Consider the following 71408-nt stretch of genomic DNA (forward strand, 5'->3'; position numbering starts at 1 on the left):
GCATCTTTATATGTTTAAACAGCAATAAATGAGATAGTAGATTGGCCAGGAAACTGGGAATGGCCGTGGGGAAAAATTTATAAAATTAAATTATAAATTAAATTGGTTATAAGAAATCAAATGCAGACAGTAAAAGCATGGTTAAATTTGATGGATACTACATAGTTACAGCTTTTGGAGCTGGTAGAAGCATACTTTATAACATATATTCTTTATTTATACTTTATTTTTTTATGTATATGTGTCTATGATTAATGGTGGAATGTAACTAAGTACATTTACTCAAGTACTGTACTTAATTACAATTTTGAGGTACTTGTACTTTACTTTAGTATTTCCATTTTCTGCTACTTTATACTACTCCACAACATTTCAGAGGGAATATTATCCTCAGCTATACTAGCTCAGCTGCCACATTAAAGTGGTATTAATCTAGCAATAATCATAATCCAATAATATAATATATATTATTGTGAAAGGGCCATTGTGCATAATGAGTACTTTTACTTTTCGTACTATTAAATACATTTTCATACTAATATTTTAACTTGACTAAGATTTTGAATGTATCACAATCATAATCAGAAAAAGATTTGTTGCCAGTAGCACTTACTAAGAATTTGCTTTGGTTGATTGTGCATACATAAAAACATATTTAAACATGAATATGAAACAAACAAACAAACAATACAGAGACAAAGAACATATTCGTAACCAGGTTTAAAAATTAGCACCATCTTACCAAGTGCTGGAAAAAATGCAAGTGGCTGGTAGATTTGAGTCACTCACCAGCCAAAAAAAACATGGTAATCTATTGAGTGGCTGGTGAAATTTGAACATTCACTAGCCATTTGGCTGGCGGATGAAAAAGTTAATTTTGAACCCTGCATATAACTAATTTATGTAACATTAAGAAAAAGAAAATGACTTTCACTTGTAATGGTGTATTTTCTTATACTGTGGTATAACTATTTTGTATTTACTTGAGTATAAGATCTCAATACTTCTACATCTCAACCAATTTTCAATTAATAATTTTTAACACGGTATAATATCTGACCTGACCTCACAGGCTCTTCAGTGCTCTCTGATGTTGTCCAGCAGGTGGCGCCCACCGCCTGTACATCACTGAGCGCTGCCGCAGTTTGAACCACCGAGAGACAAAGCGGAAGTAGAGTTGAAATCGAAATGGACGTGAAGCTGATTTAATATTATTATTATTATTATTAGCCATATCGGTGGTTTGTGTCTGGTTTTAACACCATGAAGATAAATGAGAACACTTTACTGGAGGGACACAACGCTGTGTTGGTTCCTTACAATGCAGAGCACGTGCCCAGGTAACACCAACGGCCGTTAGTTAATATCGATTCATTCAGTGTGTCTCTTTAATTCTCCTTTGTGCTTATTCCTTTCATTTGTCCATCTGCTCATCTTCTTGTTAGCAGAGTGAGTTTTTATTATTTCTTCATGTTTACATTTGGCTGATCTGGTTACTAAATATAGTGTCAAATTAATTTGACTTTATATTTGGAAAAATGTATTAAATAGTGTATTACAGATCTTGTACTATGAAATCGCCCCGTTAAAAAAAAAAAAATCTGAAAAGAGGTTTCTTAAAGATCTTCAGAACATGACGATTTATTGTGGTGTAATAATCATCAGAGAATTATTTTTCTGTGATTTAGAAACCACCTTCAGTCACTTTCCATGTCTTTTATATCAGGTATCATGAGTGGATGAGGTCTCCTGAGCTGCAGCAGCTGACTGCTTCAGAGCCACTGACCCTGGAACAGGAGTACGACATGCAGAAGAGCTGGAGGGAAGATGATGACAGTAATGTGCACACAAATAACACTTTTTCAGTTCTTATAAATGCTCTAAAGAGTCATCTTAATAGCTGCAGATCAGCCAAGATATATCAACAGAAATCCTGTATCATCTCTCAAAGTTTAAAGGAGTTATTCCAAAAAACATACTGTATATCCTCAATAGGGGTGTTGAAATTAATCATTACATTGATGCATCACGATGCAGACCTGGATGATTCTACATAGATGCAGTGACAGACCATAATCGATTATTGTCTAATGATAATACTTGATTTTCCGCTCGCTGCCTTTTTATTGTTTTTGTCTTTTGGTCTGATGTCTGCTGTGTTCAGACTCCACTACATTCAGGAAGTGTCTTTTTAAAGGGCAGATACAATAAAAAGGGGAGTTTATATATATATATATATTTTTTTTTTTCAACCTTTTATATTTATGGAAAATCTGTTTCATTATTATTTTTCTTTAAATTTTGTCTTTCCAGAGTGCACGTTCATCATCTTGGACAAGCAGCGGTGGGCGGACACCAGTGTAGAAGAGGAGCAATGTATGGTGGGAGATGTCAACATCTTCCTGACTGACCCCACAGACCCATCCCTGGCTGAGTTGGAGGTCATGATAGCAGGTGACGCCCAAGTGTTATCCAAAAGAAAAGGCTTATCAAACATGTACAATCTTCCTGTGTTTTGGTTTTTACATGTTACTCATTTCCTGCATTTATTTTTCTATTATGACACTAGAGTAGTTGTATTTTTTCATTTCCTGATACTTATGAAGTTTATTGTTTTTACAGAGCCCAGTCACAGAGGCAAGGGCATCGGGAAAGAGGTGACACGCATGATGATGAGCTACGGTGAGCTATATAGGTTATATGTTCTATAGGACATCTTAGACTTGAGAGGGGGGGAACGACATGCAGCAAAGGGCCGTGGGTCAGAGTTGAACCCGCAGCCGCAGTGTCGAGGAATGTAGCTCTATATGGGCGCCCGCTCCACCAGGTGAGCTACCCAGGCGCCCCTGTCAGAAGACATATTAAGGCCTGTTAATGGGGCAAACGTTACTTAGAGATGACTGATTTTGGCAACCCCTTGTCAGGTTCCAGACCTTTTGAATTGCTGCCCAATTTTCTATTTGGTCACTTGCTACTGACTTGGTTAGGGCAAAACAACATCTTCTCAAACAGAAACGGTGGTTGTATAAAATAATGAGACTGCAGGGCCGAGAGCAATGACAGCAAATACATTTTTCAAAATAATTTGAAATATTATATCGTCAAATACAAATTATACCCACAGTGGCTTTGACTTAGTTTCAGGTGGGAAAATATATTTTTTTTTCTGGGTTTTAAATCACGTATGGGAGAGAGCTGCTGCTGCTGCAATGTCCTATAATTTATTAATGTTTCATTTCAGACTACAGCCAGCACGGGAGTAAACTGGTTACCGTTTGTGAATAATAGTATTTGAATGGTGGTAATCTTGTCTTCCACCAGGAGTCACCAAACTCGGGGTCAAAAAGTTTGAAGTGAAAATTGGGCTGGACAACCAGGTCAGCGTCGCCATGTTCAAGAAACTCCACTTCCAGGAGGTAATAAGGTCACGATCTCAGCGTGTGAAAAGGCCCCAGAATGTGAACGTTTTGTAAGTGAATCTAACCGTGGCCCTCGTGTCGGTTGCAGGTGTCTGTATGTAAGGTGTTCAAAGAGGTGACCCTCGAGATGATGGTGGACGAGCCCGTCCGGGCGAGGCTGCTGGATGACACCGCCGACATGAAGGAGAGAGACTACAGACAGACCTGCAGCAACAGACAGGAACTGGTGTCACAGTGAAGGGCTGAGCTGCACTCGCATGTCCGAAAGACTTCCAGCAGCGAGATCATTCTGCACACAGCGGAGGGGAAGCTGAGCTGAAATCTAGCATGTGCTTTTACCTTTTTAGACATTTACCCACATCTGGAGAGGTGGGAAGTACATTTATTCAAGTAAAGTTTTGAGGTACTGGTTCTTTATGTCAGTATTTCTACTTTTCCACCACTACATTTCAGAAGGAAATATTTTACTTTTCACATTTAATATATTTATCTGACAGCTGGAGTTACACTGTATGGCCAAAAGTTGCTGTCAATCTGCTGCTATAACAGCCTCCACTCTTCTGGGAAAGCTTCCCACAAGACTTCTCATTCAGCCACAAGAGCATTAAGGTTGCTCTTGAGGTTGGGCATTGATATGTTGGGTGATAGAGCCTGTTCATCCCAAAGTTGTTGGATGGGAATTATAGTCCTATCTCGTTTTTTCTTTTTCTTTTCATGTGCCTGACTATGTGTATATGGGCATTATCATGTTGAAACAGGAAAGGCTGTTCCTCTAAAGTTGAAAGCTCACTATTAGCTGTAATATTATTGTATTTAGATTCCCCTTAATTAAACTAAAGGGCCTAACCCAAACTATAAAAACAACCCCTGTCTACTGTTACCCATATAGTGTATATTACAGATTCAGATTTTACCTTCAACATGAGATGAATGTCTGTCTCATATTTTAAATCTTGTATCTCCATTATTGAAAGTGTTCAGGAACCCTGAAAACAGCCTTTTCTTCCTTTCATCCCTCCTTTTTCTTTGGAGACATGGAATTTATCAGTACACTTATTGCTAACACTTCTTAACTTAAAGAGTAAAAAATCTCCCTGTAAAACTTCTACCTGTGGAGTATTTTTCCGTTTCTGTGTCGCAACTTCTTCTGAATGCGTCTTTCACAACTGTACAGATTAAACAAACAAGATATAGCGTGTGTTAATTATTGAGCTTTAGTTATGCTGGTAGGTGGATTTTGTTACCTTCTAACAGAGCCCGACTAGCTGTTTGCCCCTGTTTCCAGTCTTTATGCTAAGCTAAGCTAACCAGCTGCTGGCTGAGGCATCATATTTGCGGTACAGACATGAGAGTGGTATCAATCTTCTCATCTAACTCTCTGAAAGAAAGTGAAAAGCTGCTTTTTTGCTTTTCCCCCAACTAGTGAACAATATTTCCTGCAAATTGAAAAGTAAGACAAACTTGCTTAATTATCTTCCACTTCCGCTAAAAGCCCACAAACAACAACAGTTGTTTGGCCTACAGTTCCTTTTAATATCCAGACTAACTGCTTTTCTCGGAAGCATTTGTAGTTGAACAATAGAAATTAAGGATAAAAACGTTGTGTGGTTTTTAATGTTTTTTTCTAGCGGAAGTGGTTAATTCTATTCGGGTTGGCAGCATCTAAGTGAATCCTCATCAATTGAAAACCCAAAACCTCATGATCCATTTTGGGTAAACCATTTTAAGATCCTAACATCACAGGGCCCACAGGTGCATGTTTTGTAGTGATGTTATCCGTGTACCATCTGCTTCAAGGCATGCATCAAAGAAATGATCCAATTTGGAATGAAGCTTTGTATCGGAGCTTGATTTGTTTTGAGATAATCACGTGACCAGTTACATCCGAAGCTTCATTTCACACACACCCACGTGACTGCTTCGAAGTTGAATTCAAAGCTTTAAAAATAGTGCGACACAGGGCGCATATTTGTGGGTTGTTGCAGTATGAGAGTTAGTGAATATAGAGGGATTATTATAGCGAGTAGAGAGTTTATTGCAGGTAAGAAAAGAAACAGTGGAACAGTGGAAAAAGTTCTGCCCTGGAACAGTGGAAAAAATTCAGTTCTGAATAGAAATTACATTTGTTTCCCACAAACATTTGTCACAAAGCACAATAAAATCCCCCTGACCTGTCCACGAGCGCTGTTATTATCCATAAGCACCATCACTGTCCCAAAGTATGTCCTTGCCACTGTTAAAGCACTGCCCCAATCAATTGACTCATACAATTTCTATAAACACCACACTGTCAGTAGACTACATGTCAGACTGTTAGATTGCTCATTTAGCGTACGCCTTCTGCACTACCTATCTCACCTATTTGCCTGAGGAGACAATGTTGCTCTAGCCTACGTACTCAATATAATCACAGAAATGTGTGTGCAATGTGTTCTTCATTCATTTCCCTCACAAATTGATGTATTTGTTTACAAATACAAGACAAGTTCACAACCAAAATCCTAACTTTATTGTTTTTTTTGTGGAGAAGGCAATTACATTTTTATTTATGCAAGGTCCCAAATAGGCTTAGTTATTTATGTCATTATTTATTTATCCATGAATTCATACTCGAAATGTATTCATCTTCGACTCAATGACATCCATGGCTAATATCTGTGAAACAGTTTGTGACGCAATGCTATCCTTAACTCCCACCAGCAGATGTCCTCATAGAGTTCTGAAGCTTCGAGTATTGAACCTTTATTCGATACAATTGGATTGAAAGCTTCACTGGTTCAGAAAGCTTCAGTTCGCCATCATTAATGTTTTGTAACATACATACATAAAACAGAACTGTAAAATTTAAACAAAATAGATGCAAAAGGCAAGTTTGGGCCTCTTTATATTTGGTCAAATCTAACTTCTGACTTTGTGTTTCTAAAATTCAAACAGTTGACTTTCAGAAGAGACCAGGATCATGACTTTGATCAAAATGGTTCAGGAACATCCCATTTTAACTTAAAAAGAGTATTTTTGTGCACCAAAAACAGGGTGCTTTTTAGGGGGTTAAAAATGTTGTCTTTCAAATTTAAGTGCAGAATAAATCATGTAGGAAAGAGTAGCATTTCCATTTCCTGGTGCACAACCAGTAACCACTGAAGCCTAATTGGTTGTGAAACACATCTCTTGTACATTACAACAAACATATTTGTCTCATGTTCCTCCTAATTGCCCCATTAGTCTGCTGCATTTCTTAGAATTGTCTTTTGAACAGAAGGCTGGTTAAGATCGAATGCCAACTGCAGGAGCTTTATTGAACGCCTTTGTGACCCCAAATGTAAAGTGGAAGCATATAATTCTGATTTGTATCCTCTCAAACCTCAGTGTGCTATTTCCTCCTATCCCAGTCATGTAATTTGAACGTTTTGACATCACAAGAGATATTTATTTGAGGCATGTAGTTTTAAAGGTTCAATTTCTATAACAGTTAGACTTCCCTCTACTGAGTGGACATATTAGACACATTAAAGGAGTTTAATCAGGCTAATGGCGATAGTGGTTACTTGCTGTCAGACTGCTATCTCTGTATTCCTCATATGAGCTCATTCACATTAAGTAAGTACAATTTATTTGTATAGCACCTTTCACAGATAAAAATTGCAAAGTGCTTCACAATAAAATGTAATACAACACGACAAATTAAAATACAAAAACATTTAAATACAAATAGAAAACAAAACAAACAACCATAAAACCCCCTGAATGTTTAAGGTATTGACTGTGGAAGTTAATATGAAGTTAAAGTTATGATCGGGAAATGGATATTATCCATCATGCAAACATATTTTATACAGTGCTTTACTTATTCCTTTTTAAAATTAATATGACAAATGTATCTCTGTCAGTTTGTGTCAGCATTGCTTCAAAAGAGCAGAAAAGAATACTTTTTGCCACCTCCAAAATGTAACCATTTCATCTTCCAAACATTATTGGGGTTTAAAGTTCTTGGAAATTGCAGTTGATGAAACCACGAGGTCCATGAAATAGATATGATCATCATCAAGATGTACTTTAGAGTGCAGATACACAATGGAAATTTGAACATCTACAGTTCTGTGACAACTGATGATCAAAAGCTCCAGAGTAGCTACTAATGGTTCTTTGTGGTGACATTTTCATTAACTATAAGTCACTATTTTTCTGTCATAAAGGTATTGTAGGTAGGACTGCGAAGATCCAGGACTCAGCCAAAGAATTTGAACATCAACAACTTCTCAGTCCTTCCACCCTTTCTGCTAAAGCCCAAACGGGAGAATGAATGTGTGTGCATGAGCAGCAATTGACACACAGTTAGACACCCCCCGTGGCCCTGATTGGTGCATCTGAGCTGTGGATTTTTCCAAATCGCACTACAGGCTGTAGGTGGTGCCAGAGGAGCCAGATTTTTTTTTAAATAAGCTGCTTCAAGTAGTTCTACTGGAACATAGGGTCAGTTTCAGCATCCTGAGCCCCATTAGAAAGATTATAGGGACAAAATGTTCAAATTGGTATGAAGTACAAAAAACTCTAACTGCACACTATTAAAAGTGTGTTGCTAAGCAAAAGTGAAAAGAAAAAGAAAATAACTCAATGAACTCACAGTATGTGCTTGGACACAACACTTCTAAATTTGACTTTTTGGAAAAATATTTGCTTTTTGCCTAGAGGAGATTGGAACCAGTCCTACTGGGTGGAACTTAAGACACCGTGTAAGTTTTACATTATTATAATCATTATTATTTCACTGCTTAACTTCATCTGTAAGCACTAGGGCTGGGTTAAAATATTCAATTCTCCAAATAAAATGTATCTTCGCTTGAGTGATGTGATATTGATTAATAAAATCTTGAAATCTATCTTTTTTTAAATATGCCTTGTCACCATGGATGTGGTTAATTGACCCTTTTTCGGTAGTCAATTCTTAATGTAAACATGAACCTGGTGCATTAGATAAAAAATATTTCAGGGTTTCTTCTTGCTTTCACAATTTACTGCATTCTCTGAGAATCTCTTTTATATCCAAGCAGAACTGGTATTGTAGCCTAACGGAAATGTCCCTAACCTAATTGATATGGAAACAATTCGGGAATATAATCCAATTGGGACATTGTGAATCAGAATCGATTCAGGAACTAATAATGTGATGTAGGCAAAGAACTTTATTTTTTATTTATTTACTTTCTTTGTCATTAAACACACACACTCGTAATAGCCTATGAATACAAAGGGAGGAGGTGCAAGGAAACTGAAAATGAAAGTATGAATTAGGTTTGTTCAGACTCCATTTTAAACTCCACAGAGCATTAGGACACAGGATGTCTGAGGTAGGGTGAGTGTTAATACTCGTGTTAATACTAATTGTTTAATTATATAATTGAAAAATAGCTACCAGATACAAAATTAGTGTCCTAGAGCCTAACATGACGTCTTCAAATGTTATCTTTTTTTTAACTTTTCCTGGTTTGAGCATCACAGTCAAAATGGAGAGCAAGCAGCCATGTGGTCTGTCTGTCTGAAGTCTGTTGGATATCAGAATCAGAATATCTTTATTGTCATTGTAACAGATACAACAAAATTAAGTGCAGTCCTTGTCAGTGCCAAACATCTATGAGGTAATATATACCATAATAAATAATAAATACATAGTAAAAAAAAGCTACTACTGCAAACATATTATATTAATGCTAAAAACACATGGGAGACACACTCATACAGGCATACACATTTAAAAATTGCACTTAGCCCTATTGAGGTAGATTGGTGGTAGGAACTATACTTTAGCAGCATTATTCAATGCACATATGGCTGTTGGATAAAAGGTGTTTTGTAGTCTGTTTGTTCTAGATTTCATGGACCTGTATCTCCTGCCTGACGGCAGTCGTTCAAACAGTGTGTGACCGGGGTGTGATGAGTCCTGTAGGATGGTTTTGGCCTTTTTGAGGCAGCGGGAGCTGTAAAGTTCTTCCAGGGAGGGGAGAGGGCAGCCAATGGTTTTCTGTGCTGCCTTTATGACCCCCTGGAGCGTTTTTCTCTGTGCCATAGTGCAGCTTGAAAACCACACACAGAGACAGTATGACATGATGCTCTCAATTGAGCAGCGATAGAAGGACACCAGCAGTTTTTGGGGGATGTTGTTCCTCCTTAGGACTCTCAGGACGTAGAGTCTCTGCTGGGCCTTTTTCACTAGCTCAGTGGTGTGGGCGGCCCAGGTCAGGTCCTCCATGATGTTGACTCCCAGGAAGCGGAAGTCAGAGACCCTCTCAACACAGGTCCCACCTATGAGCAGCGGTTGGATGTCCGTTTTCTTCCTCCTGAACAATCCCCAATTAGCTCCTTTGTCTTTGATGTATTGAGGAGCAAGTTGTTAGCTCTGCACCAACCTGCCAATTGCTCCACCTCGTCTCTGTAGTTGGACTCATCCCCCTTCGAGATGAGCCCCACCACCGTGGTGTCATAAGAAAATTTGACGAAGGTGTTGTTGTGGTGGGCAGGGGCGCAGTCGTGGGTGTAGAGGGTATAGAGCAGATAACTCAGCAGGCAGCCCTGCGGGGAGCCAGTGCTGAGGCTGAGGGCCGTGGATGTATGGGGGCCCACATTACTGAGTTCGGTCTGTCAGAAAGTCCTTAATCAAGAGGCTGGTGGAGTGTGGTATTCCAATGTCGGACAGTTTGGACACCAGTCTGTGGGGGAGGATGGTGTTAAAAGCAGAGCTAAAGTCTATGAAGAGCAGCCGGGCTAGCTCCCCTGCTGCTCCAGGTGGGACAGTGCAGCATGGAGGGCTGTGGCCACGGCGTCCTCAGTAGATCTATTATCCCTTATGTCCACTAAGATATAAGTCTATTATCATTGTGATGGCAAAAAAAAAAAAAAAAAGTCTTATTAAACTAAATCAAAAGTTAGAGAGTTCTGACTTGTCTATGTATGTAGGCTAATTCCAGTGTTACTGGTTTCCCTCTTAGACTTGAGAAGATGAGTGATTTGAAGGAAGAGGAGGCCTGTCTGTCTATGAGGAGTGACCGGTCCATAGTGGAACCTCCATTCTTCAGTAATGAACCTGGACCCTCAGGCACAAAGTAAGGCAACTGCTACGAATGGTTTTGTGTTTCTATTGTCCACTAAAGTTAATTTGCTAAAAAACTTTTACAAACTTTTTGTGACAAAGAGAAATCCTTTGTGCCATCTTCCTCTTAGTAGGGTAGTAGCCTATCTGTGACGGCTGTCAGTCAACTAGACAAGCTGTAATCTAATCAAAGGGGACTATTACAATATCTGAATCCTCTGAATTATTGATAGTAGCAGTAGTTTGTCTATGTAGAGCTTCCTATAGAGATTTAGAAATAGAATTAATCAAGGATTCAAGCGATATGAATAATAACATCTTGGTGTTGCAGAGTTCAGTACAGGAGAGCAGAGTCTGTATTATCCGGCTGCCTGTCTATGAGGAGTGACCGGTCCATAGTGGAACCTCCATTCTTCAGTAATGAACCTGGACCTTCAGGCACAAAGTAAGAAACTGTTTTAACTGTAAGTCACAAAATGTTCTGGATTAATATTTATGATGCAATAATAGTGCAGATATGTTTCAAACTAAGATGGATGTTTTCTGGGTTTTATCATTTCATTTTTCATTCATTTTCATTTTCATTACAGACTTGATTCAAACAGAAAACTGTTACTGTTTTCTGTGAACATCTGAGCTTTGGCCAAAGCTTGATATTTTCAACAACAATTAACAAATCATTTAGTTATAAAGCAATGTCTTCACAGATGGCAGAGGAGGAGGAATGATTCTATGGAGCAACAGTCGTCCAGATCCAGAACAAGTCCGACCAGCACTGTACTAAGTAAGTCTCTACAGCTATCTAATGTCTTCATGTCTGAAAACACGACTGTTGTTATAATACAGTGATATTTGTTCTGTCATCAGCACGACCATTCAACATCATTATAAATATCCTTCTAGTATCCGTTTTTTATTTTAATTTAATTTGAAGTCCAACTGAAATTTACCTGCATACCTTTTACCTGCTAAACTACCTGCTCCAGCAAACATATCTGCTCCGTTTCACTTTTCCTGTGTTCCTGTCTATACTTGCAGATACCAGCTTTATTTTAGTGTTACGTCAGAACTTTGTTAACTTACTGATGCTGATGTAAACAAACCTTACCTTTTGCTGCTGCTTCACATAAAACTATTCCACTGGCAAACCAGCAGTAGGATTTTATTTTAAAGCAGTTATGGAAATATGCAATTTCCATAACTAGCAATATAAGTGGATTTGTCGGCCAGATTCCTAGTTCTCTGTAGGGTTGCACGATATTGACAAAATGTGATATTGCGATATTGATTATGAATATTGCGATATTGATATTAATTTTGATATTTTTAAACATATGTAAAATAACAAAGGTTATGGGAAAACGCATCAAAATAGATTCATAACAAATTAAACAAGTTTTCATACAACACAAGGTTTATTTCAACTGACAGTCATATTGGACTGGTACAACATGAATAGATAAATAAATAAGGACCATGTCTACAGAACAGAACATGTTTTACTGGTTGGACAGTATAAAATAAATAAATAGAGAGAACAGGACACAACTTTTCTTTTGCTTCTCTGATTCATTCCGTTTGGTTGTCTCTATCTATTCACTTACACGGTCACTCTGTTGAAATATGCACACATGTGGTACGCTACATAGGGTTGGTCACATAGTGGACCTGTGCGCTGACGTGCACTAACGTGCAAGTGGCACGGTAACTGGCCAATGAAATGATGATCATTATAGCGTTTCAAGCGGGCTGTAAATCAAACACAACTAAGCCACACAGCCAACGGACGGGACGCAGCGCTCCACAAAATAAACAAAGCTTATTGCGACATTTTCAATTAATATTGTGCAACGTGATATTGCGAATAATGACATTTAGTCAATATACAGTGTCTTGCACCCCTAGTTCTTTATTATTGGTGCTGCTAGTTCAGTACATGTTCAAAACGTGCCTGTTAGGAACAAGCTGATTTCTTGGCCCTCTGTATTGCTGCTTGCAGCTATCTCCAGAATTGGATGAACCATCTGTCCAGCACCTACGCCATTGTTGTTTTGAACAAACAGCTGCAATTGTCACACATCCCTTAACCCTGCCTAGTCGTTCTGATAACATTTTAAAGGTCTAGAAGAGCCATACTATTAAATCATTTAATCCCCATTCATCATCCATCCCCCAAGTTTAAAAAGCTAAACCGCAAGTAGCCAACTCTGCCTTTACTTCTTTGTATGTTCTTATATTAATCGTTTTCATATTGGTAATAAAAATAATACCCAGATTGCCAACTTTTCTTTTTCTTGTTTTGTCTTTCACCTTTGTCCTTTTTCTAGTGATTGGTGGTCAGCATAAACATAAGATCAGTCTGAAGAGGATATATAAATGTGTGACTGAAGGAACTGAATGTGTGACCGAAGGAACTAGTGAAACAAGAAGTGAAACATCCTTCAACAGGATCTACACTGAGGTCTACATTACAGAGGGACAGAGTGAAGAGGTTAATACCCAACATGAGGTAGTGCAGCTTGAGACAGCTTCCAAGAGGAGGATCCTCAATGACACTCCAATCAAGTGCCGCGACATCTTTGAGGCCTTACCTGACCAACAGAAACGAATCAGGGTTGTTCTGATGAACGGTGTTGCTGGCGTTGGAAAAACCTTCTCAGTGCAGAAGTTCATTCTGGACTGGGCAGAGGGTTTGGAAAACCAAGATATCAGTCTGGTGATTCCGCTTTATTTCAGGGAGCTGAACTTGATCAAAGATGAGCAGTACAGTCTTCTCGAGCTGCTTCACGTTTTCCATCCGGCATTACAGGAGGTCACAGCAGAGCATCTCGCTGGCTGTAAAGTTCTGTTCATCTTTGACGGCCTGGATGAAAGCAGACTTTCACTGGATTTTAAGAACAGGAAGGTTATGTCTGATGTCACACAGAAGTCATCAGTCAACCTGCTGTTGACAAACCTCATCATGGGGAACCTGCTTCCCTCTGCTCTCGTCTGGATAACTTCCCGACCTGCAGCAGCCAATCAGATCCCTCCTGAATGTGTTGACAGGGTAACAGAAGTACGAGGCTTCACTGAACCCCAGAAGGATGAGTACTTCAGGAGGAGAGTCAGTGGAGAGCTGTCCAGCACGATCATCTCACACGTCAAGACATGCAGGAGCCTCAACATCATGTGTCTGCTCCCAGTCTTCTGCTGGATCACCGCTACTGTTCTTCTCTACATGTTAACTACAGACTCGAGAGGAGACCTGCCCAAGACGCTGACTGACATGTACTCACACTTCCTTTTGGTTCAGACAAAGAGGAAGAATCAGAAGTATGATAAGAAACAAAAAAAGAGTCCACAGGAGCTGACGGAGGCTGACAGGGAATTTCTTCGGAAGCTGGGTAGGCTGGCATTTGAGGAGCTACAGAAAGGAAACATCATGTTTTACCAAGAAGACTTGCAGCGGTGTGGTCTTGATGTCACAGAGGCCTTGGTGTACTCCGGAGTTTGTACAGAGATCTTCAAAAGAGAGAGTGTGATCTTCGAGGAAACTGTCTACTGCTTCGTTCATCTGAGCATTCAAGAGTTTCTAGCTGCAGTCTATATGTACCACTGTTACACTAACAGCAACACAGAGGTACTGGAGGACTTCCTTGGGAAAGACTGGAAATCCAATAACAGTGACTCATCCCTGGATGTCTTCCTTAAGAGAGCCATGGAGAAATCCCTTGAAAGTAAAAATGGCCACCTGGACCTGTTTGTCCGCTTCCTTCATGGCCTCTCTCTGGAGTCCAACCAGAGACTCTTACGTGGCCTGCTGGGTCGGACAGACAGCAGTCCAGAAATCATCCAGAGAGCCATGAACAACCTCAAGGAGATGAACAATTATGAGGTCTCTCCTGACAGAAACATCAACATCTTCCACTGTCTGACGGAGATGAACGACCACTCAGTACAGCAGGAGATCCAGGAGTTCCTGAAGTTAGAGAACAAATCAGAGAAGTCACTCTCTGAGATCCACTGCTCAGCTCTGGCCTACATGATGCAGATGTCAGAGGAGGTTCTGGATGAGTTGGACCTGCAGAAGTACAACGCAACACAGGATGGACGACAGAGACTGATTCCAGCTGTGAGGAATTGCAGAAAGGCTCGGTAAGTCCAGATGTGATTACCATTATAAATCAGTGTAGATTAGTCATTTAGTTCCTCAAACATATTTTTTAACATTCTTGTTATTCTTAAAATGTGTTCAAAACTAAATGATACATCAGTTGTATTTTGTCACTTGTGTTTTTGTTAATAAACAGTTATTATATAATTATATCCAATGGATATTACAGTTTTCTCTTCTACAGTATTTATCCTTCTTTGTGATATGGAGGTGACATGCAAACCTGGTAAAACCTACGAAGAACTTTTGAGATTTTTTTCGCCGAAGTGCCTCCTGCTTTCTTTAGAACCAACTGGGCTGTTCACATAGAATGCAGTGCAGAGCTCCACGGCCAGCTTGCAATCTACAGAGACAGTTTCCAGTACAGTCCTGCCCACAGCAGGTTCCAGAAGTAAAAATACAATGCAATTTCTCCATTGACAATTGGAGTATAAGCCATAAAATCATAACCGTTGATGATAGACTTAAAACCAGCTACGACATGACTAAGCGATTGTATATGCTCATAAAACATGTCAATAAACTATACATGTCTGGCCCTTGGTGCGATTCTCTTTTTCTAGTGTGGCCCTTAGTGAAATTGAGTTTGACACCCCTGGCCTAAGGCATGGTCTAAAACTCTTTATGTACGGATTTTTCCAGACGTCAATGGGAGAAATGAATGGGAAATTTACTTCTGGAACCCAAGGTCTCTCGGAGGAGGGGTGGGACTGTTGAGCTCTATTGATTGGGTCTAACAGTATTGATACAATTGTTCTGCCTCACCCAGATGCAGCGTATATTGTGAATACATTAAAACATAAAAGTAAATTGATATCAAAGATCAGCATTGTTTTTACATTTTTAAACTACAGTGTAAAGTCTAAAATCGGAATTAAAAGTTACATCGTAGTTCACACCGAATGACGAGTTCACCATGGCAACCAATATTTGTTTTCAAACATTTTTCGATTTTGGAAGCGGCATTGGATCATATTTGGGTAATCGCATTACTCACGTACCCACCGGTGTAGAGCTGTAGGCACAAACAACGTTTCTTTCCGTCATAATGAGGCCAAAATAACCACTATTGCTGCTTAGTACCTGGTGTGGAAGTCACCGATTCATCGGGAAATTAAACAGCGTCATGTCTGGATTAATAATATCACCTGGCGGAACAAAACGCATGCTAATGTGTACTGCCTTTTCCATGAAGGAAACGTTACGTCTGATATCTGCCATTTCCAGCGCGACTTGAAGTACAGATTGTGCCATTTTTTAATTGTAACAAACAGATAAAAACTATGCACAGATAAAAAAAATTGTAAAAAGTCTTAATTCATACTTTATCAGGTCTGTCGGCTAGATGACACTCAAACTCATTTTAAAATGGCTCTGATAACATTGGAGCTGCTCCATGAACACAACAACAGAGATTCCCAAAGATTTCTAAAACACTGACGGCTTTTGCCACACATCTACACACAAATATCTTGCTCAGTTCACACACACAGCATTGCATTTTTTAATCCCCCTCCACTCAAAATTGTTTTGTTTATTTACTTACAGATGAATGTTTGAGCTTCCAAGATGTATTCAAGTTGTTTACTTATAATCTCCAAATCATTCATTGGCCTTTGTGCCCTGGAAGATGGCCTTTGTGCCCCAACATTTTTTGTCACACCGAAATGCCAAATGGCCTTGAACCTAAAATTGCAAAATTTCAAGCCTTGTTGCCAGCAGCAGCAGTAGTGAGTGAAGCAGCGTGATCAGCGGATCAGTGAGGATGGAGTCATATTTAAAAGGACCGCATTGATGTGAGAATGGCTGTCGGTGTGTCTCTGATACTAGTGATAATTCAATCAGCGGGCAAATAACTTCCGTGTCCTTCATGAAATAACGCTTAGCTTAATTTTGTGATTGTGTTATACTTGCAGTATTTGTTAGCTGTCTAAACTGAGAGTGAAAGAGATAAGCAGACAGACTACACACACACACACACACACACACACACACACACACACACACACACACACACACACACACACACACACACACACACAGATATATAATCCCTCCAGCATGTTCTGGCTTTACCTCATGGTCTCCAGACATGAGTTAACAGTTAATGATTGGTTAAGAAGCATTGGCTATTGGTCAGAATTTTTTTTCTAAATTAGCATCCCTAGATACAACCACAAAGTTGATCATCGGTCTTTGGTCTAAGGTGTTCCGGTTCCTACAAGCCACACTTAGTATGGAAAGGAGGATACAGTAAGAAGAAAGGCTGACATTATAATGATCCACAAAAACACAATGAAAAAATTGCTCACTTTAGGTAAACACTCATTGATTAGGACAGTAATCTTGAGCTTAACATTTTCAACACACAAACATCTGATTGAATTGTATATAGATGTTGTTCTACATCATTTATTCTTTTTTCAGGCTGTGGGGCTGCAGTTTGTCAGAGGTTGGCTGTGCTTCTCTGGTCGCAGCTTTGAATTTCAACCCCTCCCATCTGAGAGAGCTGGAGCTGAGCTTCCTCCACGTGCTTGCTTCAGGAGTGAAACATCTGTCTGCTGGACTGGAGAGTCCACAATGTAAATTGGAGACTCTGAAGTCAGTTCACAGACTCTCTGTTACTATTATAGATATATAAATTTCATGAACAATTGAACCTAATTTATGTACAAACATAACTTAAATCCACAAAGTTGTAAATGTCCATTTGTTCATATTTTCATGTTTCTTGGACAAAATGCCTCGTGTTTGTTAAAGAAACTTTAGAATCAGCAGCATGCTATAAAGCTGTGTTGACATGAATAGTTGTATAAATGTTGTGGTGACATTTGGATGATGTCTGTAGAAGGCGGCCATTATAATGATTCACAGTAACACAATGACAAAGTCACTCCACTCATTTTAATGAAAAGCTCATTGATTAGGACATAGTCATGTTAAGCTACACATTTAAAACCTGAACCCATCTGATTTGATTATGAATGGATTTTTATCTACATTATTTTTTTCTTTATTCAGATTGAGTAGTGGCAGTTTGTCAGAGGTCAACTGTGCTTCTTTGGCCTCAGCTCTGAAGTCCAACCCCTCCCATCTGAGGCAGCTGGACCTTAGTAATATCAATCTGGGAGATTCTGCTGCGAAGCTGCTGTGTGATCTTGTGGAGAGTCCACATTGTAGACTGAAGACTCTGGGGTCAGACAACATTTTTTACTTCTGTGCTGAGATTAATATAATATGAATGTTTTGGTGATACTAAACTGCAGACATAAGGCTGATATAATGATCCACACTGAGTCGTAATGCTAAAGTCGTTTTTATTGGTGGTTTAATCCATTGACTTTAACAGAGCAATGTTGAGCTACAAATTCAAAATCTTAACCTGTATACTTTTAGGTTCAGGTTTTTTTGGAGTTTCCATTTTCTATACTTCTACATTATAAACCTTCATTCTGAGCAAATTATTAAACATTAAATGATTTATCCTCTATTCAGATTGAAAAGCTGCAATTTATCAGAGATCAGCTGTGCTTCTCTGGCTTCAGCTCTGAAGACCAACCCCTCCCATCTGAGCGAATTGGACCTTAGTGAAAACAGACTGCATGATTCAGGAGTGAAGCTGCTGTGTGGTTTTCTGGAGAGACCATACTGTAGACTGAAGACTCTGAGGTCAAACACGATTTTTTACTTCTGTGCTGAGGTTGGATGGATGAATGCTGTACGGTGTAGCAGTATGACTACTTTAGAATTAAAGTTTTGCACTAATTAGTTTGGGGCACCACCTTCATTGGAACAAAATTAAATAAACGAAATTAATCTTAATCTAAATTGATAAGCAGTTATCAGAGTTATTTTCGATTCAGGGCCCTCAGTCTTCTAATTCAAAGAACACACTGGCCGTTTTCGAAATCTATATACTCCCAACGACGGCAGTATGCAGTATTCAGTACCTACTGCATAATGTGTTCATCAGTAGTATGCAGTATGAAACAGTTAAATCATTTTATTCTGCAGTATGCTAAGCCAGGTTGAGCCTTTGAACAAGCTCTTAAAACACTAGGCAAAACAATAACTCACACCACCATTGCAAATTAAAAATATAACTTGTTGAGCTTTGCCTTTAAGATGCTGAAAATGTAAAAACTGAAACTTAATTTCTAACATCTTTATTTATGTGAAATAAGCAAATACACACACTTATTATTAACTGAAATATTAAATGTACAACCACAGGTTCCAGTTAATCTTATGATGGATATGTGTATTGTATTTTTTAAACAATCAGGGAAATACACGCCTCTTGTCTGTGAATAGAGCTCCAGCAAGCTCACAGCAAGGTCTGTGAAGGTGGCCAGGCTGGATGGACAGCCAGCAACACCGAGCTTCTGAACTCTGTCACCGTCGGAGCAAATTTGCAATTAGCTGTCAATTTTCGTTAAACTGCCCATATTCCAACTCTACATAGTTGATTTCTGCATTAAAAAGTGAATTTAGTGATGAACTAGCATACATATATTGTAATATGTTCCCAGTTATTGGCCACAACAGCAATCCACGGTTGTTGTGATTGTTGCTGTGCTTTGCATTGTGGAAGACAGTAGGAGAGCTAGACTGGTCCTAGGGCTACTGGACATTTTCTCCGAATCAGCACGACATCTATTATTATTTTTGGCATTAAAGGCATGAAAATAAATATTACATAACTACAATAAATAATCTCTATTATTTACTATCAGACAATAACAAATGTATTCAAGCTACAGTATATGATGCTTGTACTGACTAAATAGTTTAAACTGAAGATCCTGTGATTTTAGGACTCCACCATTCCTAAAATAATATTGTAGATGTTGTTTCTTCATATTTTCCCCAAATTCATCATGAAATATTCGTTATCTATGGAAACTTTTGGATGTTGAGTCAACCAACCTTTGTGTTGGTTGAATGATTTCAAACAGGAACATTGTCTTACATCACATACATACAAGTTACATCACTGTTTCTTCATTCAGATTGTGGTGCTGCAGTTTGTCAGAAGTCAGCTGTTCTTCTCTGGCTTCAGCTCTGAAGTCCAATCCCTCCCATCTGAGGGAGCTAGAGCTGAGAGACAACAAGCTGAAGGATTCAGGAGTGAAGCTGCTGTGTGATTTTCTGGAAAGTCCACACTGTAAACTGGAGACTCTGGGGTTGGTTTACTAACTGTGTTACTATTATAGATCTTATATGTTTAATTAACAATTTAACCTAATTATGCACATACATGACTTGTATCCATAAAGTTCTTAATTTTACTTTTGTTCATATTTTCATGTTTCTCGTACTAAATTTGGACTGCAGTCACAAAAGAAAACTAGAGAATGTCATGTTCTTTAGTTTTCACATCTGTGTGTAGTCCAGTTCCTTCTGTATTTTTGTTCAAAATTCTTGGGGAGTTAATAAACTATACATTTGGATGATTTCTATAGAACTCTGACATTATGATGATGCACAAAACAATGACAAAGACACTCAAATCTGTCACTAATTTAAAAACCCTCAACACATATTGGATTATAAATTGATATTTATCTTTTTCATGTATTCCTTTTTCAGATTGAGTTCCTGCAGTTTGTCAGAGATCAGCTGTGCTTCTCTGGCCTCAGCTCTGAAGTCTAACCCCTCCCATCTAAGAGAGCTGGATCTGAGAGGAAACGCACTGCAGGATTTAGGAGTTAAGCTGCTGAGTGATCTGAAGAAGAGTCCGCACTGTAAACTGGAGACTCTGAGGTCAGTAGAGGGTTGGAGTCAATGGCCCTCATTTATCAACCTAACGTAGAAACCAGCACAGATATGAGCGCAGAAATCATCTTATGACAGGCTTCACGTGTGATTCCTTAAACGTTTGTATCACACCAATCAGAGAATAAGAATGGTCGTATATTGATAAATGTAGCGGCTGGAAATGATAAATATACTATTCTCGGTTTTGAGGCCCCGCCCCTACAATTTACAACATGGTAAGACGTAATCCGGCTATGGGGCAGCACTTTTCAGAGGTGGAGATTGAAACCCTGATATCTCCGGTTCATTTGCACTAACGTGTGTACTATTTGGCAGCCTGAAAACTGTTATTAACGGTAAATCGGACTCCAGCTGAAGTTTATTTAATTTATTCATCCTTGACATATAGTCCTAATAGTAATATACAGGCGTATATTGTAATCTCTTAGGCCTACATGGTGTACCTATATTTAAATAAACACAGTAGCGGAGTTTATGCAGTATCTTTTATTTTACTCTTGTTTTTTTCATGAGTCAGAGCCAGGCAACAGCTGTGAGGGAGAGCACGTGTCCTCCGACCCCCGTGTCTCCTGACAGCAGAGGGGCTGGAAAAACAAGCCGAAATATGTCGGTCAATGGCAGAAATGAATCGTACACTTGTATAAATCGTTCACCATTAACAACCCTTTAAAAGAGAAATGAAAACCTGAAGAATAAATAGAAATGTGCATCGTCATGTTTCCTGTATCGAGTATCATTGCCAAACATAACAGTATATCTTTTAAACGCGAGGAATAATATCCTGTCTCATTCGTATAGACCCCAGTTGGGGCTGTGCTGGACACTGCTCTCTGATGACACGGCATCGGGTCATCTGGCTCCATCACTACATTTATGGCACCCTGTTTTCCATGGATGTTGTGCAGAACCCCAAAGGCTAAAACAATGTTGCAGACTTGTTCTGCCGTGTATAGTAGGGTCCCCCCCGCTGATGCAAGACAGAGCCATCTGCCTTTAATCAATCCGATGGAGCGCTGCCCGTGCGCGTACGTGTGTACTGTTGTACCGGCACATAGAGGTCTTATAAAAGCCTGATCTGCCATTGCTGATAAGTGATCAACTGATGACTTCTCCTTCTCCTGCTAAACTGATTATATGCTGCACCGCAAGTCTACACTGACTTGAAAACTTGCGTATGCGAGTTCAGACCAGACGTGAGGAAACGGCGTACGCCCGTCCTACGCCTGTTTTAGGTCATATGTATGGAGAGTGGATAGTGCCACGGATAACCTACTGAAGGAGACTGTCGTGTGACTCTAACGTGTGGATTGACTACACCGTCGCCAGTGTACATCGTAGTTGATAAGAACGCCGCCACACCTAGCGTCGTCGCCAGACGTGCCCCCCCCTCCCCCACCCAAAAAAAATAGATTGAGTGAATTCAAGTTCAATATACAGTAAGCCTATAGCCTATAGGTTTAAATGTATTTCAATTCCTTCAATATATGTTCCAGGCCCTTTAGCCATTATACAAGTTTCTCTAAAAGTAGCCTACTGACAGTATAAAAATAATACAATGAATTAAATTGTAGTATCTCATCAGCTTATGTGACCTGCGCACTGTTGGAAGAATGCGTAACTCTAACATTGATTGAACATCGGCGCCATCTACTGGATCATTGGCACTAATTGCCTTACTGTTTATAAGTTTCATAGATCTATTTACATGTAACTTTATGTACGTACTGTATGTGTATATGTATGCATGTATACACTTTATTATATACAACTTATATATGTAGCCTATAGTAGTGAAACGTTCATGTTTAACGTTACCTTGTTTATCTTTGTTTTTAGCCATAACGTTATGTCTGTTTCTGTGTTGAAAGCAACACCTAGCCAGACTCAAATTCCCTTGTGTTTACACTTACATGGCCACTAAAGCAGTTTCTGATAAAAATCCGAAATATACCGTAAGTTCTTTATTTAGTAGCTTTGCAGAGACCCCCAATTAAAAAAAATTCGATTTGAGTCAAAGGCACCACGGTCTCGCTGTGTGGGCTGGCTCTCTGTTCTTTATCTAGCTAGTTGGCCTAGCTAAGACCAGCCAAATCACTGACTTATTTATTATGTAATGGGTAAATGTCAATCAAGCACCTTCATATTTGTTTTATGTTGAATACCCTTAATAGTTAATTTGTTTGTATTTTTTGAGTGAACTGACGTTCATTTTGGGTAACAAGTTGACGCAACTATCCCCAAGGCTGCAAGCTCCCCAGCTATACAGTATAAGCTGTTATTTTTATGATTTTGATCATATATCTTGTGACTATACCTTCGTTACGGTCCTAAGGCATAAGACAGTTGATGATTGTTGTTGATTTTGGTTAAATATGCCAAATTGCTATTTTATTTATGATTGTTGTTCAAACGGCATCTGTCTCTTATTGCCATGGAGACATTTCGAGTGTTCATTAATACTTTTTTTATAAACATGATGATATTATTAGCCACACATTATGAGTAACACATAAGAACCAGAAAGTAAGCAAAAGAACACTAACAAAATGTGAATCTAAACAATGACTCTGTTTCACACGTTTGTAAGGCGACGTACTTAGTTTAGACGTCTTTACTAGGCGTAAATTTGATGGGAATTCTAAACATACGCTGTCGCCACGTCGCCGCCGGAAAATGTTTGTACATGCACTCGCCGCCTAGTCGCCGCTGGTCTCTCGTCTGCAATCCCTATTAAATCAATTCAAAATTCCACACGGTTTGGCGACGACGGGGAGGGTAACCTGCTCCTTCTCCTTCTCCTGGTTATCCTTTGAATGACACAATCCACTCGCCATACATATGCACGTTTCATAAATGAGGGCCATTGTATTCACTTTAATTTGCACAGTCAACAGACTTGATGTCCAACGTCTCTGCAGGTCTGTGAGCTTCAAGCTCAGTGTGTTCACTCCAAAATATTAACATGAGACCAGAAAGGAAGCTACGCAGCCGCTCCCCTTGTGGTCTAAACTGGACTGAAGTCCCTGCTGGTCTTTATACAGGATGTGCTGCATCACTGACTGACAACTGATGAAGGGACTCTCTGTAAACACTTATTTATCACTTCTGTTGTTTCCTTCTCTCATCAGATGGAAGTTTACTCACTAACAGTGATCAGAAAGATGGATGTGTTGAGAGGCTAAGCTGTGTCCTGATGATCCAGAGAGGTTAAGCAGCCTCAGCTCTGACTGGGTCAAATTACTGGGATGACTGGGATCTCAGAGGGATGACTGCTCTGAGATCAGCTCCACGGTCCACCATCATCATCATCATCATCATCATCATCATCATCATCATCATCATCATCATCATCATCCCTGTGTGTTCCTCTGGATCTGTATCATCAGTGTATCAGGACTGGTCTGCTGCTGCTCTGTCCTACACGGTCTCTGCAGACACACTAAGACTCTTCCACGTCTTCTGCTTCACACTCATTCAACTCATACACCTGGACAAGAAGATAAAACCTGTAGAAAGTGTGGATTTAATCAAAGCTCACTGAAGTCTAAAAACTAAAACACCATTCTGTCTCTTGTTTTTGTAAAAACACTGAATATCAGCAGACTTTTAATAATATAATTGGTTAAGAATAAGAAAAAGTCAGTTAAAAGTACAGACTCCAAACATTTATCACTGTTATTAGTGAAAGATTCTATTTCAATTTTCTTATTTATTTTTTTATTTTTTACAGTACTTAAATATCGGTGAAGGTTAGCACTTGCAGAGGGTGTTTGGTGTTTTAAGCCCCCAACATCTCCTTCCAGGCAGCGCTGCGACCGTTGACTTCAAGGCACCTAACCTTAACCCTAACCATAACCATCATAGATATAGAACATATCTATGATAACCATAGCCATAACCATAGCCATTGCCTAATCGACTTCAAGGCAGTGCTGCGACCGTTGACTTCAAGGCACCTAACCCTAACCCTAACCAGTGCCTAATCCTAGTGCCTTCAAGGCAGCGCTGATGTTCTGATGTTCGGTTTGTGTTAATGCAGAAAATAAATAAATCCTAATATTTAAATTCCATCTTACTTCTCATTTGATTTCAATTCCAAAATCCATCCTCTATAAATATACATAAATGCCCTGCATGTTGGTGTAAATGGTGTAAAAGAACCGCTGTGCCCCTTCCCCGTTAGTTAACATTTATCTCTATTTTTAATCCATACAGAAACAGAAGTGTAGAAACGATCTTTAGACCTAGCTGTTTCCAGTCCTAATGGTATGCTAAGATGCTGATAACATGAGAGTAGTTTTTATCTTCTTATCTAACTTCCGGTAAGAAAGTGAATACGACTATTTTCATAATTGACAAATTATTCCTATAAGTGTGTCATGGAGCTTCTGTTTGTCTGTCTGTCTGTCATCTGTCTTCTCTCTGTCACTCTATCACCATCCTTATTAAGGCTCTGAAACGAGTATTGTAAACGTGAAAAAGTTTAATACCTAGTTAGATTTTCAGTCTTGTTTAGTTATTAATTAATAAGATATTTCCTGATTTAAATCATATTTTGGCTACTTTCAGTATATTATTTTGGTTAAGTTATTGTTAACGATTTTGGCCCCAAATCCTAACTCAAAGTGTATTCACCACCATTCTTCTTCCGTAACAAAAACAGGCACAATGTTGAAGTATTTTTTGCAGTGCATAGCCATTTATTAATGTTTAAGAGCACGGACAAAGCTGTACAAAAACCACAGCAGAAAGGCAGCTTTTTGCATGAGACAAATGAAAACAAGTTGCATTACAAAATAAATGTAAAGAACCCTTTTATTTTTTTTAGTTAACAGATTACAAGATGAATGTCATTTGAGATTTTGGACTTTTAGATTAATATCAACTCTTGGTCCTTATTATACCAGATGATTTGGGAATTCTGAGCTACAGTGAAGTTAAATACTGTAACTACCATAAAGGACCATATCACTGTTTTTACAAGCATTATCCCCTTAACAACAACGTAGTACAGATAATCCTTTTGCAAATGTTGCTGCAGTTTTTCTTTACAATTCCTACCTTCCATGCAGTCACTTGTTTCCATTTTGCCCGGGCAGTATTTCAATCAATTCTTTTGAAACTTGGTACAGGTCTTTAATCTATCCATCACAGTGAACCTCAAGTCTAGATATATTTTTGTTGAAGTTCTAGTATTTTTGTGTGGTTATGCCGTTTAAGTGCAGATTTCAGTTGAAATCTCTCGTTAAAGTAATTTGACTTTGACTTTTAAGATGTGTAATGGAAATCAATGAATGTAGTAACAGTAGGTTTAATACTTCCAAATGTCTAAAACACAACAGCATCATTTTCAAAATGCATATCTGTGACATAGACCGGATTACTAGCAAAAGGGGTAACACAAGCAAAATTGTTGGTGTGGCATTTTTAATATAGTTTGTGCACTGGGAAGGGTGTACATTAGAGCCTGACTGATACCGGATTTTTGAGGCCCATATAGATATATCTTTATTGATATATTTGTTTTGTTTTTTAACATAACATAAATTAAAGCTGAAATGATTAGTCAATCGATCGACAGAAAAATAATGAATAATTAAATTTTTAAATCGCTTAAATCATTACAAGGAGGGGGGTAATTTGATCTCTGCTGGAAAAACTATGCAATGACACATTTTTTAATAACCACAAACATATCTTTGGCATTTCTGTACTGTGTTGAGCTAGCCAATTTGTACGCCTTATACTGTTATCTGATATTATAAAAATCCACTCATATCAGTTGGGCTCTAGTTTGCATGCCAGTAATTGTGTATTAGCTGTGAGATTGAGCTGGTTTGACTGATGTAAGATTATAAAGACACTTCACTGCACATGCTCAGACTGCCACGTCTAACACCGGCTTATGCACAGGTCCGACAGTCCAGTGTAGCACAGACAGGGCCACCTGACATGTCACTGAACATCTCTTAAATACACCCCACGCTCCATGTAATGCACTGAAACGCAAACCTGGTTTTAAGTACAAAACATGGTCCATTGAGACATTTAGGATGATTTTTTTTAAAACAGGCTGTAGTACAAAGAGAGTACACAAGCAACAATTCCATAGGAATCTAAGATGATTTTAAAACATCTGTCCACCCCACTTTGTTCATTTGCACAAACTCTTCACTTCCCAGCACCACAAACAGGGTGAGGGGATGAAGGGCTGCTCATCTTAACGATATTCATGATTTCAGCATATATCTATATATAAAAAAAAAAAAATCCCAGTTGGAGTCGAAAACCCGCAGCTCTGGAAGTTGATGGTGAGTTAGTTCTTAGATGTTTGTGTGGATTCAAGAAACTCCTTTGCTGCGGAAGACAGATTTTGCACAAGTTGTCTGACCACGCCCTCCTGCTCCTTGGCCCAGGATAGGCTGTCATCCACGAAGATGTTGACCGGCACACACGCGGTTTCCTTCCGCAGGTCGGTCAGGTGGCAGGTGGCGGCGACGCCGGCCAATCCTAGTAATAGCAGGAGGAGGAGCTTGAACATCAGGCCAATGAGAGAACGTCGAGGTTTAGGCGCCAATTCCACAACAGCCTTTTTATCTGCTGAGATGAAGCAAGAATGGGTGGTGTTAGAACAACTCCTAAAACAACTAAAGAAAAGAACTATGCTAACTTTGCACTAGCAAAGAATCAACTACATTAATTAGGAACACAAAAAGAAGTCCTGGGATCACATAAAACACTGATTTCTGAGAGTCAGCTGCCAAACACCAACCATATCGGTTGTCACACAAAAAAGTCATACAAAAATAGTATGTCAAATAATAAGTCATAAAAAGTAATGGTACAGTATGTCAAAAAAGTCATAGTATAGTAGGAAGTAAAAATGAAAGTCATGAAAACGTCTAGTATAGTACGTCTAAAAAGAATTGGCAGTACAGTATGGCATAAAAAGTCATAGTGTAGTATGTTAAAAAAACGTCATAGTATAGTACAGTATGTCATAAAATTGACATAAAAGTCATAGAATAGTATGTTGAAAAAACTGATTAAAAAGTAATAGTATAGTATGACATAAAGGGTTTTAAAAAGCCACAGTGTAATGTGTCAAAAAAATCATAGTATAAAATATCTGAAAAAGTCAGTTGAAAAAAATAATTAAAAAGGTCATAGTTTAGTATGTCGAAAAAAATCATAGTATATGTCGTAAAAAAGTCATGTCGAAAAAAGTCATAGTATGATGAAAAAAATCACCAAAAAGTCATAGTATAGTATGTCAAAAAAAAAAAATCATAAAAGGTTATTGCATAGTATTTCAAAAAAGTCATGGTATAGTATGTTGAAAAATGTCATAATAAGCTGTAAAAAGTCATAGTATAGCATGTTGAAAAAACATCACAAAAAGTCATAGTATAGTATGTCAAAAAAATCAAAGTCATAGTAAAGTGTCGAAAAAAGCCAAAAAAGTCATAGTCCTATGTCCATGTCCAAAAAACTCATAAAAAAACATTGTATAATATGTATAATAAAATGATAAAAAGTCATAGTATAGTATTTCAAAAAACGTCATAATAAGTTGTAAAAAGTCACAGTATAGTATTTAAAAAAAATCCTAAAAGTCATAGTATAGTATGTTGAAAAGAGCTAGCTAGAACAAAGTCATAGTATAGTATGTTGGAAAAAAAATGAAAAAGTCATAGCATATCAAAAAAATGTTTTTAAAAAAAGTCATAGAATAGTATGTCAGAAAGATTACATAAAAAGTAATTGTATAATATGTCGAAAAAAGTCTGAAAACTCATAGTATATACTCATAGTATAGTATGTCGTAAAAATTACATAAAAAGGTCATAATATAGTATGTCATATCAATGTAATAGTATAGTATTTCATAAAAAGTCATGGTATAGTATGTTAAAAAAATCATAAAAAGTCATAGTATACGTATGTGAAAAAACTTAATCATTAAAAAAATAGTATGTCGTATAGTAGTCTAGTATTTTGCAGCAATACGAACAATGCTGCTAACATTTTACAAGATCATTAATATCCTCTGCTACTTCTACTTTAAACATCTCAAAAAGCCTCTCATTGACTAAATTAGTTGCCAGTGGAAGTTTAACTTGGTAAAAGAAAAACATGAAATATCCCTTTCAGAGGTGCATCATCCAGACCTGCTGCCTGTCCGTTCTTTTTCTTCTTTTCCTCGCTCTTCTTCTTCTGTTGTTCCCGTGCAGCTAGAGCCGCCATCTGAGCGTTGTACTCTCTCCTCCTCTTCTCCTTCTCCTCCGCCTTCTCCTGTTTACGAGCCTCCTTGTCTCTGGCCTCCCGCTCCCTCTGCTTCACCTCCCTCTTCCTCTCCAGCTCTGATAAAGAAGGGAAGAAAAATGTGTTTTGAGGAGATGTAGAGGGACAGACCAGCGTCACATTTGTTCATAACATAAAATGAGCATAACTGTCAGTTTTTTTTTATTTCCTACGACGAATAATCACAACCTCTTTACCTACAGTTAAATGCTGCTTACAAGTTAATTTAGTATTTACAACCTAATAATGTCATAAATAATAATATATCTGTCATAGAGATTGAACTGAAGTACTTTTTTACTCAGGAGTATTTTCACATTGATGGATTGCTACTTTTAGTTAAGTAGAGGATCTGGGTACTTCTTCCAGCCCTTTGATATGATACTTGAGTTTCAACTACTTTGTTATTTAAAATCAGGAATTATCTGACCAAAGAGTAAGAAAGCAAGAGTACAAATCTGACCAAAAAAGCATTGAGCATCATAATCTAGCTCTACTGATTAAATTGCAGTTGATCTACTGAAATTAATTTGAGGCTCAAATAAAAACATTTCCTGATACCTTTTTCCCTCAAAAGGCGTTTCTCTCGTGCACGATCAACCTCATCCTGAAGACCATTCATGTGCTCCAGAACCTGGAAGAAAATGTCCTTTAGTTTTAGATACTGAGGGCTGCTTAGGTGATCTTTTGTCAATCTTTCTCTCTCACCTTGGAGGCACACGTTTTGCACTGCTTCTCATCCAGACAGTCTCCTGCTGCCTTGGCCAGGCCAGCCTCCAGAGGGTTATCCTTCAGATCCAACCACTTCAGACTCTGAGAACAAACACACACACAGACTGAGTTAAATAAATGTGGTCAGAGATCAAAACAAAGCCAGAGCCTGCACCCATATTCATTTCTTACAACAGACACAAGTGCAGAGTACTTAAATATCGGTGAAGGTTAGCACTTGCAGAGAGTTTGATGAGAAGATTGATACCACTCTCATGTCTGTATGCTAAATATGAAGCTACCACTAGCTGCCGGGTTAGCATAGCTTAGCATAAAGACTGTAACCAGCTACCAAAATCCTGTCCAAAAGTAAAAACCCCTCTAAAGCTCACAAATTAGCAGGTTTTTGTACAGATTAAACAAATAACTAGTGAGCTTTAGAGGTGTTGGTAGGGCTAGCGAGGCTAGCGGTTTCCCCCTGCTTCCAGTCTTTATGCTAAGCTAAGCTAAACTAATTAGTTAGCTTAAAATGTAACACAGTGGTATCAAGCTTCTCAACAAACTCTCTGGAAGAAAGTCAATAAGCGTATAGAAATGAAACCCACCCTGAGCTGAGAGAAGCTGACAGGCAGGATAGTCAGTTTGTTGTTGTACAGGTCCAGATGTTGAAGGTTGACCAGGTTACCCACGTCTTCTGGCAGACAGGTCAGCTGGTTTTTACTCAGATCCACCTTCACTAGGTGGGTAAGGTTGCAGAACTCTGGCTAGAAGTAAACAAAGCCAAAGAAATAAGAACTCAAGTCCAAATATTCATACTTTGTTAGTGACAACGTTAAAAAATCTGCAGATAAAGATTAATGTTAGCAAGCTAAGTGCTCTAAGGAGGGTTAAGAACCAAGTAAATAGAGGATATTAGTATTGCCCTGTAATCCCAGAGTTTGCTGAGGTAAGAAGATGTCATCAGAGACCGATTCCTCTGTTAACCCTACCTTAATTAGTCTAACCCCCCTTACTTTAGTGTTATAAATGAAGGAATAGAGAACACACTCATTTCTCAATAATTGAGACCATATTTAACAACCTGTGAATTTGTAACTGCTTTATATTCAACATAACAAAAAAAAGCCAGGAAGACTAAACGTACTCCGATTTACTAATTTTAAAAATCCACAATAGAAAACCTTACTTCTTTAAGTTGAGAAATTTTGATTTTTAAATAAAAAATCTTTTCCACTGGGTCACAAGATAAATATAAAGGGTTACGAAATAATTAAAAAAGATTTAAAAAAAAAAATAAAAGGAGGATTTAGTGGCACATTTTCTCCTGAATTATGTCTGGATAGTTTTATCTCCTTCGGCCTCTAAATATCCTTAAAATTAAACAATCAGAAAAGATAATATCACTCTGTGGTTGAACTGCTTACAACTCATGTCCACCCTGAGTATGTATATATACTTTTTATGTAGAAAGTTAGATCTGTAAATAGTAGTCCAATGTTTTTAAGCGGAATGTATATTTCAGTGTACTTTGACAGCAACAAAAAGCCGGATTCACATTCCTTATATGTGTTCACGTTTACCTGTTCTAGTGTAGAAGGAGTGTTTGTTGTACTTACAGGAAGGGAGGTAATGTTGTTGCAAGACAAGTCCACCACAGTTGCTTTGGTGAATAAAGCCTGTTGGGATAAAACATAGCATGGGTCAATTTCATTTTAGCAGTAACCGTAGGCCTACATAACATACATTTCAAACATGCAACCACAGCATGGTAGCCTTAAGTTTAACATTACAGCACATTCATATAATGCAATGAATGTTTAATTTATTCAACAGCTTCATACCCAAACAGAGACGATGAGTAACGTTAACTCACCAGCTCTCTGACTGGCACCTCGGTGAGGTTACACAGACTCAGGTCCACTTCATTACCACTGATTTTATCCTTCAGGTTCAACACTTTGCTGTTTTTACTCATTCTGGAGTCTGTGGTAAGGTCAGCAAGAATACACTGGAGCGTTATTGTGAAAAACAAACACTGACACGAAGAGATTTTTAACACATTTTAACAGTTTGTAACGTTACTGAAGATACTTTTGACTAGCAGAGAGCAGGAAACCCCATCTAACGTTTGACACGGTTTGCTCACCTGTTATGAAAGCTGTGACAAGACTGCGTTGAAGTGGGACAAACAAATGAAATAAAATGAGTGGTCACAATTTCTAAATGTGAAGAAAGTTAGTTGAAAAGAGCAGAGACGTTGGAAAGTCTGTGTTTTTGGAAGCACCGACTGCCGCAAATGAAAATCCACGTCACTGAATGAAAGACAGCGCGCCGCGGAGACGTTGAAGCGAACAGCGCCACCTGCAGCACCGGAGGACCCAACACAGACCACAGGACTTTTTGGTTGTTGTTTTTTACCCTCTTGTGGAGTAGGCTACTTTTTTGTGCAGGTAATGGATGGATAATATAAATAGAAAATAATTGAATTAATTAATTAATTAATAATAAAAAAAATTATAAACATGCATATAAATATACACGACTATATGACAATTCTCATACATATAATTAATAATATTGTATTTTTGGCATTTTTATATTTTAGTTGCACTAGCCTATATCTGTTTACACTCTTTCATTTTTTGCTGCTGCACAACAATTTAATAAAGTTCTATTAAATCCTATATTTTTTTCTTTAAATATCTGATTGCATTTTAAGCCACATTTTGAGATAGGTCTGGCAATGTGATATTGGATTTAACTTTATTGTCAATGCACAGTACAGGTATTGAGACAACAAAGTGCAGTTTAGCATCTAACTAAAAGTGCAAAAAGCAGTAAAGTACAAAGTAATTTACAGATTAATATACAAAATAAAATATGGAATAAAAGAATGTGGTATAAGCTATGTAAGAAAAAAATTAATAAAAAATATGGAATATGAAAATTTAATATACAGTAATAGGCATGAATAGCCTACACTATATACTGTGTAAAGTGTTATCAGTTTGAACAGTATTTACAGTGTGTAAGAATACACAAAGATATATATATATATATATATATATATATATATATATATATATACAGTATATATATATGTAAAATATATAAAGTGCAGAATGTGATTACAGTTATGACAATTGTAGTATAAATATGAAAACTCATTGTGGTGCCATTTTGACAGAATTATCAAAAGTTAGGTTTGAAGTCAGCTCATGTCTTTTTGTAAATGTAGATTTTCCCCATTAATAAAAAACAATTGAACAAAGAAAAGCAAATATTTGTTGAAAATGTCTACAAATGATTTGTTCTTAAACTAACTAAAATGTCAGTATTTGCAGTTCTATTTGTAATTGTTTCTCTTAAGGTGAAACTAATGTCTCACAAATTTAACCTGAAGAATTAAGGTGACCATTGGCAGAAACACACATACATCTTACTCTTCCATTATAATGTTTTTTCAAAGTATGAATACAACTTTTAGCAAAATAGACAATCCAACAATCATGCCCACTTCAAACAACAACTCTCCGTGTGTGAACGTATTAATGTAAGCTTTTGTTTGAACAGACGCCATGAACGCTTTTGAAACAAAATAGTCTCAAAGCTCCCCATTTATACGATTCATCCCTTTAAAACCAAAAAAGAGACAGGCCTAAGGGCATTCAGGGTCAGCTGAGGTTCTCCACTGAGGATTTAAGGTTCACTCTCACCGTTCTCACTCTCACTCACACACACACACACACACACACACACACACACACACACACACACACACACACACACACACACACACGCACACACACACACAAAGAAAAAACAGAGATAATTGTTTTAGTTGTTTATTACAGCGTCTGATAGCTATCTCTTTAGAACCAGTACAGAAAGCACATATCAGGACTGTTCCATTATGAATACATGAAGCAGAGTAATGCAGCTGTGTAAGAACACCACAGAAAGAGCACGATAATAACTGATATAATAACTGAACCCATTTAAAACACATTAACTTCAGAATAGTATAGATGTGTTTCAGATTGTTAAAGAAACACTAGACCAGTTTTAAACATCAAAGTCACTTTTAAAAATGTTGTAGATTGACTTCTTTGGCTCTGGAGAAGCCAAGTCAAATTACATATTTTTAAAAGAAAACATGCATTACAAACTAAGGGACCTGCTGCATCGATTTTTAGATATTTGTTTTAGTCATGTTAGCGCATTGGTTAAAAGGAATGTAATTTTGTGAAAAGAGCTTAGATATGAATCCTGCAGGAACAAAACAAAGCTGTGAGAACATGTATGATATGAAATTCCATGCACTTGATTGCATATTTAGAATTGTACTTTAATATGTTTTGGGTGGATTATAAAAATTGCCCATATAAAGATTGGGAAAACATGTGATTTTGACCTGCATGCTTGATAACTAAAAGTGTATATTTTATTACATAGCCAAGACATAAATCTACCCATTGATTACAGATTAGTGTATTAGAATTATGACAAGACAACATTTGTGTTTGATATGAACCACTGTGTGTGAAACATGCAAATGGCAGCTGCAATACCACTGAAGGATTGAATACTACCTGAACAGCCAAGTACACCTTTGATCATTAGCTTTGCTCATGCAGAAGAAGGTTGTGGTTAGTGACACCAAAGTTGGGGCCAGAGACTTTTTTTCAGCACAGCTTCATGAAGGAAAAGAAACACATTTACACGTCTACAGAAGCACACTTGGTATATAGTATATATGCTTTGTATTCTGGATGAGCAAGAAAAACACTTAAACAGTAGGCATTGATTACATTGCTTTCCATTAGAAGATAACTTGATATGGATCTTTAAAAAGCGACACCCACATTTTAATATATTCAATTATGTATTTCCATATTAAACATTATAATGATATCCATCTGGTTGTATTATCTATATGTATATATATATATAAACTACCGGTCAAAAGTTTTAGAACACCCCAATTTTTCCAGGTTTTTATTGAAATTCATGCAGTTCAGTGTCTTATTGTACTCTGAAATGAAAGAGTAGAACAAATGAACAATTTACGTTAAAAAATAAATCATGGAATCAATTTATAAACCAAAATGTATTATATTATATACTGTATATATTTTTGACTCATCAAAGTAGCCCCCTTTGGCAGATATAACAGCTGAACACACTCGTGGCATTCTTTCTACAATGGAAATCAAATATTATGCAGAAGTTCCCATAAATGTGTGGCACTTGTAGGTTGCTTTGCTTTCACTTTTCTGTCCAGTTCATCCCAAACCAGCTCAATGGGGTTTAAGTCTGGTGACTGTGCTGGCCACTCCATGTTTTTAAGCTTACCATCTTGTTCTTTTTTGCTAAGGTAGTTCTGGCATAGCTTGTATGTTTTGGGTCATTATCTTGCTGTAGGATGAACCCCTGACCAACTAGGTGCATACCAGAGGGTACTGCATGGCGCTGCAAAATGCTGTGGTAGCAGTTTTGGTTCAGGGTGCCTTTCACTCTGTACAAATCACCGACCCTGGATCCAGCAAAACAGCCCCAGACCATCACGCTTCCTCCTCCATGTTTGACAGTTGATGTCACACACTGAGGAACCATCCTTTCGCCTACTCGGCGGCGTACAAAAAGCCTGCGTGATGAACCGAAGATTTCAAGTTTTGATTCATAAGTCCATAACACCTTCTTCCAGTCTTCAGTAGTCCATTAGCAGTGTTTCTTGGCCCAGGCAAGCCTCTATTTCTGATTCTGACTTCTTAGCAATGGCTTTCTTGCTGCAACTCGTATCAAACCTGCAGCTCAAAGTCTTCTCTTTACAGTTGAAGCTGAGACTTGCTTATTACGACCACTATTAAGCTGTGCTTGAAGCTGTTGTCCTGTGAGCCGCCTATCACGCAAGCTGTTGACTTGTCTTCTGATTCTGTTGTGGCTTTGGGTCTGCCAGACCTCTTCCTGTCAGAGTTCCCCCAGTTTCTAAGTGCCTTTTGATAATGAAGAATACTGTACTCAATGACACCTTGACTTTCTTTGCAATTTCTCTGTAGGAAAGACCAACATTCTTAAGTGTTATGATGGTCTGTCTCTCGTCCATTGTTAATTGCCTTTTTTTCCCAACACACTGTACAATACTGTTCATATAATGCTCATGAGGGTATGGTACCACAGTGTGTTCCAACAATACTTTTATACAAACAGAGGGGGTTGTAAGTAATCCAGACAAGTTGGAACACCTGTGGGAATTGGTAGCACCAACTTTCAAAGCTTGATCAAGCTGCAGAACAGCTTCACGTTGTTAACCCATGTACAGTATTTTTCAGTTTTGGGTAACCTTACTTTTTTTTAACCTCAGGCAGTTCACCACTTACCTTTGTACCATTTCAAGCTATTCATTGGACTTGAACTGCTAAAATTTCAATAAAACTCTAGAAAAATTGGGGTGTTCTAAAACTTTTATATATAACTGTATAATACAACCAGATTGATGTCATGCACTAATACAGAGTATATGTGTTAGATTAGCATTGTCTTAATCCTGTTTTTACACTTTGCCACTACTCGTCTGGTGCATAGTTCCATAATAAAAAGATAACAACTAAAAACAGACTGGTCACTGCGACATAGAAAATGAAGAAAACTTTGTTGATCGTTTTAGTCACTCTGGTCCAGTAGCCGGGCTTCCCGTCTTCCTTCCTGCTGTTGAGGAGCAGGAGCAGTGTTTTCTCCACCTCCCTCAGCTCATCTGAGACCTTCTCCAAGGCACTGGACTCATCCGTCAGTTGGCTGCTGTTGCCCTGCAGAAGTGGTTTAGTTGACTTGTAATTAATACGATTATGTACCATATAGGATTACAAGCTGCTACATTTAACATTCATGTTTTTGTGTCCATTGTGATGAGAATAAAAGGGATGATTCATCTTAATAACAAACAAACATTTTCTCACTCCTTCTGTTATCTTGTTGTGCAGATAGTTTTGGGATTGTTTTTGAGATATCTATACCTGAGATTTCTGTCTTCTTCCCAAACAATGTTTTTCAATTTTGTTTATCGTTCTCAATGCATTTAAAAATCTCAACTAAATAATTTTTTTTTGGCAACAACCCTTGCCCAAAAACATAATCTTTGTCACAGAAGAACATACTGCCGAAATGTTTTATACTTTTCACTGATCTATAAATGTTTTTATTTTTATTTGGGTGAACCAACCCTTTAAAGTGCAACCGATCCTAACCTCTCTAGCCAACGACATAAGTTCAGATGGAGGTTCATCAGCAGACACATCACAAACACAGTGAGTCCATTTCTTCATCTCTGAAAGCATATGTTTGACACAATAAAGACAGTTGTAGCATCAACATTATGTATTATAAGTTGTAATTGTGTCTTTGAGTATATAAGTCATAGCAGTGAATATAAGTAGCACTAGCAAACTGAACAATCAGAGATTGAGGTGAGGTCCAGGGGTTTGTAGAATTTATGTTTAATCTCACTTTCATCATGGTTGTGCAAGCTGACTTTGCCCTTTTTGTTACAGTCCTCACTCAGGTTTTGGTCTTTATCTGCCTCATCGTCTTGGGACGCAGAGTCTTTCTCCATCAGATGCATCACCAAAATTGTCTCCAGGAGGCTTAGCATCATCAAACCAAACATCCCAATGCAGAAGACCGCTAAAGGGAGAAGGCAGCATCATTAATGTGGACAAATAACCACATTGACTCAGTTTATGTGCTGTTCCTGCTCATATGAAGTACAGTCAAATAAAGGCTAAACTCTGAGCTTCTTTACCTATAAGAGGAACCTTGTCTGACGACGAAGGCAGAATCTCATTGAGAAGAAGCTGCATCACAGTGACAGCAAGCAGCACAGTGACCTTGAAGCCAAGCTTCTCCCCCCCGCTGTCCGAGATCAGGAATGAGGCCAAGTCCAGACAAAACAAGAACATGATGGGTACCAAGAAGTTGGCGATGTAGAGGACAGACCGCCTCCTCATCTTGATCTAGTAAGGATTAGGTGGTTCAAATACTTTAGTCAAAGGAAACTCTGTGGTGCCCAGGTTGCATCAACAAGGTATCTGCTCATGTCTGCGTTGGTTGAGGAAGCTTTTAAATTATTTACTTAAAGTGGCAATCATTGACATATACCTGTAAGTTAACAATGTATCAAATGATAATGTAAAACATCATATGTGCTTTGTTGCTGCTGTGCTATGAGTGTGTTGTCTTTAAGCGTTGCAGGTTCCTGGTTGCGATATTACGAATCCCACTATGGCGACGCCAAGACCCGCCCTTCAATAGCGTTCACACACTACTATTGGCCAGGTGTCCAAGCTTACATGTACAGGTCCTATCCCCTGACCAATCCCCTAACTCTAACCTTAACCCCTCGAGGTGAAATGCCTAACCCCAACCAATCGAGCTGCTTCGTAGGGCGGGTCTTGGCGTGGCCATAGTGGGATTCGTAATTTTGTTTCCTGGTTGGGTAGAGCAGGACGTAATCAAGAAAGTTAAGGCAGCTGGCCAGTGTCCACTGTCTCTAGGTCATATAGGACCTGCGGCATCCTGGTAGTTTGGAGGCTCCCTCTCCCCTGGTACCACTTTGTGTTACTTTGGGAGTTTTTGACTCTCTGTATACATTATTTAGGATTATCTTAGCTTGGAAGAATGTCTTATTTGTTCAGAATCAAACATGTTGTTACATCTGTTAAACAACCTCCCGTGCCATTCACAAAATGAAAGACAAATCTGGCAAGTTAATTACTTCACAACAGGTGAGCAAGGCCAGATTGTGGGCCGAAAGGTTGTGTGCCTTATTAAATTATTATTTTGTCCTGCACCAGCAGCTACTTGGATGTGCATTACATTGCCTTTTTCTGAAGTTAATTTCCTCCCCAGAAGAGATTAATAAATGTGTTGTTAAATTTTATCAGATAAAATTATGTTAGAGTTCATTTCCAGGCTATGAAAACAAACCTAAAAACACCATCCTCACCTGCCTTAATCGTCACAACGCTAACATCAAGGGGTCAATCTCGTTTCTATACTTACTTTTGGTAGCCCATGTAACCCTATCTGATGCTAACATAAGGAAGAAGAAATGGGAGCTGAAATTACTGATGATACAGTACTTGGAGTGCAAGATATCGGCTTATACAATCCAAGATCATGAACAAAATCTCCCCTGTGTGATAAGTGCAAACAGGACACAGGTACACTACTCCACCAGCTGTGGCTTTGCCCTAAGCTCCACGCCTTGCGATCACTAATATTTGACTACATTTCAAAGGCTTATGACAAACCTATTAGACCAGACCAATTTCTCGCCTTGTTGGGCTTTTCTGTGACTTCCACTCGGGATAATCACATTGTCCAAGCCATCTCACTTGTGTGTGTGTGTGTGTGTGTGTCTGTCTGTATGTACATTTACGAGTGTATAGGTGTATGGGGGTATGTATGTATACGTTTGTATATTATGTGTGTGTGTGTGTGTGTGCATGCGGGTGTGTGGCTATGCATGTACTGTATGCGTACATTCATAGGGCGGTCGGGCCTTCCGTCACAATTTAATTACTCCTTTAAGGTTTCAGTTGCTGCCTGCTCCATTGCTAGTTCTGTGAGGGTTTGCTTGCTTATCTGGACATTTCTTGCATTGCCACCTTGTATTACATGGGGTGCTGCTGGTGAAATGCATTTCGTGCATGTCTTGGAAAAACTCAATAAAGAGATTTAAAAAAAAAAAGAAGAAGAAACAAGTACACACATAGATTTTTTTCTGAAAAAAAAAGTATTTTGGCAGTAACATTTTCTCAATACTTACAGTGTAAACAATCATGCTTTGGTTGTAGATAAGATCGTTGACAGTTTTGTTGTTAACTGTCAAGGATATGAACAACCACTCATACTGGGCCCGCATCAACTGGTGAGTCCACTCTGTGTTTTTAAAACCATCTTCAATGGTTTCAAATGTTATTTCGTCATCTGAGGTACAAAATAAAAATAAAACTGGTCAACAAAGAAGGAATGCATGTGGTGGTGACAAACTGTTCAGTGTGATCAAAATGATCACAGCACACATGCATTTAAACGCAAAACACATTTTAGATGAATGTCTAGAACTTTTAAAATTGGTTACAAGCTCACCAGAATACGCAGCAGACTTAAAAGAGAGGTTGCAGCTCTGAACATCAAAAGGAAATTTGTAAACTTGCATCTTGCACGAGCTGACTATCATCAGGTCGTTCCTCAGTGTGACATCGCCGTTCCATTCAATGGTAAGATAAGGACTCGGAGGAGCCTTGTCCTTCTCTGTCCTGAATAACAAACATTTATGTTTTTTATCTAACGACTTTCTAAACAGTCTGAAGCTCTATAACTAATAACCATTGTGAGTGAATGTGGATTTGTGAGTGTGAGAACATGCACATAACTTCAAACTTACATCTCTTCAATAGTTAGATCTGGCTTCCACAATAATTTATTAGGAACAACCACCTGTTCAATTCCACAAAATTCAGGTGGAAACCACCTAATGTGTTCATTTTGCCATTTCTACACAGGAAAACATGGAGGGGATCAAGAAGAAAGAAAGAAGAAGTGAAAGAATGAAAAGAAATAATGTTAGTTTCCACTCTGGTGAACAGGTACGAATGATCAGAAAACTGATGTCGATCTCAGAGAGAACTCACCATATAAATCCAAACGTAAGGAATGAAAGTCTGTTCAATCTCTCTCTATGAGTAAAGAAAAAAGTATGAGTGAAAGTCTTTCCTGCTGCACAATTCAATGAATATTGTGGCTGACCAGACAGCAAAACTGTCATTAAACACAGCACTATGCTGGTTTTAATATAAAATACAGCCCTCAAACATAAGACTTTATATAACACAGGGACAAGGACAAAGAACATTTCAATTAATACATGCCAAATCTAAGCACAAGTTCAAACGTTTAAAGCTCCAATTGTGTAATTTTTTAGTTAATTCTTAGCAAAAACCCTTCGTTCTTTCACAAATATGTGCTCATTCATGTATAATTACCTCCACCAACTAATCAAAGTATTCTCGTACGCGTAGAATCTGCCATTCAGAATCATTCAGAATACATACGAGAGACTTTCTATGTATTCTATCATGTTGCGCCTCCATCTTTAAAATACTTTAACCAAAGAGGGACATACCTCCGCGTTTAGAATTAAAACGACAACGCAACAGGCAAAGCGACAATTTCCAAGAAGATGGAAAGAGCTCATAAGGAGCAAGGATTTTAAAAGGGACGCCAAAGTTGGCTGCTTTCTTCTCAAAAGGTAATTCTGCCTATTTGTGTAAATTTGAAGTTTTATAGTTGCTTGGCTAACTACAGCCAGGTTGTGCATAACACTAGAATGACGTAACACAGACTAGCTACAGCTAACAGCTGCGTGTAAAAGATGTAGATACTAAGAGCTCATTTCGGTTTCATTGACATTGTTCATACTGCTCAGAGAAATGTATTAAAGACACAAACCTCTGTTGCTTCTCTCCTACACTGTAAACATTGCCTTACACTATTACTCTTGTACAATATACAGAATAATGATAGCACTGATACTTTACTAACATTAGCTTGCATATGCTTGGCAACCTGATAGCTGATGTTAGCAATGAAATGGTAACAAAATAACATAAACCTATTATTACAATTTCACCACTAGATGGGAGAAATTCTTACACAGTGTAGCTTTAGGGAAAACCACTGGCTTCAGGTGCTACTTTTTCCAGACAAGTTGGAATAGATGACATGGGGGGTCCATTTGTCCGGCAATTGAGTATCAACAATCATCGCACAGCATTGCTAACTGCGATAAGATTTTTTTTTTTAAAAGCTAATCACATGTTCCTGGGCACATGGTCTTGATTTCCACATAATGTCTCTAGTTCAGAGAGTTCAATGAAAAAAATAAACATACCGTCTTTAGCAAAAGGAAATAATCCTTATCATTAAAAAGAAAATTACGAAAATGAAAAGCTTAATTTAAAACTTACCACATCTAGGATGCCATAGATCACAATTTGAAGGTGTACCCGTGTACGATTTTTAAAGTCTTTAACAGGTCGAGTCATGGCATACACATCGTTGTTTTTGTTCAGTTTCAGGTAGTCTAAAACATCCTGATAACTACAGGTTTTCCCAGAGTTCAGATCTATTGGGAGATTTTAAGACACAATCTCAGTCAAAGAGTTTTTTCTTAAAAAGTAAAGAAATGCTTCAATGGTCTTATTTTTGTCTGGACATCAGATACACTGTATGTATTCATGATTACTTATATTTTAGAAGAAATTACAAACAATAGGTAAACAATAGGCTCTGTAGGTAGGTAACCACTGCTTCTGAATTTATTTATTTAAACCTTGGAAAACACCAGCTAACAAATATCTGCAGTAATATCCAGGGATTTTGGTCAGTGAAAGGCTATTATGAGATAGGCGTTGGCAGGACTGTGGGTGTTTATGTCATCAGCCCACTAATGGTTTTTAAATGTGAGCTTTCGCAGTCATTTAAAGGCCTCTCTATTTGAGATCCATCCTGTACACATTGTCCAAATGCATCATCGACCAGACCACTTTACTGTTTACACCAGTATTAATATTTTTTTGTTTTATTATTACAAACAGAAACTCAATAGTTTAAAACAGACTTAAGTTACCCTGATTCAATCACAGCTGTTTAAGGGGAGACACTGCAGGTGAAAAGGGAAAATATTTTAATTAAGAGACATCACCATTACATTTTAAATTTAAATTTCCTACTATAGACTAAGACTATACTGTTTGTATTAGATGTTTTTTCTAATGTTATATGTATATATACAAATGATCTTGTTAAATATCTTAGCTGCTAGTTTGCATATATTTCCAAAACAGAATTCTGAACATTGGATAAAGCCAGGTTCAAAATGATTGTTTCCTGTGGTTAACATAATAGAGTCTAAGGTTTTTACAGAGGGAATTTTATCTCTTTTCATCACTTCATAAATCAGAAAATACTAAAGTCAATTTTCACCACGATTTTAGGTGAAAATGTACATATATCAGCCTATGAATAACATATGAACAAACCCCTCTGCAACGTACTTTAGAAGACTGATGTTTGTGTTACTGAAGTTGAGAAAAACTAAATCTGGAGAAAACAGCTTTTAAAGATATTATAAAATTCCAGACATTCTACAAGACACTACAGGTAAATTGGGTAAGACATTTTAACAAACAGATATCATAATGAAACTTCCCTAATTGATTACCTAAGACTATTGTTTTTTGTGTCAAAGGTTTTCTAAAAATTGTTATGTTTAAATATGCAAATGATGCATTAACTATTGCTAACATGTATTTAAAATGTGATTTGAAATAGGGTCAGTACCAAATTTGCTAAATAAATACTTTCCCCCTTAGTTCTGGTAGGTTTTAACTGTCTTTGAGATTCCGCAATTAAGACTACAGGAATAAATAATTATACATATAATTATTGTATATAATCACTTTCTGTACATACTTTCCTTAGCGCTGTAATTGGACATCTGTTGAACGTCAGGATGCTCTGATTGGTCTGGGAACGTAAAGGGACTTCCACCTGAGAGAAAAGAGTATACAACCATTTGGATTAAATATTATTTTCATGCACACATAAAAATGAATTGCAACATATCTTTCCTGGAAGTGTCCCCATCTATCTATCTATCTATCTATCTATCTATCTATCTATCTATCTATCTATCTATCTATCTATCTATCTATCTATAATTGCAGGAACGTCTGTCTGTGTGTGTGTGGGTGGTATGCGCATATCACTCGAACCATTAGTCCGATGGATTTCAAACTTGACAGGTGTCTTGTTACGGGCATGAGTAAGTGCAGTGCCAAGTTGTGACGTTGTTTGGATTAGAAATGCAAAAGATATCGTTAATTATATATCAGTAAAAGAAACACACGTTGGCTTTTGCCGCTCTAGCCGCTGACCACTCCCCCTCTCACACTGCATGGACACTGACTGAGCACTAAACCTCTTTGAGTCGTGACTCACTCTGATCTGTCACCCGACTCTTTAAATTAACTCATGAGTCGCTCACACGACACGAGACTCTCTCTCTCTCTGCGCACACACACACACACACACACACACACACACACACACACACACACACACACACACACACACACCAGTTCTCGTGGTGATTAATGCAGAGATGTGCCCATCTAGTTTTAATAGCACCTAACATTACATATTTTAAAAAAACACCCACTCTAAAAGTTATGTCGGGTGACAAGGAAGACGTCTTTAAGTAATGTTAATGTGGAGCATTTGTGGATAGCATTTTTCCCCCTTGGCTTCAGAGTTTGGCCACTTAAAACCATCAAGATGTCCAGCAAAAAAGTGCCCAACGTTACAGTAGTATTGTTGCATTCTGTAATGTGATATCATTGAATTCATCCTTTTTAGTTTGAGACCTAAGCCAAACCAAAACCTAGGCCAAAGAATATGGTGTTAGGAGTTGAGCGTATTAGCTACCATGGTTTATGCTTTAAGTTTTTCTTCACAAAATAGTGTTGTTGTTAGCTATCTAGCTATCTATTACATGATTAAGCTTTTAATGCATCACATAACATTCTGTGTTATTCTAACAATATAAGAGTTACCTACAGCATACTGGTTCCTTGCATACTAATGCAGCATGCATTTTTTTTTATCTTGTTGTAATTGTGTTTTATAACACCATGCATGCACTTAAAAATATAAATTTTTATCATTTCATATGTAGAACAACAACCAATTACTTCCAATATGTGGGATGCTTTTCTTTTTTTAGTTTGCAGCCAACCTCGACCAAGATTTCAATTGAGCAGTAGGTGACATTGCCCACCACACCAAGGCGGATCATGCTAGGTAGGAGAAATAGTTTGAAGAAGAGGAGGATGTTTTATTAGCCATGTATGTTTGGTATTCTGTGACACACTGTAAATGAGATAAGATGTTTGTTTGTTTTTTAGGAAGAAGTTTGCGTCTTCCACCCATTGGATGGTCAGCATTGAGGGGAAGGTCCTCTTTGAAGCTAACCAACTTAATGACTTTGCCAGTGCTTTTGTCGTCTTCTTTGGCTCATTTTATGCGTTCAATCTTGAATATCAAGAGTCAGCATCTACTACACTGGAGTTGGTACAAGGTAAGTAATTATCTGCATAAAGCATTTAATAGGTAATGGCAAATATTTGGACTGTATGAGCACTCTATACACTTACTGACAAAGAGAAAACAACTGAGAAAAAGACTTGGGTATATAGAGCCCTATTACTGTGGTAACTTACAGTGAAAACACACCGGGCACGTAAGCGTTGCGCATACCTGCGCATCCCGTGTCTCTGGATGGAGACCAGCGAAGGCTATTAGAAGCACTTTTCCGGTGATCCCTAGCTACTGTGTGACAGTAAGTCTCGTGGTTATGACACAATCGTTAGCCTATTTTTATAAAAACGTGTGCTACGGAGCCATAACGTGAGGTACAAGGTAATGGAGCCTTTTATACATTGTCGTGTTTCTTTAGAAATAAACAATGTCAAACAATGACAAATAGTCTTTAAACGCTTCAGATGTAAAGTTATTCTCTGTCTTAGTGACGTCAAAATGAATGGGAGTCAGTGGAATGCTAACAGGAGGTGATCACTTGGTAGCATCAAAATGGCGCCATAGGAGGTTCAAGTTCTGAAGTGAAGCTTACCCCCTTGATTAATCACATACAGGAAGACTAGAGTAGGTTCATGGGGATTTGGGCTGTCTTGACTTCTCACAGCGAGACACGTGATCAGGCACAAGGAGGGAGAGACCGATGGACGGACAGAGAGAGTGACACACACACACATATACTGTACAATTCCCACAGTTTTCCCCACAAATCCTGTCTCTTTCTATCGGACAGAGAGAAGGATGGCTTACGCGTACGTGCCCGGTGTGTTTTCGCTGTGACTTTCTGAACCAAACGTGCTTGCTGGCAGGTTTTCTTCCATATATACTCTATATTTAAAGGGGGATAAATGGCTCTATTTAAGGATGACTGCTGTTGAATATTATGATATATCTTATATATCTTAAGGATCAACCCAGATGAGGGCACCAAGTGCATGGCCGAAGTGGGTACAAACCGCAAGACGGGAGTTGTCCAAAGAAAGCTGACAAGCATCAGCTCCCAAGTCACCACCTTCCTCCAACGGCTCACCGAGTTTGAGTGGAAGACATCAAACTAGGTAAGCATTTTATTGTGTGATGTAATATAGTTAACATCAGAAAAATGATTACACAGTATGATGAACAGTGCAGCTACGTACCCTGCCTGCTCCAACATCGACAGAACTAAATGCACCGGCATCCTGTATTTAACACTTGTGTCAGCACTGGTCACAGTTACTCAGCAAAAGTTACATAGTGTTGTTTTAATTATAGTTCAAGTTTTCATATGTTTTTTTTTTTGTCAAAGCGACTGATAAGAACAACAATCTTTGAAATTTGTCCAATATTGAGCTAGAACACTGACCTGCAGCTTCGAACCGGGCTCCAATGTAATCATATAGGGCAAATGTGCGTCGTCAATTTCGTCCACTAAAAGTTCTGTTTTTGCCACTGTCTCAGATTATTATTCTAAGTGTCTGACTACATTATGGAAAGGATCCCTACAGAGATAGACCTTTAAGTTAAAGAGGAAGATCCTTTTTGTTTAAACAAGAAACAGCCCTGAAATCACCATCACCAAACCCACCAGACGATCAAAAGTTACTGTTTATTTACACCGAGTCTGGTGGGTTAAGCAATAGCAATTTTGGGGATGTTTTTATGATTTAGAAATAGGATCTTACTCTTTAACAGAAGAACTGTTGACCTCGGTAGGAATCCTTTCCGTAATGTTGTAAGAGATTGTCAAAGATTGTTGTCACTTAGACACAAGAACATAGGAAAATAGGGTCCAGGTTGAAAAAAAAGGTAACCTTTAGGATATACTGTATACTTAATAATTTATTTTATTTCTACTTTTCATGTTTATACAGATGTTTGAGAGGATTGGTCATAAATATATGCCTTAAAGACATGGAAAACTCATGAAAATATATTAGTAAAATTGTGTATGAATTCTGAAATTAGAAAATTAATCAAACCGGAAAAACATTTTTTTAACTGTGCTGGGACCGACAGACAGCAAAAGAAAGTAGAAAGACCTTTGAATTATCTGGGGAGGAAAAACCCTGTAAACTACTACTACTGATGACTGATGTGTTATTTTTTATACTGTCATATTCTATGTTTTTGCAGAAATTGTAAGTCTGTTAACAGTTTAGATGAGATAAACTCATGACATTTCTCTGCTTCCCATACAGTCCAGGACGGACCACCCCAGCAGATGTGGATCAGCAAGCATGAGTATCATGGGTCCGGCCCCTTCATTGTCCTTCACAAATGCTTCTCAACAGACTGCTTCTCCTTCCCCTCCCCAACCAAATGCCCAACAACTTCACCTCTGTGGTAAACAACCATACCACATTTTTCAAACATACTCAGGATTTCAAAGAAAAAAACAACTGCCAAGATAAAGGATGAACTGATGGCTATGTTATTAATTAAAAAAAATTGCATTTTGTTTTCTTTGAATCAAATCAAATGGTAACTGTTGTTCAGACATCAAGGCTGCCCATTGTTTGGCGCATACTTAAACATGGTTGTAGTATTGCTTGTGTGTAAATTGGTTCTGTTATTTTTTTTTTTTTTGCACTGCAGACTTAAAATTATCTTGGTCTTGGTATTTGTACCTGTATAATACAAAAAATAAAAATGTATTACTTTTGTACATGGATTAAAGTCAATTATTTGGAATTTATTAAATTCAATAGAATTTATGTAAAATAATCAATAGTTTGTACTACCAATGCCAAATAGTGTAATATAATGTGAACCACAATTGCAGTAAAACTATAATACATCATGACAATTACAGTATAATTTAGCAAATTGTAATTACAGTACAATTACTGTAAGGTTATTATACTGTAAAACCAAGTTACAGTAAGGGTATTATACTGTAAAACTAAGTTACAGTAAGGGTATTATACTGTAAAACTAAGTTACAGTAAAGGTATTATACTGTACAATGGAACTGCGGTAAGGGCATCATACTGTAAATAACATGTACAGTTATGTAATAACTGTACACAATAATACTGTAATGGGGTAGTTACAGTAACTCACTGGCAACACGTTGCCAGTGAGTTACCGCAAATATACAATAAAAAGTCTAACAGTGTGGGTAGCGCACTGCCATGAGTCCATGACACTAATGTCTGATTACTCCATGTTTTCATTGTGATATTTTGTGATTACATTCTGAATCTGCAACGTTCTCTGTCAGGTAAATCAGTAAGTTAGTAGTAGGGCATAGAGGGGAGTTGCATTTGAAGTGGTTTGGGGTCCTTCTGTAAGTAATTTTGGGGTATAGGCTACAATTTGGTTTTGAAGAATTCTACAAGCAGCAATACCCAGAGGCCAAGCAATCGGCCGTTCCAAACAGGCATATTTTCAACAGGCACTGCACTAGTTACTCTAAATTATCCACTTACCCCACTGTGAAAGTTTTTGGAAATATATATTGAATTAAACTACAATTCACCTTAATTATGTTGGGGTGTCAACAGAAGTTTCACACCTGCATGCATCGTACAGAATTGTTCCAGCTTACCTGTGAGGAGGAGCAGAAAGAGGAAACCTGCAAGCATCATGACTCTAAGAGGTCTGAACAGTTAATGAGCAGCACAGTCCTCTCTGTGCTGCCTGAAAATGATTCTGTCAGTAATAATATCACTGCCTTGAACTAGAAGAGGGACGGGCAAAGTTTATAACCAATCCTTTATTTATTTAACTGGGGCATATAGCCTTTTGTGATAAGCTTTGACAGCCATGCGTTCCTGGGTGGCAAGATTTCCCACACTTCCACATCTTTGTGTTGTCTGTTGCCATATGAAAGCTATTTCTGTTATTGTAGACATGATTATAGAAGATTAGCAGTTAAAGTTATAATTAAACATGTTGCAAAAGAAGTTGTGTGCAGTAGGAGGAAGTGGCTGTACTCCGGGAGACCTCTGATGCACAGAGAGTTAAGCTAAGTCATAAAAATTGTTTAGGACTTTATGACTTAATGATGCAGATAAGCAAGAACGCAGAAAAGGTCATTAAAGTTGCAGAACAGATCATGACACATGACACAGGGTCACGACAGTGTGTGTGTGTGTGTGTGTGTGTGTGTGTGTGTGTGTGTGTGTGTGTGTGTGTGTTCTGATGATAACAGTTTCTGTTTAGTGTTAAGTGTCTCATGTGCCTATCTGTGTGATGTTGTGCATTCTGTGGGAAAGGATTGTTGCAACATTAATGTCAGGACTAGCTGGTAGAAATATGTGTTTATGCCTGGTCAAAAAGGTCACAAAGAGAGGTCATGAATGGGGAGGAAGGAATGTGAGGTGTTTCCATCAACCCCATTTGGAGAAAGACCCTGCCCTCCTGGGGTGGGTATGGAGCATCCCCCTCACATCCTGATGACAAGAGAAGGACAACACCCAGAAAGGATAAATAGAAAGTGGAACTTTGTAACAATTGCTCATTTGACTTGGGAGGTGTCGGAAACCTCAGTTTGTGAGCCTGCATGCGCATGTGCATGTGCATGTGCATGTGTATTTGTAAACTTATAATACTGTTTACTAAAAGTGTTAACTTTATTCTAATCGTCTCAGTATTTTATTTCAGTCCACTAGTTTAGTGATCATCAAACAAATACACTTTAAGAGGGATGGTTTAGAGTGTTAGGTAATTGGAATCAGAATCTGAGGCCTTAGTGCCTGAGGTTCCAGAACCAGAAAAATCCTTCTTCACATAGCAACAGAGAGTGCGCCGCTATACTGTGGATGCATGGCGGGGCAGTCATCGAGTCAGAGCTCTCCCCGTCCAGCTAGACGGCCGGGGAAGGAGTGACTGTGTAGAGTGGGTGCTCGCTCCCGCTGTTTACATAGTGTGGGAGTGACCGGGCTCCGCCTACGGCACCACATGTGTGCAATGCGTCAGAGCCGTTATCTGAACTTGAGATAGCATAATAGGTTTTACCACACCGGTAAGAGCCGGGGAAAGGCTGGCGAGTTGAAGCGTTGTTGCCATAGCAACAGAGAGCGATGCAGTAGAGTGCTCGGAGGGGCAGGCAGCATCATTAATGCAGACAAATAACAACTCATTGACTAAAAAAAATTATAAATGCCACACTTTTGTTTTTGCCCCCATTTTTTATGAGCTGAACTCTAAGACTTTTTCTATGTACACAAAAGAACAATTTCTCTCAAATATTGTTCACAAATCTGTCTAAATCTGTGTTAGTGAGCACTTCTCCTTTGCCGAGAAAATCCATCCACCTCACAGGTGTGGCATATCAAGATGCTAATTAGACAGCATGATTATTGCATGGGTGTGCCTTAGGCTGGCCACAATAAAAGGCCACTCTAAGATATGCAGTTTTACTGTATTGGGAGGGTCCGAAAACAAGTCAGTTAAAAAAAAAAAAAAAAAAAAAAAAAGAAGATGCTGGATATTGGCAGGACCTGGAACACGCTGTTGTATACGCCAATCCAGAGCATCCCAAACATGCTCAATGGGTGACATGTCCGGTGAGTTTACTGGCCCTGCAAGAACTGGGATGTTTTCAGCTTCCAGCAGTGCATTATCATGCTGCAACATGAGGTGATAGTCGTGGATGATATTTTAGAGTGGCCTGCCAATATCCAGCAACTTCTTTTTTTGTTTGTTTAGTGACTAGTTTTTGGACCCCCCCCAGTCCTGCCCAATAAAGTAAAAATGTGGCCAAAAACAAAAGTGTTGTATTTATATTTTGTTGAGTGTAATTAAAAGGGATAAAAAATTATTTAGTGGCACGTTTTCTTCTGAGTTATGTCTGTATAGTTTTAACTCCTGGCCTCTAAAGATCCTTCAAATTAAACAGTCAGAAAGGATAATATTGCTCTATGGTTGAACTGCTTACAACTCATATCCACCCTGAGTATGTATATGTATGTGTATATACTTTTTATATACAAGGTTAGATCTGTAAAAATTAGTCCAATGTTTTTTAGCGGAATGTCTATTTCAGTGTACTTTGACAGCAACAAAAAGCCGGATTCACATTCCTTATATGTGTTCACATTTACCTGTTCTAGTGTAGAAGGAGTGTTTGTTGTACTTACAGGAAGGGAGGTAATGTTGTTGCAAGACAAGTCCACCACAGTTGCTTTGGTGAATAAAGCCTGTTGGGATAAACCATAGCATGGGTCAATTTCATTTTAGCAGTAACTGTAGGCCTACATAACATACATTTCAAACATGCAACCACAGCATGGTAGCCTTAAGTTTAACATTACAGCACATTCATATAATGCAATGAATGTTTAATTTATTCAACAGTTTCATACCCAAACAGAGACGATGATTAACGTTAACTCACCAGCTCTCTGACTGGCACCTCGGTGAGGTTACACAGACTTCATTACCACTGATTTTATCCTTCAGGTTCAACACTTTGCTGTTTTTACTCATTCTGGAGTCTGTGGTAAGGTCAGCAAGAATACACTGGAGCGTTATTGTGAAAAACAAACACTGACACAAAGAGATTTTGAACACATTTTAACAGTTTGTAAAGTTACTGAAGATACTTTTGACTAGCAGGGAGCAGGAAACCCCATCTAACGTTTGACACGGTTTGCTCACCTGTTATGAAAGCTGTGACAAAACTGCGTTGAAGTGGGACAAACAAATGAAATAAAATGAGTGGTCACAACTTCTAAATGTGAAGAAAGTTAGTTGTAAAGCTCAGAGACGTTGGAAAGTCTGTGTTTTTGGAAGCACTGATTGCCTCAAAATGAAAATCTATTGTGCTTTTTGGTCAGTCTTTTGGAGTGTTATATACTTTTAATGGATGGATAATATAAATAGGAAATGATTGAATTAATTAATAAATTAATCATTAAAAAAATTATAAACATGCATATAAATATACATGATTATGTGTCAATTCTCATACATATAATTAATAATAAATAATTGTATTTTTGACATGGTCTATATTTTAGTTGCACTAGCCTATATCTGTTTACACTCTTTCCTTTTTTGCTGCTGCACAACAATTTAAAAATGTTCTGTTGAATCTTTTTTTCTTTAAATATCTGATTGGATTTTAAGCCTCATTTTGTCATGGTTGTATGGTTTCGGTTTCCTGTTTTATTTTGAAATCTGTTACCTCCCTTGTCTTGTCTTGTTTTACTTCCTGTCTTTAGTGATTGTCTTATTTGTTTCACCTTTTTGCCCGGCCTAGTGTTACCGGTCCTTGTTAGTCCTCGTTAACTTGTTTATTTAGTCTCTGTTCTGTCTTTGTGTCTTGTCAGATTATTGTTTGCTGTTCGGTGTTTCTTGTTTGTCCTAGTCAGTGGATTGCTTGTTACTGTTCTGTGTTTTGCCTGTTCCTGTTTTGGGGATTCTGCTTGTACCTATTTTTGGATTTGCCTTCTGTTCTTGGGACACCTTTTGTTAGTATGGGCCTTATTATTTGTTTATTAAATCCTCAAAGCTCACACTGCCTGTCCGTCTCTGCATTCGGGTCCTACTTCCTCTGAAACTCTAACACATTTTGAGATAGGTCTAGCAGTGCGAGATTAGATTTAACTTTATTGTCAATGCACAGTACAGGTATTGAGACAACAAAGTGCAGTTTAGCATCTAACTAAAAGTGCAGAAAGCAATGTACAAAGTAATTTACAGATTAATACACAAAATAAAATATGGAATAAAAGAACATGGTATAAGCTATGAAAGAAAACAATGAATAAAAAATATTGAATATGAAAATGGAATGGGTATGAATAGCCTACACTAGATACTGTGTACAGCATTATCAGTTTGAACAGTATTTACAGTGTGGAAGAATACAGAAAGGTGTATATGTGTATATATATTTATGTATAAATATATAAAGTGCAGAATGTGATTACAGTTATGGCAATAGTAAGAGATTATATAAACCGGAATAAACAGCTGAAGATATGATATGAATAGAGTGAATACACTAAATATCCAATGTGTATAAATATGAAAACTCATTGTGGTGCCATCTTGACAGAATTGTCAAAAGTTAGGTTTGAAGTCATATCTTTTTATAAATGTAGATTTCCCCCATTGATAAAAAAACAATTGAACAAAGAAAAGCAAATATTTCTTGAATGTCTATAAATTATTTGTTATTAAACTAACTAAAATGTCAGTATTTGCAGTTCTATTTGTAGTTGTTTTTCTTAAGGTGAAACTAATGTCTAACAAATTCAATTTGAAGAATTAAAGTGACCATCAGCATTCATAGAAATACTATACATCTTACTCTTCCATTATGTCTTTTCAAAGTATGAATAAAACTTTTAGCGAAACAGACAATCCAACAATCATGGCCACTTATTAAGCAACAACTCTCCATGTGTGAACATGTTAATGTAAGCTTTTGTTTGAACAGACGAGTGCAACGCCATTGAACGCTTTTGAAACAAAATAGTCTCAAAGTTCCCCATTTGTACGATTCATCCCTTTTAAAACCACAAAAGAGACAGGCCTAAGGGCATTCAGGGTCAGCTGAGGTTCTCCACTGAGGATTTAAGGTTCACTCTCACCGCCCTCACACACACGCACACAAAGAAAAAACAGAGAGAATTATTTTAGTTGTTATTGTTTATTACAGCGTCTGATATTTATCTTTTCAGAACCGGTACAGAAAGCACATATCAGGACTGTTCCATTATGAATACATGAAGCAGAGTAATGCAGCTGTGAAAGAACACCACAGAAAGAGCACAATAATAACCAATATAATAACTGTAAAATACGCTTAACTTCAGAATATTATAGATGTGTTTCAGATTGTTAAAGAAACAATAGACCAGTTTTAAACATCAAAGTCACTACGCAGTTTTTTTAAAAATGTTGTAGATTGACTTATTTGGCTCTGGAGAAGCTAAGTCAAATTACTACATATTTTTAAAAGAAAACATGCATTACAAACTAAGGGACCTGCTGCATCAATTTTGGGATATTTGTTTTAGTCATGTTAGCGCATTGGTTAAAAGGAATGTAATTTTGTGAAAAAGAGCTTAGATAGGAATCCTGCAGGAACAAAACAAAGCTGTGAGAACATGTATGATATTAAATTCCATGCACTTTTGGGTGGATTATAAAAATTGCCCATATAAGATTAGGAAAACATGTAATTTTGACCTGCATGCTTGATAACTAAAAGTGTATATTTTATTACATAGCAAAGACATAAATCTACCCATTGATTGCAGATTAGTGTATTAGAATATGACAAGACAACATGCGTGTTTGTATGAATCACTGTGAAACATGCAAATGGCAGCTGCAATACCACTGAAGGATTGAATACTACCTGAACAGCCAAGTACACCTTTGATCATTAGCTTTGCTCATGCAGAAGAAGGTTGTGGTTCGTGACACCAAAGTTGGGGCCAGAGACTTTATTTCAGCACAGCTTCACCTCTGCCCAAATGAATCTGCAGCATGACTTGTTGTCAGTCATCTGAATTATTATCACTTGTTTTCTTACCAAATGAAAAACAAACAGAGTAAAAACATACTGGCAGCTATGACATAGAAAATGAAGAAAACTTTGTTGATTGTTTTAGCCACTCTGGTCCAGTAGCCGGGCATCCTCTCTTCCTCCCTGTTGCTGAGGAGCAGAGTCAGAGCCTTCACCGCCTCACTTAGCTCATCTGAGGCATGGGACTCCTCCGTCAGATGGCGGCTGCTATCCTGAAAAAATAGAAAGGAGATATTTTATGTATTTGGTGAAAACATTTTTTTTTCTTACATCTTTTGACAATTCTTTTTATCCTAACCTCTTTGGCCACCGGCAGCAGTCCAGATGGCGTTTCACCAGAAAACACATCACCGATATGACAGAAGGGAGTCAATTTCTTAACATCTAAAAAGTTGCATTAGACACAATGGTTAATGTATATTTAAACGATTAAAGGCTTAGAATTACACCTGTCTGTTTCAGAGAATTCTAAGGATCTGACTTTCTGTCTTTTATCATAAATATATACAAACTTCCATATTTGTTGTAGTAAATCTCACCTCTACAACAGTTGTGGAAGCTGACTTTGCCCGGTTTGTCCCCACAGTCCTCACTCAGGCTTTGGTCTTTAGAGTCTTTTTCCATTAGATGCATCACCAAAATCGTCTCCATTAGGCTTAGCATCATCAATCCAAACATCCCAATGCAGTAGACCGCTTTGGGTTGAAGGCAGCATCATTAATGTGGACAAATAACCACATTAATTATATGCTGTTCCAGTGCAGTTTGATAAAGGCAAAACTCTGAGCTTCTTTACCTATAAGAGGAATCCTCTCTGACGAGGAAGGCAGGATCTCATTGAGAAGAAGCTGCATCACAGTGACAGCAAGCAGCACAGTGACCTTGAAGCCGAGCTTCTCCCCCCCGCTGTCCGAGATCAGGAATGAGGCCAAGTCCAGACAAAAGAAGAACAGGATGGGTACCAAGAAGTTAGCCACGTAAAGTGCAGACCGCCTCTTCATGTTGATCTGTAAAATTAAATGGGTCAGGTGGTTGATCTATACATTGTACAAAGGCTAAACTAAAGCAACACTAGGTATTAAATAATGTGCATTTGTATTGTGTTTTCTTCTTCGGTCTTGCTAACCTAGCTGGGCAGGCAGGCAGTGCATCTCTTGGTCTGTGTCTAGCTGCTAATGCCAGTCACTTCCAGGGATGTATTTTGTGACTTCGTGCCTAACAAAAGTGAGAGTAAAATACTATTATTTATTAAGTTTGATAAACGACAAAGTGCAACGGTGTTTGTTTACTGCAGCTCGGAAAAGAGAACTGCGTCGGGTGTGTTATGCGTTAGGCGCGTGCACGAAATGAAACGCGCATTTTTTAAGCAGAAATACATGTGAAGACCAGACAGACTGTAGGCTACAATATATGGGCGTGAATGATGGCACTCTTCATCAAAGTACACATTATACATACTTTCAAGACACTGATTATCTAGTCTCAGACAATGTGTAGTTAAAAACTCTAAACAACTGCACTAATTATGCAAGATGGAAAGCAATGTATTGACAATTTGACATTGATTTATAGGCTATATTGAATTTAAAATGTTGATTAGCTGGACATACTGGTCAATATGGATGCACATTCCTCAGTAAATAATAACCATAAATCAAGAATTGCTTCAACATGCATAATAATAAATAAATAAAAACTTTAACATGCTATGGCAAGCCATTTTAGCTATTATTAATTCACATTTTTATGCATTTTTGATATCAACAATAAGATTTTTTTACTATTTGCAATGTGAATTCTTGATTAGTTTTACTAGTATGGCCCCTTAGTTAATTTTTACCTACCAATGTCTATTTTTGATATCAGGAATTACATGTTCACTTGTACAAAATTTAATTCTTGATATCACTCACAGGGATTATTGATATCTGCATCACTAGTTCACTATTTAAATATTACAAATACGACATGCAGCAAAGGGCCGCAGGTCAGAGTCGAACCCGCGGCCGCCGCGTCGAGGAGCACACCTCCACATAGGGCGCACGCTCCACAAGGTGAGCTACCCAGGCACCCAGGACTGAGGTTTGTTAAGTGGACGGCTCTGACTGTTGTCTGGCCTTATGCGTCCAAAAACAGCTTTTTGGAGTCTCTGGGGGGAGGCCCGGAGAGGGTGCCACCTGAATCTAAACTTATTTACTCTTCTATTTATCTATCACTCGCTTTTTTCCCCTTTTTTAACTTAGCAATCATTTACTGATTTATCTATTCTATATATTTCCCCATGCAACATTTCCAATTTCTTTGATCTTGCACAGTCGGTGTCTGTGTGCTTGATGTGACACCTATTGTTTTAGCTTTTTAATTTTAAATCTGCAAAATATAGCAGTCATATATATTTTGTGGAGTGACATAACAATGCTCCCCTCTGTAATGTAATGAGTTCCAGTAAAGTACTTATACTTACTAAAGACACGCAGAGGTGGAATTTAAAATAGAACGTTTACTTTCCACCTCTGTGTGTCTGTTTCCAGAAATACTTACAGTGTAAACCAACATGCTTTGGTTTATGCCAAAATTGTCTGCAGTTTTGTTGTCGATTTTCATGTCGATAAACAGCCACTCGGACTGGGTCCGCATCATCTCCTTAGACCACATTGTGGTCAATTCAGATTCAGCTCCCGCTTCAAGCATTATATGCCTGTCTGATGTGGGAGATACAGATACAACTGTGAGGTTTCCTTGCAGGTTAACAAAGAATATGTGTTTGGTATATGAGTTCACATGACAATAAACTTAAAGTAATTAAAGCACATACATTAATTAAAACCCTTACAGACATGAGAACACATAAACAACGTAAAGGACTTTATAAAACAGGTTACTGGCTCACCAGAGTGTATGATAGACTTTAAAGAGAGGGTACAGCTCTGATAGTCGAAGGGAAAACTGTAAACTTCCATCGTGCAGGTGCTGACCACCAACATGTCATCCCTGCGAATGATCATACCGTTCGATTTAATGAGGAGATATGGACTCGGAAGGGCCTTGTCCTTTTCTGTCCTGTATAATAACAAACACATAAATGCTTTTAACTGAATTTTACGTTATGTATTATCTATAGTACCATACAACATAACTTCATGTAAAATACACTGAAAAGTATGCAGTGAACTACCTACCATACAACATAACTGCAATATCTCTGGTCCAATACTGGCTGGGGACATTTGTTGCATGTCATAACGGACAAAGTCTTAATTTTTCCCATTGTTTTTTTAAAAATAGAAAACACTATCCATACATGATAATATCACATTTCTGCTTGTTCCAACATTTGTACAACTAGTGCAGTGCCCCTACAAAACATGCCTGTTGTGAATATGTTACATTCTATTCTGTAAAAACTCTAAACAAAGCCTCTCTCGTCTGTCTCTGTTGGTATCATAAATTTCTATCATAAAGTAACATTTGTTTTCCTGCCTGAAGATTTATCCGCGTAAACCTACCTTGAACTAATCCTCCTTTCCTGAGGAGCCTTTTTCTTTTCTATCTACTCTCACTTCATCTAAGTGAATAGAGCGATTGTTAATGAAAGGTATATATCCTTGCGTGCAGGGACGTGCACAGGTACGGGCTATTGTTGCCCGGGCAACTGCCCGTTTGCCCTGATTGGCTTAGCTGCCCCTCTAGTAAAAGAGCCTAAATAAAAAAAAATTCTCTTTCTTTCTGTTGTGGCTGCATCAATATGATAATACCACCATCATTACCAAATTTAAATCAAATTAAATTGCAATATCATCCAATCTTGACTTCAGCGATGCCCACTGCCCCACTCACGTGGAGCACCGCATATAAAAGAAGGAAAGCCAAGCCCTTCTGCCTTCACGTGAGTTTTTAAAGTTATGGAGATTATGACAAATGCCCTGTGACTAGTAACCAAAAAATCCATAGAGAAAAAGTAAGGTTGGGTGAAGGACAGAGGATAATGTGTACAATAGCCTAATTGGTAACGGGTGAGCTAAAATAACCATGCGAGAGCGCAAAAATGAGCAAAAATAACCATGCGAGAGCGCAAAAAATAAGCTAAAATAACCATGCGAGAGTGCAAAAATAAGCTAAAATAACCATGCGGGAGCGCAAAAATAGGCTTTAAGGAATCACATTAAAAAAAAAAAAAAAAAAAAGTTGATAACCCTGGCTAGGGAAATTTGTCTTGGAGAAGATAAAGGGAAATAAGAGAAAATAAAGGAAATAAGGGGAATAAGGAAATAAGGGTGATAATGCCGTTGATTTGGTTAAAGACTTTGGATAAGGCGAGACTAGCTCAGGCCACAAAACCTGAAAATTACTAGGTAAAGTTTCAGGTCAGTTCTAGGAACTGGGGGTGTAGAATAAACTGCAATGGAAATTACAGATTTCATGGGTTGACAAATTTATGTTTGAAGTAATCTCGCATTGTAGTCTATACCTCAAAAGGTAACAAAAATTCAAGAAAAGGAAACGGCGGAATCATGCTTTAGGAATTGTAGGCCTATAATGAATGCATTCTGGTTGCTGGATGTGTATGAGAGAAAGAGTGTGTGTGTGTGTGAACAGCAGTGCCTCTGCGGTGTGTGATAGACTGTGTGTGCATGGCATATGTCGTGATGATATTCTGTTCATTATATATATATATATATATATATATATATATATATATATATATATATATATATATATATATATATATATATATATATATATATATATATATATATATATATATATATATATATATATATATATGATATTCTGTTCATTATATATACATATAATGATATTCTGTTCATTATTTATATTTATATATATATATATATATATATATATATATATATATAATAATAATAACCATTCTTGGATGTAGTTTGTAAATGCACCTTTATCTTTAACACAAAAAGAAGGGCAAGGTGTATCACAAGTGTCATTAGGACCATATGAAATGCATGAAAATAGTAACAGTAATGTGAGAAAAGATAACAACAAAAGACAACTCCCTCTTGCAGATATATCTTAGTCAAATGAAAAGTTTTTACATTGGTTAATTTGTTGTTTACAGTGTACCAGTAATCTGTCCATATTATTCTCTCTAAGTACAGATTCACGAACGGAAATTAGTTATTACAGCCTAATGATGGATTAGCAGTTTTTGTCATGTATATAGAGGTTTAGAAATCTGATTTGAATTTCACTATTCTGCATAAGTTGCAGTGGTGTTACTGAAGCCTATAGGATTCTAGCCTGTAGGGTTAGAAGGTAAAATATCTTTCAAAGACTCCAGACTGAAGCTCTGCAATTCATTGAATTTTGATAGAGATTACAATTTTGGCTTATTAATTACAGAAACAATGTTAATGGAGAGGAACGATTGCTCTGCACATTACGTCCGCGAGTAGACTTGGTTTGTCTTGTGTTCAGAATGAAAATGTAAAGATGTTAAGTATGAAGAGTTTAGGATAATTTTCACAGTTCAACATGTTACACTGATGTGTTGAGATGTTAGTTTAAGGATCAGTCTAAATTTCAATTAATGTTTGCATTGAGCAATTTTCAGTATTGTGGTACATTGTAGAAAGTGAGTGATTACAAGCTACAAAATGATTGGCTCTAAAAATAAATTTGGTCTTCTCTATCTAATTGGCTACATCCATACGTGTTAATAAAAAAAAATGGGGAGGTTTATGATTTGGTCAATTTGTTTGATTTAATTTGTTGACGATGTGATTGATACATTAGGATAAGAGTTATCTTTAAAATGACATAACTTTTGTTGCTGACTATCAATGGTCAGCAAAGAGGGAATTGGACATTTCATTTAAAATAAGGGTTTGGTTTAATTTTGAGTCTATGGTTTATGTTTTTACTGTGTGCTTTTTGCATTTATGGATTTAGGAAGCACATGGGTTAGCTTGTGTTGCAAAAAGAGGGAAGCATTTGATACAGCTCAATCTGATTCTAGTTCTGGAAATAAACAGTGAAGAGAGACAATGCACACTTTCGCAATTTTCGCTCTTACACTCCATAAAATGTTTGTTCACACTTCCTAGAAATTGTTCACACTCTATGGAAATTTGTGTTATTGTTAAGGTTAAGAAACCTGATGTAATGGAAAGTGTTATTTTGTAATAATCCTACTCTTTTTGTTTCGAGACTTAAGTAGTCTCAAAGGTGGGAAATATGAGGTGTATTGTCATCCTATTTTATCTGATCATTCTATAACTTGTATTTAAGCTTTATGTGACTGGTATCTAAGATTCGACAGGAGAACTCAGATGAACTTTAGCCTACTTTCAGAAGACACCTCTCTGGAAAACATCTGGAAAGTCTTATCAATGGGGCCCCCACGATGTTGAAAAGAAGGCCAGTTAGCTTGAAGCCATTGGTCAGTTATCGATCCCACCCTAAGTTATGAAGAATATATACCATGTTCAAACAAAGAAAGTGAGAGTGACTTTTGAGAATCTGGGTAGCTGTCCACTCCGAGCTCTGCAGGGCTTGTACATGATGCTGATTTCTTTGATGTAAATAAACCTTTATAATCAAGAAACAGTGTCAGCGGATTCCGCTCCACACAACATTACAGCATCGCTACCAATTACACCACATCCACTTGAGCTTTGAATAAAGTACAGCACGTCATGTCGCACAGCATTGCCTTAGCTATAGTAACATTAAATGCTACGTTATCAACCAAAGCTAATGACAGCCTATGTTGCAGCAGCACGCTAATGTAGCTACGTTACGTCCGTTACATTAGTTTGCGTTCTGTAGAGAAGAAAGAGGCTCAGGGATGTGATGGTTTGGGCTCTTGAATCATGCTAGGTTATACGTTGTTTACAGTCAATATGTTACATGAGTTTTCAACCAACAATCAGATATGATGTTAGTGAAAGTGAAAGTCATCTTATTTTGTTATAAAATGATAAATTAAGAATTGGTTAATGTAAGAACTTTGCATTTCAAAAAAAATGTATAGCCTAATGTTAGTTTTGTGTGCTTAAGTATGGCTACACAACAAAGACGACTGAAGAAGAGAGACAAAGAGTCCAAAAAAGCAGCTCTGCAACTTTGCAGAGCTGGAATAAAACATTTGATAATGTCATGCAACCATCCTGTGATGTAGGCCTATTTTATCAGAATAATTTTTTTTCATTTGGAGTAGGATAATAACTCATTAAAACACATGTTTCATTAATAATAAACACACAATTAATTGTGTCTGTGCTGTGTATAGCATTGTGAATTAGATATTATTTTATGGATATCAAAATCTCCAGTTCACAGAGCATTTCAGAACCTGGGGATTGATTGAAATACTTTTACTAGCTGTAGTCATGTTGTAGTCATGTTGTAATTATGTGTATATATATATATATATATATATATATATATATATATATATATATATATATATATATATATATATATATAATTTTTTTTTTATTATTATTTATGGGGCCAAATCCTAACATTAGTTATCTCAACCAGAATCATTGAGAGCAGCCACAGTCTAAAGGTCAACTGGCAGCACTAGTGTCAGTGTCCCTTTTTTTGGCAGTGAAAAGTACAGTATGCTTTATTCAGATTCTAATAATTCTATTTAAGATGAGGTCTTACCAAAAGTCTCCAGACCAGAGAGTGAGCGAGAGCATGCGGAGCATCACTCAACAGATCATATGGCTACATGATTGTGGTTAGTGTTCCTATAAAAAGGGCCATGTCAGTAAAAGCGCAATAAGGAAAATGAGAGAGGCTGCAGCCAATAGTATTCTTAATTTAAAGGTACATTATAGAACTTATTCAGAAATCTAATGTTTCTTTTGGAGACATCTCTATCTTTGAAGGCGGAACTGAAACATTGTGAACTGAATCCTGCTTCATGTCACTTTGTTCTCTGAGACCCCTGACTGAACTGCTTTCCGTATCAACTCACAGAGGTCAAGCTAGATAATAGGATATGAACCACAAAACATTCGGGATCAGAATGTTTCCCAACATCCAAGAATCACTCATCCAGCCAAAAATTACAGGGTACAGGCAGGAGACCAATAGAAAGTATCGCAAAAACAAGGTTGCAAAACCGATATTCTGGTATCTTGGTTAGTTATGCTATAAAGCATTTTAAATTACAGTATAAATTATAGAAAAATATAAATAAATCATATAAAAAAAGCTCCTAGTGTTTGAAATGGTTAAAACTGTGATTCATGGGGAATAAAATAAAAGAAATTGCATATTCAACATTGTGAAATATGTGTAGCTAATGTTTTTGAACTTTTTAAAAATTCTATGGTATATGGCTACAGTATTGTTGTGGGGAAGGAAGACAGTTATTAGTTACAGGTATAGTTTCAGGACAATTTGCTGAAAAGACAATAGGCGATTACAACTACTATATGGCTCTACAATAGTCATGTCATGAAAAGGAGCCAAACTATGTGTGGAACTTTCACTTAGTAAACCAAAAAGTCTTTGAGGCTTAATGGACAAAACACAATGACAAATATGATATATTAACTTCCATTGTGAACACACATGAAAGGGGGAAAGTATAGTAGTGACAGAAATCGTCTTGCCTTCCAAACGCCCCCCCCAGTATCAATGAGATGTTATCTGTTTCTATTCTAGATTGTAGGCATCTATTTCTAAATTAACAAAAAAAAAAGTTTTGGCATCTAATTATTTCATTTTTGATTCAATTTTTGTGTGTTCTATCGCCAGTAGTGTTGTTGGCAAATCTGGATTTCTACATACATTCAAACTTACATCTCTTCAATAGTTAGATCTGGCTTCCACACTTTTTCAGCAGGAAGATGAATTTCCTTTATACCACAGAATTCATCTCGATTCCAAGAAATGTTGTCATCCTTCCAATACTACAGAGTAAAAAAAGGAGCAAAATGCATTAACACAAAATAAATTAGTTTCCTCAACAGAGTGAGAGGTGGGAATTAATTCAATCAAAATGTGCTTTCTTTCTCAGAGAGAACTCACCATATCAATCCAAATGTAAGAAAGAAATTTCTGGTCCTTCTCATTCTATAAAAACATAAACGCGTGAAAATCTTTCCAGCCAGACATCTTGAAACTGCCATCAAAATGAGCACAAATTCTGTGTTAATACAAGTTTCTGAACATTTGCACACATCAGAGTTCATATGACACGGTTTTGAACAGGCACACACAGATTAGTCAAATGCTATGAGTAAACAAACAGCACTTCAGTTAATAAAAAAAAGAAATTAAAATATATCCATCTATTTTTTTCTTATTTGTTGCAAGGCCTAATACATAGAACGAGGTGGAAAACAGTAAAACTGGAAAGAACAGCATCAGCTGCATGGACCAATGGTGTTCCATACAGTCTCTATATATGAACACCCCCAGCCTGCCGAAATACCTCTGGAAGCTATTGAAAGTGGGATGGGGGAAAGGGATCCTATCTATGGCATGGCAAAGGGCGGGAGGGATCCTAATTCCCAAAGGAAAGAACTCCTCAACCATCAAGCCAATTCTGGTTTGTCTTCTGAATGTAGAAGGAAAGATTTTCTTTGGTGTTTTAGCCTCGTAGTTTTTGCCTCGTAGTATTTTGTCATCTGTGCAGAAAACAGGAGTATGTGGTTTCTCAAGATGTATGGAACATGCACAGGTTATCTTGCACCAGATAGAAAAGACCAAGAACAAAATAGATTAGATCCTGCTAATTGCCTCTGGGTCAGTGCCCCACAAGACTGACTCTATGGACGGCTTCTTCCAAGTCACAGAGGTCATCACAAACCTGGTCAAAGTTTACTTCCAATACTGAGTCACTCACAACACAAGACAACACCACCTCCTGGCAACACTTTGAGGTAGGGATAATGGCGACTGTACCATTTCTCCCTTGGTATTCACCATGGCAATGGAGCTCATCATCCGAGCATCACAATGGGTGGTCGAAAGGGAATGCTTGATCAGGGTATAGATAGACCACAATAACAACAATGAAAGCATGCACTAAATACCTGCTGGGTAAACTCCAGGAAAACATCAAATGGGCACAAATAAACATTAAACACAGCAAATCCAACAGTACGTTCATTGTAAAATGCCAGCTCACCAACGAAAGGTTCCACATCAACGATGAGAAAATACCAACTGTCCTGTAGAAGCCTATCATCAGCCTCACATTATGGTACAACGCCGACCTCAAAGACACTGAGCAGGTGGAACAACTCCGACAGGATACAATATGTGGCATAAAGCAAATTAATAGCACTGCTCTACCATGGAAGCTGATGCTTTGGTGCTTTTAATTATATCTGCTGCCCCAACTCCAGTGGGCAATTACATCTATGGACCTTTTTCACAGCAGACATTTTGACTTGTCATAGTAGGAACAGCACAGCTGAAATTGATAACCTTAACGATGGCTCAATTCCATCAAGTGTCCCAGTTAGCTATTTCAGTGAGTCAGCATGCACAATACCAGGACCTCTCCTAAGTGGAATGCAGCCATCATTAATGGTTTTGAATACACCTGTGCTTTTCCTATTATGACATGTCAACATGTCTTCCATGAAAAAGGTCTGGTCACTCTATCTCACTACGACCTGCTGGAGAAACTGGTGAACTAAGTAAGTGGCTTGGGTTATCAAGATGCCTTAGCAGCATAGGGCTTTACAGCAATGGAGCCCTCTCACTGCCAATCTCTAGCCTGGTGGACGAACACAAATGTGCCAAAACAAGGCTGGAACCGACAGTCACAGAATCTCGAAGAAGAGGAGTCGCTCAACCCTAGCCACGGGGAAGAAATGGACTCTGGCCACAGCAGTACTGGATGCAAAATCGGCCCTCTGACACCGCAATATACTGGGCCATGTCCAAAAAGGCAGAGGGGGCTTTGGCCTGGGAGCAATAACACCTACATGGCTGAAGGATACTCCAACTGAACACAGACACATGGTGGTGAAGGTTGCGTGCCACCAAGAATAAGCCAGGTGTGCTAAAGCCTCAAGCCCTGAAAAGCCACAGGATGAGGTGGGATGGTGTTCAGACGAGGATAGCACATGGAGTGAGTTGTGGAGCATTGAGTCAAATATGTTGAGTTTTATCAACAGAGCCACATAGGACTTCCTTCCCTCTCCTACAAATCTAAATCCTTGACTAGAAAAGGATCCAGCCTGCCCCCGGTGTTCTGTTTTGGCAACGTTTAAGCACATCTTGGTCGGTTGTAAGACCAGCCGGACAGATACACCTGGCAACACAACCAAGAATGACAAGTAAAACATTTTAATCTAATTGGATAAAAGCGCAAAATAAATTCACCAATTTGGCAACCAATTCTAGGAAACTTTTGAAAATGTATTAAAAATGAATTACTCTGAGACATCCTGCTAATAACGGACAAATAAAAACATACCCTCTTTGGCAGAGTGATTTATAATTCCCTTTGAAAAATAAAAAAAAATATATAAAATAACCTAAAAAGTTTATACCTCTTAACACATCTAGACCAACATAGAGCAGAACTTAGAGGGTTACTGATGCATATCAATGAAAGACAAACTTATAAAGTTCTTCATAAATGGCCACAAGGTGGTGCTGTAAACACCTAAAACAAATTACTTTCGAGCAGATAAAATGTGATTTTGTGATGTCCTGTTACGTCACAGACAAACAAAGAATTGGAATATAACCTTCTATATAACAGGAAATCATTATTGTAATTCATAATTATAATCAACCACTTACCACATCTAGAATGGCATAGAGTAGTAGTTCCAGATAAACTGTTGTGGGTGATTTATCACCACCAGGCTGAGTCATGGAGTTCTCATTTCCTTCTTTTAAGTTCAAATGCCTTAAAATATCCCGATAAGTGCAGTTACCCTTGGAGGACTCCCCACTCACTGCAAAAACATCAAGACACATTCTCTATGAGAGTTTCTCTTAAAAGGAAAGAAATCAGGAAATATGATGCTCTCAAATGTTCCTTTAAATAAGAACTTAACAGCACCTATGTTTGAGTTATGTTTTCTCAGTTATTTATCATTAAAAAATTATCCACTGCTTCTGAATTCATCATCTGAACTTGATCATTTTTAGCCATGCTAACGACATAGTAATGTTGATCTGTCAGTTGATCTATCACTTTGGCCAAAAAATATTTCAATTGTTGCATGGATTACCATTAAAATTGGTTCAGACATTTATGTCACCTAGAAGATTAATTGTAATTACTCTGGTGATCTCTTAATCTTTCCTCTAGTGCATTCATCAACTCAAACTTTGAATGTGTTAAATAATTTAAATAGGACATTCTCATCGGTCTCAGCTGTTGTGCTATATAGCAAATATTAGCATGTTAAAAACTAAGCTAACTAAGCTAAAGCTAAACTAAGATGGTGAATATGGTTATTATTATGCCTGTATGTTAGCATTGTCACTGTAAACATGTTAGCATGATGATGTTAGCATTTATCTCGATGGTTCTAAGTGCAACTTCACAGACCTGTTAGCATGGCTGTCTTGATTTTCAGTCATTTAATATTAATACAGCCCACAAATATCTGCAGTATTATCATAGGCTGTTTATGGTGTTTGAGTAATATGCCTATTATACATCCATGATAATGTGCAGTAATTGTGGTCACACAAAGGCCATCAAGAGATGGGGGTTGGCTGCATGTGGAACTGCTCTTCTCGACCATAAAAGGATTTTTAAATGTGACCATTTCTACAGTATGCCTAGACTAAATAGGCTTTCCATTTGAGATCCATCTGCTATATGGCACCAAATGCATGTTGATAAATGATGCATGATCATGACCAGCAGCACTCAGAACTGTTCTTGAAAGCCTGATTCAGTTGCATATGTGGTTAATTAGCAAAAACAGATGTCTCTGTTTTTATTTATTTACTAAATCATATTTCTGTGTCCAATCCCCGGAATATAAAGCCAATTGGTGTAGGATTGTTTTGATGAGAGATGTAAAATAAGAATATACAAATGTAATGTCACAGTGTTTGTTTGTTCAATTTTAGAGAAGCTGTTTTTACAAATATATGTGTATATATACCGGTATAAGAACAATAGGAACAATTGCACTGAGACAAACAAACATTTTCTTTTGTTTTCTCCCCAGAAGTTGTTCTTCCAAGAATGTAAATGTCAGGTCTGCCTTTCTGTGTGATAATGATCACATATTTCATTTACATTACTTTTTATATTTGCTGTTTACACCAATAACATGTTTTACTTAAATACGGTATTACTAAACACAAAAACCGCCGCGAAAAACATCCAAAAAGTGTCTTGTGTTTCAAGACTTAATAGCTTAAAAAGTATTTATACATATAATTACTGTGCGCTTGTGTAGTATTTATTAGTACATACCGTTCTTAAGGCTCTGATTGGAGTTTTCTTGAAGCTCTGGTTGCAATGTTGCAGTGTAATTGGAGGTACTTCCACCTGACAGAAAAGAGTATAAAAATCTAACCCTTAAACTGCAGCAGTTTAAAGTGTTTTCAACTGGTAGCAAAAGCTTCAGAATACAATTTTGAAATATTGTCAATCTTATCTATTGACATTCCAAAATGTGATTTAAAACAAATGATATTTTCTATAAACAAAATTTACTGAATGAACATGTTCTCACTTTGCTCTGGAGAGTTTTAATTAGTTTTGAGAAATCCATAATTAAGGCTACAGGAATAAAGGTTAAAGGGTTCTTTATTGTCATTTCTAAACATACACAGAGAAATGAAATTTGTCCTCTGCATTTAACCCATGCTATACATAGAAACAGCACAGGCACCTGATGAACAACTCCAGTTCTTTTTGCCAGTGCCTTTCTGGTCAGGGAGCACTAACAGAAGCACTAACTTTACATACTCTACATGTTTTTGGTGGTGGGAGGAAAAGATCACACCAGAGAAAACCCACATGAACACAGGGAGAACATGCAAACTCCACACAGAAAAGCCCTACCTGGAATGGAGATTGAACCCAAATACTCAGCAGTACTGTAGTATATAAGTATATTGTATGTTTGTACATTTAATAATGTTCAATTTTGGAGTGTTTGTTTCCTGTACATACTTTCCTCAAAGCTGTAATTGAACATCTGATGATCGCCAGGAAGCTCATGTTGCTCTGTGTAATTAGAGGTACTTCCACCTGACAGAAAATAAAGTATAGGTCTTATTCTGATTCAATTGCAGCAGTTTAAAGTGTTGTTAAACTGTTAGTAAAAGTTCTCTCAGAACACAATTTTTAAATTCTATTGTTTGACATAAAGAATATAACAATAAGAAATGTTAAAAATTTTATTTGCTCTATCAAAAAAAAACTCCATTCAACTCCATTGTATTGGGTTGGAAACACAGACAAAACTCATACTATCTGCACTCCAGTGAAGGTTAGTTAATAATTATATGAACTGAACCATTAACATTCATATTACTTTTTTCTTTTACAATTCCGATGACACTGTTCAAAATAAAATAATGTTGTTTAATTAAACTAACAAACAGCAGGAATGATCCTTTGGGCAGAAATATGTTTAGCTAAACTGAATTTAAATCACACAATTTGAATTTATATGGTTTAATCTGACTAATGCATTGGAAATCTGAATCTGAATAGCATTATTTGAAATTGAATTTATTAGTGTTTATTAACTTGTTAAACTTTCAAATGATGCTATTTAAATTCTGTTTTTTTCCAATTATTCAAGCTGAGCCATTCAAATTTAAATGATTCAAATTCACTATCAAGTGAAACATATTTCTGGCCATATGATCTAGAAATAATATTTTAGCTCCACTGCACCTGCATGCATCATATTGAATTGTTCCAGCTTACCTGTGACGAGGAGCAGAAAGATGAAACCTGCAAGCATCATGACTCTAAGAGGTCTGAACAGTTAATGAGCAGCACAGTCCTCTGTGTTGTCCGGAAAGGTTTAAGGCAATAATAACATCACTGCCTTGTAATGGAAAAGGGATGGGCACATTTTACGACCAACACATTATTTTTAAATCTCATTAGTCTAACACTCCTAATGCAACTAAGCTCCCAGGAACGGCCAACCCCCTCGACACTTTGCCCTCTGGGCAGATCAATTTTGTTGTCAAACCAACAAGCAGTATACTTCTCGTCTCCACTTTTGTTGCTGTTTAGTTTCTCAAGTTAGTTCAACGTAGGAGCTGCGCCTGAAAGGAAACAAACTACAATTTAGATTTATTTACAATAAATATACAACTAATCTCAGGTGTGACTGGTTACTGCCCCAAGCATTTCCATCCCTTTCAAGGCACAGTTCTTTATTTTTTTCTTTTACCCAAAACCATTTTGTTCCTCACAATCAGTAGTTTTGATACAGTCGGAAAGTTATAATTCTCCTTTTGGGGACACTCAAATAATTTAACATAACCTTGGGTTTGTTTTTTTGAGGTCATTAGTTTCATTTATTTCAACTTTGTTTCTGAGAAATTATGTATTCATGTATACATTTTCCATTTTGGTATGGACAGCTCTAAATACTACGATACCCATGAGCCTCAGCTACTGTTGCAGAAGCCAGTGGCAAATTTTGAATCCTTTGTATTTGTCAAAATCAGAAAAAGGAAAGGCTAAGAGTCCACAGCCATTTTAGCGGCTCTCTGATGCTGTGTTTAGGCAGCTTTGAGCTAAATGCTAAGTTCAGCATGCTACCATGCGCACAATGACAACTGGTCTTTACTAAGCCTGGTACTAACTGCTAAGTCGGTCTTTGTCTACTATACCTGCTAAGTGATGGACTGGAGGAGGAGTACAGAGCGCTGGTAGACAACTTTGTGGAATGGGCTGGTAAGAATCATCTGCTGCTGAATTTGAATAAGACCAGAGAGATGGGTATTGACTTCAGGAGGAGGGGAACAGTACAGAAGCCTCCCCTGTGCATTATGGTTGAAGATGTGGACATGGTTGAGGAGGACAGATACTTGGGTGTCAACATCGACGAACTGGAAGATCAACAAGCACGGCTGTAAACAAGAAGCAGATGAGCAGACTCTATTTCCTGGAGGAACGTGTGCAGCAGAATGTTGGTGATGTTCTATCAGGTTGAGGTTCAGGTTACTTTATTGGTACCCATAGGTAAACTAGGTTTACAGTCTAAGAGGCAGGGCATCCTTAAAACCTTGTATACCACCACATAACATGCAACAGAGAAAACATTAAAACATATAAAACAGACAGTATAACACGGCCTCCGCCATCTGCTGGGGAAGCAGCATCGGAGCCAGCGACACAAACCGACTGAACAAACTGTTATTGGGTGCAAACAGGAAACATTCAAAGCTGTGGTGGAGAGGAGGTCACTGAACAAACTGTTATCTATCATGGATAACTTTGACCACCCTCTCAAGCTGTGTAAATAATTCACAGCTGAGAGTGTAAGACAACACTCTCATTACCTCAACTCACGCATTGCACTATAATGCTTGCACTTTGTTTAGGCCTACTTCATATTTAATATTGCAATACATATTTTATTTTGTTATCTATGTAGATTGTATATTTTTGTTCTACACTTGTATATTAATGTACATTCTTTTCATTCCTCTGAGTATATTTTTGGAGTAGGTGTTCTTGGTATTGCTTATCTTATTTTTATGTTATTTATTATTTGTATTTACTGCATGTGTGTGTCCTTGAAACTAGCCGCAGTAACAGTAATTTCCCAGTTTGGGATTAATAATGTCTATCTATCTATCTATCTATCTATCTATCTATCTATCTATCTATCTATCTATCTATGGTCAGGCATCAGTTTACAGCAGATCTTTGAGGTCCTCAGATTAGGGCTTACTGGCAATTCCTCATACAGATCTGAAAACTTAGGGTGACAGAACTTTTGAAATAATGCCTCCTAGACTGTGGAACGCTTTGCCTCATGTTTTAAGATCGGCGGCCTCTGCTGATATTTTTTTTTAACAGCAGCTAAAGATATATCTCTTTTGGTCAGGCGTCTGGTTAGCCACATTGTTGAATCTCCAAACAATGTATTTTATGTTTTTGTGATTTACTGTGATCAATTTATTTTAATGTATTTATTTATTTGGCCGGTGACTCTATCTAATGCACTTTACTTACTTACTTATTAACCAGAACACATCATATATCTTGCAGTTTTTCTCAATCACTTTGGCACAGTCGTCAAATGACTACTAAACTTTGTCACAGTATATGACATTAGG

At 37.6% G+C, this 71408-nt stretch overlaps 5 protein-coding genes across 10 annotated transcripts; 2 read left to right on the forward strand and 3 right to left on the reverse strand.

Moving 5' to 3' along the window:
* The first annotated feature begins 1159 nt into the window (after positions 1-1159).
* On the forward strand, positions 1160-4612 carry nat9 (N-acetyltransferase 9). The gene is made up of 6 exons (XM_028568023.1): positions 1160-1340; positions 1727-1836; positions 2314-2454; positions 2623-2682; positions 3322-3416; positions 3508-4612. The coding sequence occupies exons 1-6, from the start codon at positions 1264-1266 to the stop codon at positions 3655-3657; spliced, it is 633 nt and encodes a 210-aa protein (XP_028423824.1). The 5' UTR covers positions 1160-1263; the 3' UTR covers positions 3658-4612.
* A 4119-nt stretch (positions 4613-8731) lies between these two features.
* LOC114548160 (NACHT, LRR and PYD domains-containing protein 14) lies at positions 8732-24398 on the forward strand. Of its 2 annotated transcripts, none has more exons than XM_028567922.1 (11): positions 8732-8764; positions 10400-10513; positions 10832-10945; positions 11208-11284; positions 12828-14637; positions 17084-17257; positions 17678-17851; positions 18152-18325; positions 19669-19842; positions 20249-20422; positions 23566-24398. In XM_028567922.1, the coding sequence occupies exons 2-11, from the start codon at positions 10410-10412 to the stop codon at positions 23582-23584; spliced, it is 2994 nt and encodes a 997-aa protein (XP_028423723.1). In that variant the 5' UTR covers positions 8732-8764; positions 10400-10409; the 3' UTR covers positions 23585-24398. The 2 variants fall into 2 exon arrangements, with proteins under 2 accessions (XP_028423723.1, XP_028423722.1); XM_028567921.1 differs by having other exon boundaries at positions 8735-8769.
* Positions 24399-25234: 836 nt separating this feature from the next.
* Positions 25235-31799, reverse strand: lrrc59 (leucine rich repeat containing 59). 2 transcript variants are annotated; one of them, XM_028567759.1, is made up of 8 exons: positions 31599-31799; positions 31326-31435; positions 31069-31128; positions 30058-30216; positions 29450-29554; positions 29303-29375; positions 28609-28800; positions 25235-27037 (listed from the first exon to the last, which is right to left on the reverse strand). In XM_028567759.1, the coding sequence occupies exons 2-8, from the start codon at positions 31425-31427 to the stop codon at positions 26754-26756; spliced, it is 975 nt and encodes a 324-aa protein (XP_028423560.1). In that variant the 5' UTR covers positions 31428-31435; positions 31599-31799; the 3' UTR covers positions 25235-26753. The 2 variants fall into 2 exon arrangements, with proteins under 2 accessions (XP_028423560.1, XP_028423561.1); XM_028567760.1 differs by having other exon boundaries at positions 25235-27034; positions 31599-31798.
* Positions 31800-36018: 4219 nt separating this feature from the next.
* On the reverse strand, positions 36019-44831 carry LOC114548555 (5-hydroxytryptamine receptor 3A). Its single transcript, XM_028568540.1, has 11 exons — positions 44810-44831; positions 42989-43066; positions 41482-41639; positions 40147-40191; positions 39900-40009; positions 39602-39771; positions 39279-39439; positions 37251-37461; positions 36956-37132; positions 36697-36776; positions 36019-36258 (listed from the first exon to the last, which is right to left on the reverse strand). The coding sequence occupies exons 1-11, from the start codon at positions 44829-44831 to the stop codon at positions 36019-36021; spliced, it is 1452 nt and encodes a 483-aa protein (XP_028424341.1).
* A 9217-nt stretch (positions 44832-54048) lies between these two features.
* Positions 54049-65298, reverse strand: LOC114548133 (5-hydroxytryptamine receptor 3A). Of its 4 annotated transcripts, none has more exons than XM_028567884.1 (9): positions 65090-65298; positions 63177-63270; positions 62949-63058; positions 57037-57206; positions 56688-56848; positions 54943-55153; positions 54686-54841; positions 54445-54530; positions 54049-54358 (listed from the first exon to the last, which is right to left on the reverse strand). In XM_028567884.1, exons 2-9 carry the CDS (start codon positions 63177-63179, stop codon positions 54149-54151), a joined length of 1107 nt encoding a protein of 368 aa, XP_028423685.1. In that variant the 5' UTR covers positions 63180-63270; positions 65090-65298; the 3' UTR covers positions 54049-54148. The 4 variants fall into 4 exon arrangements, with proteins under 4 accessions (XP_028423685.1, XP_028423683.1, XP_028423681.1 ...); XM_028567882.1 differs by lacking the exon at positions 65090-65298 and adding an exon at positions 64282-64536 and having other exon boundaries at positions 57037-57137; positions 63177-63221; XM_028567880.1 differs by lacking the exon at positions 65090-65298 and adding an exon at positions 64282-64536 and having other exon boundaries at positions 63177-63221.
* Positions 65299-71408: the final 6110 nt, after the last annotated feature.

The sequence above is a fragment of the Perca flavescens genome, chromosome 21 (genome assembly GCF_004354835.1).
Source record: "Perca flavescens isolate YP-PL-M2 chromosome 21, PFLA_1.0, whole genome shotgun sequence".
NCBI lineage: Eukaryota > Metazoa > Chordata > Actinopteri > Perciformes > Percidae > Perca > Perca flavescens.

What these genes read in the sequence shown, in the direction of transcription:
- LOC114548133 (XM_028567880.1), bottom strand. Translation starts at nt 64,422, where the DNA reads ATGCCACATATTGTATCCTGTCGGAGTTGTTCCACCTGCTCAGTGTCT. An exon ending in AAAGCATGTTGGTTTACACT is followed by an intron (nt 55,154 to 56,687) that starts GTAAGTATTTCT and finishes TTAATTTTACAG; the next exon opens with ATCAACATGAAGAGGCGGTC. An exon ending in AGAGAGGATTCCTCTTATAG is followed by an intron (nt 54,842 to 54,942) that starts GTAAAGAAGCTC and finishes TTCAACCCAAAG; the next exon opens with CGGTCTACTGCATTGGGATG.
- LOC114548555 (XM_028568540.1), bottom strand. Translation starts at nt 44,831, where the DNA reads ATGCGCAACGCTTACGTGCCCG. An exon ending in AAAGCATGATTGTTTACACT is followed by an intron (nt 37,462 to 39,278) that starts GTAAGTATTGAG and finishes AATCCTTACTAG; the next exon opens with ATCAAGATGAGGAGGCGGTC. An exon ending in AGACAAGGTTCCTCTTATAG is followed by an intron (nt 37,133 to 37,250) that starts GTAAAGAAGCTC and finishes TTCTCCCTTTAG; the next exon opens with CGGTCTTCTGCATTGGGATG.
- nat9 (XM_028568023.1), top strand. Translation starts at nt 1,264, where the DNA reads ATGAAGATAAATGAGAACACTTTACTGGAGGGACACAACGCTGTGTTG. An exon ending in AATGCAGAGCACGTGCCCAG is followed by an intron (nt 1,341 to 1,726) that starts GTAACACCAACG and finishes CTTTTATATCAG; the next exon opens with GTATCATGAGTGGATGAGGT. An exon ending in CTGGAGGGAAGATGATGACA is followed by an intron (nt 1,837 to 2,313) that starts GTAATGTGCACA and finishes TTGTCTTTCCAG; the next exon opens with AGTGCACGTTCATCATCTTG.
- lrrc59 (XM_028567759.1), bottom strand. Translation starts at nt 31,427, where the DNA reads ATGAGTAAAAACAGCAAAGTGTTGAACCTGAAGGATAAAATCAGTGGT. An exon ending in ACGCCTTTTGAGGGAAAAAG is followed by an intron (nt 28,801 to 29,302) that starts GTATCAGGAAAT and finishes CTTCTTTATCAG; the next exon opens with AGCTGGAGAGGAAGAGGGAG. An exon ending in AAAGAACGGACAGGCAGCAG is followed by an intron (nt 27,038 to 28,608) that starts GTCTGGATGATG and finishes GCTTCATCTCAG; the next exon opens with CAGATAAAAAGGCTGTTGTG.
- LOC114548160 (XM_028567921.1), top strand. An exon ending in CCTGGACCTTCAGGCACAAA is followed by an intron (nt 10,946 to 11,207) that starts GTAAGAAACTGT and finishes ATGTCTTCACAG; the next exon opens with ATGGCAGAGGAGGAGGAATG. An exon ending in TGTAGACTGAAGACTCTGAG is followed by an intron (nt 18,326 to 19,668) that starts GTCAAACACGAT and finishes TTCTTCATTCAG; the next exon opens with ATTGTGGTGCTGCAGTTTGT.